We start from the raw sequence: 72089 nt of genomic DNA, 5'->3' as shown, positions 1-72089 counted from the left end.
TAATTTTGTTTAAGGAGGAATTATAATCAAGGAGTATTCTTAAAGTGTTTCTTAATGATTGGAGCTGGGGTGTCACAGTATGACCAAGGTTGGAAGAGACCTCATAGATCATCAAGTCCAACCCTATACCACAGAGCTCAAGACTAGACCATGGCACCAAGTGCCACATCCAATCCTGCCTTGAACAGCTCCAGGGACGGCGACTCATGTCTTTTGACATGAGACACAAGATGCATGACAACTTAGCGTAGGTTAGTTTTTGCTGGAAGAAAACCCAATATTGATCCATGGCAGAACATACAGATGTGAGTCTGTGCCTGCACCTCACTTGAGCACGCTGCCTCAGGCAGCTCTGGTTTGCTGTGCTGGCACAGATGTCTGTTGTTGAACAGATGTCAACTTGTAAGCTCCCCTAAGCAGCTCCATTTTCCAATCAGAATTGTAACTGGAATCATGTATAGAAGATAATTGCAGCATTTATAAAAGGGGAGTCTAAAAAACTGGCCTTGCAGCTCAGCGAATTGAGGTCACTGAACAAGCTGCTGCCCTTCCCCTCCTGCTTTATCCCCAAAAGAGCCAGATGACTTTATTAGAGTCAGCCGCTGAATAGATACCGCTGGCATTACAAGCCAAGCAAGACAACTGCAGTACTCTTTTCACTAACTTACTTTTTGACCAGAGAACCAAGCAATGCTTGCTGTATCATCAAACAGGTAATGGTCTCTCCTGCAATTATAGCAAATTATTATAATAGCTATTATAATAATTTATGGATATTTTTTCCCTTGAGCCAGCTCCTTCATCATGTTTCTCACTGTCTGCTTTGTGGCTGTCTTGTTGAGATCATAAGCATTTGAGCAGGGACTATCTGTCATATGCAGTACTGGTCACCTTACCCATGCTTAAAGGTTCTGCTTTTGGCAATGATACTGTATCACTGAAATAAACTATAATAGGAAAAACAAACTATTAGCAATAGGGGGGAAAATGAAGCATTTGGATCAGTAAATAATGTCAGGAATCATAATATTATTTTAGTTGTAAAAATCCTGATATTATTTTTCCTGCTTTTGATTTCAAGGCCTTTGCAAGCATAAAGTCATCAGGACTGGACTGTCTATGTAGTTGTCTAGTACGACACCAGCAATTAGCTGAGGCCTCAGAATATTAGATGTGATGACTCTGCTAGTCAGCAGGTGTAAAGCAATATAAAATAGCTGTTGAAAGTGTGAGCCATAGGTTAAGGAGGACTGTATCTCAAGCCAAGAAATAAGACTTGGATATAACACTACTTGAATAAAAAAACCCACAACATGTAGCTTGAATATTCAGTTCACATACTAATATAACTTCAGAACAAGAAAGAATCAGCCTTGTTAAATAAACATCTCTGTGGCAGAGAGAACAGAGCTTTCAAACAGAACAAAATAAAACTGTGAGCCAAACAAAAATCTCTTACAAGGCAATCCAGAGCATTTTTCTTCAAACAGCTTTCAAAGTTTCTCTATATTTGCCCCTTTCTTCTATGTTCTAATTACAATAGGGTGATGCTTGTCTAATATCAATAAAAGTGTGTCAGATAGATGAGATACTACACTGTAGACATGCTTGTGGTTTGGCTAAAGTCCACTGTTTTTGTAAGAGCTTTAGCTCTATGACTTTTGGTATATAGACTTGACTGCAGATTTTTTTGTAGATGTAAAAATGTGTACATAAAATTCAGTGTTAAGATCTAAATGGAGCACTGTGGAGCCTTGGATAACAGAGCATGAAATGAAAATGTACAAGCAGAGACTTTGCTTCAGTCTCAGCTGTTCAAAGACACTGCAGTGTCACAAGTTACGTCCACCCAAAGTTCACTGTGATAATCGGACCTGTGCCAAGGCAGAATGACAGCAATGCTCCATGTGCAAGGAATAGACTTGGTTGTTGCACTCTATACAGTGAAGAAGATACATGAGTATATTTTCTGCATCTAATACACACATTTAAAACATATATATATTCATAAGGAACAAATGTATGTGCTTTGAAAACTGATGTCTTCATCATCTTGGTAAGTTATCAATTTCTATTAACTAGAATTTCAGTGTAAAAAAAACAAACATTACATTTTTGACCTCATAAGCAGTCAGACCAATGAGGTTAAGACTTGATTTTTATTGCCCACTTTACACAAGGTGAAAAAAAACCAATGCTGGAAAAAAGGTAAGTGGGATTCCAAAATACTGGAAAGTCAGTGGGATGGTAGATGAATTCTGAAAGCCCAGCACTCCCAGCAGAAGCAAGTGAGCTGGCAGGTGAGTGAGAATCTGTCGGGATGAGTCTCTCCAGGTTTTTGTGTATCTGTGGAACATTTAGGTAGATGCTATAAAGCTCTGTGTATCCCACTGTGAGTGGGATGTAGAGGATGAACATCCCTAAAACTCTTGTGAAATCCTTTAAGATCTACATGTGACCTGAGAGATCTTTCTCTCCAAAGGTCAGAGGGTGCTGGGGCTGGTATTTCATCCATATCTGTTGCTCTTGCTATGGGCATCAAGCAGTTGAAGCAGAGTCAAAAGCGTGAAGTAAAAGCCATCACAAAAGCTGGTGGTAAAAGAAGGCCATGTTTGTGGTGTCCAGCAGTTGTGGAAGCACATCATATTTCAGTTGTGTGGTAATCTAAACAGTTTCAGAACTGTAAGGTTTCCTCTTGATCAACACAGTGATTGTCTTCTAGCTCAACAGAGGAGCCAAAGCAAGAACTGGCCCTTCTGTGGTGCTGTCCCAGAGCTGGCACTGGGGCAGGCTGGCTGCCATCTGCAGGGCTGGTTTCCTTCCCCTGCAGCATCCTGGGAAGTGGATTTGCTTTAGGAAAACAAGGCGGGAGATCAATCCTCCTGCTTGAAACAAGAAGAGGAACCAGACCCAAGTCTGACCATCCATGGTCAAAGAGAAAGCCCTGGCCTCAGCTGGCCAGCCCTGAAATACATCACAGGTTCCTTTTGATGACCCAAAGAGGCCTGAGAGTTCTAGGCCCATAATTGGGCTGCCCTCCACACACAGTCACCCTGGACGTGATAAAAGCAGCCTCCTAGCCAGAACAGCCAAGGCAACTGAGAAGGACAGGGGAGCATCTTAAACATTTGCTTTTTTGGTTTTGACTGCCAGATTGCTCAGGAGAGGTTGGACTCCTCACACAAATGCTTGAAGGGAAGAAATTCCCTAGGAAGGGATTGTTCTGTATTGTTTTGAACTTGAAGGCCTTCTGCTGACTTGGGAAACTGCCCCCAGCCACCTAAGGAAAGCTTGAAGCCTTCCTTCATTAAGTGAAGTCAAGTCCTACTGTGGGTGTACAAAAAGGCTTCAGAGGCATGACTTTGTCTGCAACATAATCTTCTTGTCACTCCGTGTTTTGTGGTTATAGAGAAACCAGGTGGCTTGGTACTTTTAATGACAAAACTCTATTGAGGTTTCTCTTTCCCCTCCCATTCCTCTGTGGCTTTTGCTCCAGGTTAGAATGTGGTTCTCCCTGAAAATCACTCTGTGCGTCTGCTGCCACTTTCGTCTGAGACTCTTTTTAAGAAAGCTTTCATAAATAACCCAAAAGCAAAACAGAAAACCAGTTTCCCTGCTATCCCCACGATGATAGGCTTCCTTACTGGTTTAGGCATCTCACTTTCTCACACATCCTGTTGTTCCTTGAATCTTGCACTTTGGGCAATGCATCCTCAAGGGAAGAGGAAAGACTGCTTTTGTCCTGTTCATTTCCCCTGGTCCAAGCTTCAGTGTCTCCTCCCACAAGTATGCTTTTCCCATCAGGGACAGTAGAGTCCTCTTGGGCTAGAGTGGTGATGCTCACCAGTCCTTCTGCATGCCCTCTGACACTGGGACACTGAGCAAAAGGTGGACTTTTACACATTTGGCTTGGTTCTGAGGTCGTGTGGCACAGCAGCAGGTGCTCAGGGATGTCAGCGTGGCAGCAGCGGTGGCTTTGGTGTTTGCTACCTGCTGTAGACATGCTTGGCACTGCAGGTTTGAAGGTAATTTGATGGAAATTCTGGGCTTCTACTTATCAAAGTTATTCCATGTCTGTTTTGTGGAAATATCCTTGGGTTAGACGCTCAACTTCTGCATAAGTTTTCCTTGGGGGAGCTAAGTGCTATTTTGGAACATTGCTGCTAGTTTGTTCTTGCCTCAGTTTCCTTATGCATGTAATGGGGGTTATGACATTTTCCAGCCTCACAAGTTCATTGTGATGATGCACATATTTAAGGTACTCAGCTTAAAACAAGGAAAAGATAATTTTCTCTGTATTTGTGATAAATAACCATAATCTTTCTTATTTTGGTAGTTTACTGCAAGACACTCCTGATCCAAAATCTACAGCCTGAGCAGCATCTGTAAAAGTGTGCAGATGCCTTTCATAAAGAGTGCAGTAAAGCAGAGTAGTTACAGCACTTAGGCTGCTGAAACTCTGGTTTAAGTACCAACTGCTTTAGAGACAACTTCATTAGAGATAAGACCTGTGACACAGTGAGAGACTGCAATGTGCTCCAATGAAAATCTCCCACTCTCTGTAGAAGGAATACAGTTAATTTGATTGATTAAACCAGAGGTTCAAAATAAACATAAGCTGTGTTGTCTACTAGTTGCAATTCTCACAGCTCCCAAGGCCACAGCAGGAATTGCCCTTAAACTTGACTAGCACTACAAAATGCAAACACAGGAAGAGTCAGAAAAAGACAGTTTGCCCCTCCTTTTTATTTTCTCCTCAGTGTGGTGGCAATGGGAAACTGCTTGTAAGATGCACCACAGTAATTTAGCTTCCTCACAGGGCTAGGAACTTGACCTCTCCAGGTCATAGTGTACAAACTGTCCCTATGTTCTGTTTAATGGAAATTCTATTTACTATTCTGTTAAGTACCAGCTCCGGAAAGCCTCTAGATGGTGTGGATGAAGGAATGATGTCTATTTGCCCCTATTCCTTCCTTCACTGCTGTGAAAAAGGTGGGATTAGGTTTTCTGTTGGGATTTTAATCATTACTCTTCAAAACAAGTTTGCAGCACTTAGGATTTTCACTCTGCCTGTCACATGTTAAGTGACATTAGAACTGAACTGTGAGTGGACTGAGGTAGTGTTAACTGCTTGCAGCCCAGGAGCCAGAAACTAACTTTTTTCTCATTCAGCAATGCCAACCTACTACAAACATGCTGCTGCTGAATCTTTAAGTAATATGTCAATGAAAGGATTTGATTTACTCTACATTAAGCACATCCTTCTTTACAATCATAAATGTCTGGGGTTTTCCCCAGCACAGCATGCTAAGAGAAATTCTCTTTATAATCCTTAACTAAAGAAAAGACCTGTGAGCCACAATGACTCTGGTTATCAGTGTTTGAGTTTTAGGTAACAAATACTGTATTTGCAACCAGCACATGCAAAGAAAGGTATGACTCACATGCAGAATTAGGCTGCTCATGGACAGCTTGTGAATGGAAGACAAAACTAAGTTTGTTTAATGCATTATTGTGCGGCTACTATCTCTATTTACAGGGAGACAATACGAAACTCATAAAGACTGAGTTGCTTGCCAAGAAAAGACAGAAAAGGGCAGTGGTAGATGTGAGGAAAGACTGTGGATCTGCTGTTTCCAAATCATCAGCTTTACCAAACAACAGTACCTCCCTTTAACAGATCTTGTTGGCAACCATACAAGATGTGGTTTGCCTGGTTCTTTTTTCTCTCAGAAAATGTAGTGTTTTCAGCATGATAAATATTTTTAGTCATGTATTTAGCTTTCTGAGGACCTCTTCTGTGTTAGCTCTGTTTTGCTAACCTATCATGTCTCTTTTTAGCCTTGTCTTCACAGGGGAAAGTTCCAGACTCATTTTTCATTCATTTAAAAGAAGAAGACAGAGGGGCTAAAAAAGCCTTTGATTGCTTTCAGGCTATGTAGATCATCACAGGAAAAAAACTTGCTGTAGTATGTCAATAAGCATTTCCTTTCTGTTGGTAAAGGATCTACCTTCTGCCCCTTGGTATTTGACTTTCACATTGAATGCAACAAGCCAACTCCTCTAAGTTCTGGTGTGTGTCCATCTGAGTCTGGCTGTTTTTCTGGGTATGACAAGTGCCCTCAATAGGGATGTTCTTCAGCCTTCCAGTGTGTAAATGCAGAAACACTCCCCCAGCAGAGTTGGAGACCATCCTCACGGGCACTTTAAACTCATTCAGACAAGTTGAGGAATGCTTAACTTGGCTTCAGGCAGGCTGGATGCTGCTAACTTTGCTGAAGCACAGGCTCCACTGAGAGCACTGTGGAGGACGTGATGACCAGATGCTTTGAGGCCTCCATGTGGACCAAGATGCATTGTGCTCACAGTCCCATGTAAAACAGCTCTTTAAGAAGGGCACAGATAGTCACTGTCTTAAAAGTTCTTGCCTTCATGTCTAGTTTATTTATGTCTATCCTACCCACAAACAGGGAATAAACTGCATCTGCCCACAAGACATTATTACTTGTCCGTTTGCTTACACAAGGGGTCTTGCTGCTTTGGTAAGGGTACTTTGAGCATTTGTTTGGTTTGAGCATTTATTTGGTTTAAGTATTATTTGTCTGCCACATCTCCATCCATTCTGAAATTTCTATTCATGAGTCCACTTCCTTGCAGCCTTTCAAAGTCCAAACACCAGACCTCCCTCTGTCAGCACAGAAAATATGCCCTTGGGTTGCTCAGTGGTGTCAACTGCCTGATTCCTGCAAGTATCTCCAGCAGGGCATTGCCAGGTACACAAAAAATGATACTCATCCTCAAACAATGCCAATTGAAAATTGCCAGATTTCCATATGGTCAGCATCCTTCTGTCTCAAAGCTCTTGTTTATGCCCCAGTTTATTTCACTGATCTTGCCAAAGTCTTTCCTTCATTTTCTCTCTTGCTCAACCTGCTCAGCTCAGGCCAGCCACATTCTCCTCCCTGTCACATTCTTTGCTTTCCAGTGTCAGAGCCCCACTATTATAAGGCCCTTCAGGGAATCTCCATCTTGTAGGATACTGACCAGTATCATGTAATGTCAGCATTGTATTCAGTTTGCCACTAAACCTGTGTTCCTTCTTTACCTAGGCTTCTTCACCTGACTCAACTTTTTCATCTAAGTTTCGTCTTTGGCAACTACAGATAATATTTTATGCTATATAATAGCTGGTGGCAAAGGAGGTAAAAGTACTCTTGCTGAAGTAAATCAGGAGTAACTAAATCAGGTGTGTTGCTCTCCAAATGAAGGGGGAAAAAAAACCCAAACCAACAACAAACAAAATAACAAACCAAAAACAAAACCCACCCAACCCAAAACAACAAAACAGCACTGTGCACACAATATTGCAGAGCATGGAAGTTTATTGTGCTGTGCCACTGTGAATACCATGACCTGTGCACCTCATGTGACAGCATTACTAAGCTTTGAAAAGAGAACATTTTTCTAGCGGGCTCTTTAAAAATGTGGGTGGCAAAATAGCAACAGTAATCAGTAATGTTAATTGCAGTCACACATCAGGTTTCACTGGCGTTTACCGACTTCCCATCTAAGAGACATTGTTACATTTGAAAGCTGAGGTCAAGTTAGCTAATCATTCATAGCTTGTTTACTTTCTCCCAGGATTGTCTGCCAGGAATTATTTCAAAGAAAGAGCTTGGACTGCAATTGTTTAATTGATTTAAAATCTCTATAGCTGCCCTGCCAGTCAAAGCGATCCAGCTAGCTGGTGTGCTGTCTGGTGAGCTGGACTCGACTCTGCATGACAGTGATGGATGTGGGGAGTGTCTCTGAGGAGCTGATCTGCTTTTTTTCCAAAGTGCTGGTTTCAGTGAAACGCTGTTGCTACGTATTCGAAACCATCTACTATGAATGCTAAAAATCATGGGACTGTGAGTCAGGCATCCTAGATGACTTATGAGTCTGCCCCTGAGTCACCAAAAATGAATGTCTGTAGTGTGCCCAGCAGGAACAGAATGAAAGCTCAGACGTAAAAAGCAGTCTAACCAAAGGGCTAGAGGGTTTGTCACTGGCTAAGCAGGGCAAACGATAAGGCTGTAGTTTTGTAAGTCTGTTGTATAAGACTACACTTACCATGAGCTCAGAATGGAGTAGTGCCTTTGTAATGCTGTGCCCAAGGTTATCTAACCGTACAATGGATGAACGTACAGGTGTGGTGAAGGGTTTTGAAAGGAGTGTTTTAGTCATTGTGTTAGAGAGAGGGGTTTTTTTTCCTCCAAGTTACAGGATGTGACTTCAATATATAAATGGGGAAAAGTAGGTTTGCACTCACAATAGGTGTGCTCACAGGACAAATAGAGCATAAATAAACCTCCAAACAAACAAATATAACTATTGTTTTTACCTGGTAAAAAGAGTCTGTAGTGAAGGCAACTGGTGGTTCAGCTTTGTCAGTAAAAGTTAACCTTATTAACAACCCAAACTAGCCAAGACCACCTTTTGCAGATAAAGGCATCCTTTGGCTTGGATCTAACAGCCAGTCATTAACAGTCGTTGAAGGCTAAAGAACTCTTGTCCCTGGGACACTCCCAGGAGCTGTCTGCTATCTCTGTGAAGGGGAAAGCTTTAGGTCAGATCATCACTGCAGCCTTGAGGGTCTGCTCGCTGGCTTCTGCCTTCTACCCATCTCCCAAATCATAGGACAGTTCAAACCACTGAAGGATATTTAAGTGTCATCTAGTTCAACCTCTCTGCAGTGAGCAGGGATCTTTAGCTAGATCAAGTTGCTCAAAGCTCTGCCCAACCTGATGCTGAATGTTTCTAGGGATGGAGCATCCACCACCTCTCTGGGTAATCTATTCTAGTGTTTCACTGTAAAAAATGTGTTCCTTGTATCTAGTTTAAATCTATTCTCCTTTAGCTTAAAACCATTATCCTTTGTCCTTTTGCAACAGGTTTTGTGAAGTACTGTCCTTATCTTTCTTACAGGCCCACTTTAAGTACTGAAAGACCACTATAAGGTCTCCCTGCAGTCTTTCTTTCTCCAGGCTGAAGAACCCCTATTCTGACAGCCTTTTCTCATAGACGAGGTATTCCAGGAAGAGCACAATGCCTGGTTCTGCCTCCCAGCACACTACAGTCCAGTGCAAGGAGGGTTCTGCCCAGTGAAGCCACCAAGGGCAAGCAGGGAGTCCACAGGCAGCAGCACTAGTAGCAGCACAGAGGCAGCTCTGTGCATTAGTGGGAAACAAAAAGGTACCAGGGAGCCCCTGCAGCTCCACAGAGGTCTGGGGCACTTGCTGCTGCCTCTCTGCAGCAGGTCAGCATTATTTCCTTTTCTTTAGGTGAACTGAAATGCAGCCCAGCCACATCCTTCAAAATTAAATCCTTAGGCTCTGCCTTTCTTTAGCCTTTATGTAACCTGCCCTTAGGGAACTGGGTCACCAAGGCACTCACTATTATTTATCAACAGTCCTGGCTAACCAGAGAGGTCTCAACTGATTGGAGGATAGCAAATTTACACCCATCTACAAGAAGGGCTGGAAGGATGATTCAGGGAATTACAGGCCTGTCAGTCTGACCTCTGTGCCAGGGAAGGTTATGGAGCAGGTCATCCTGAGTGCAATCACACAGCACTTACAAGACAACCAGGTGAATGGCCCCAGTCAGCACGAGTTTATGAAAGGCAGGTCCTGCCTGACTAACCTGATCTCCTACAACAAGATGACTTGCCTAGTGGATGAGGGAAGGGTTGTGGACATTGTCTAGCTGGACTTTAGCAGAGCCTTTGACACTGCCACAGCATTCTCTTTCAGAAACTCACGGCGCAGGACTTGAATAAGTGCACTCTGTGATGGGTAAAAAACTGGCTGGAGGACCAGGCCCAAAGAGTGATGGTGAATGGAGTTAAATCTGGCTGGTGTCCAGGCAAATTACACTCCGGCAAATAATATGAACTTGCAACTTGCTCAGTTTATATTAGTTGCCTGAGTGTAATGGCTGCTTTGGCCACAGAGATTCACCAATCAGAATGGCATTTGCAAACCTGATCATATTAAATGAAACCAGGGCTTGCTTACTCTTATTCGGGCAAGACACACGTGCATAAACACCTGTGTGTGAAAGCTGTCAGTGCAATATGTGCCATCTTTTGGGATCCAGGGCAGGTTGGATGGAATGGCTTCAGTACAAAGTGCTAGGCCACTAAATGGGCACAGCTGAAACTTCATGTTCTTTCTTGCTCAGTATCATGATAGGAGCTTTCCTTTTATGTTCATGTCTGACCTTCACTGACTGCCACTGCTTCTTTAGTGTTTTCCCAAGCCAGGGTGCCTGTTGCTGTTGACAGTGCTGTAGTGCTGACAGGGGACTGGTTATTTGCAGCCTCCCTGCTCAACTGCTGTTTCACAAGCAACCATCACTGAATGAGTTCTGTGGTCAGGCCGATTCATGAAGCAAAACATTGCTAGTGCATGCAGTTTCCTGAGTAAGATGATTAAGACCAACAGAGAGAGCAAAGCTCTCTGAAAGAGATGCTTGCCCTGGACTTAAGATCTGCAGAGTAGATCTCAAATGAAACTGATCTCTTTGTAAAGTATGTTTGAATAATGAAGACACAGGCAGGAAGGGCTATCTTTAAGGTCTTGCTTGTCCTGAAAACACTGCCACAATGAGTAGAGAGAGTTTTTAGGGGTCTAGATATCTAGGTAAGCAGAGGGAAAATCCAATTTCAGCCTGGGACAAAGTGGTAGAGAAAGATGGGATACTAAGGCAGACACTGTCTTCTACAGTTCCTCAACTCTTCTGTACAATTATTGTTTGCATCAGCATCACTGATATAGCATGAATAATGGAGGCATCTTTTATATAGCACACTCTATATCTGCATGGAACATACGAATGGGCCACTGCTTTGGTACTCCTCTTGAAGCTGGGTCATGGTACCAAGACCAGAAGATGCCTGAGTCTAGAAGCAAAGCAGCCATCTGACTCTCAGAAGAAGGCTCTTCACCTTCAGCAGATAGGGATAACTTAATTTCTCTTCTGCTTCCAGCCTATAAATCCAGGGTATGGCAGCAGCAGCCCCCTGCATCTGATGTTTCCTGTTGGATAGGCAGTCCTTGTAATGCATGTTTAGATCTTGTTTATGCACTGCTTAGGAAATCTTCTCTCTGGATCTCACTGTATGCAAAGCCTAGGGCCTGGCATTCCTGATGTCTGGCCAATGTCTGGCCACAGATCCTCTGAGAGGGGTTTGTTTTGTTGCACGGTCACCTCTCACTGCATGATTAAATGTGCTTTTACTGCTTTGTGTTCAACACTGGAGTTAAACATGGAGCCCCACCATGGAGCATCATGGTTTTGATGGGAAAAACACTCAGATTCAAGTAAAAGTAGAGCATATCTCAGCAGGCGATTACAGTCAGTTACTTTCCACAATATCTCTGCTGTGCATGGAGTAGTCATAGTCCTTATGCAGCTGAAACATTAAACAGGCTAATGAGCCTCTCCTGGCTTTTTCTTACACTTCTCCCAGCAGTTAACCATTGTCAGGGAGGACTGCTTCCAGAGAGCCCAGCAGAAACCAAACAGAAGTGAACTCAACCTCTTATCAGTCTGCCTGAATAAGGGAGCTTGTTTCTTATCCACTTTGCAGCAGCAGGGTGTATGCATATCAAAAGGAGACAAATTAAGGTAGCAGAAAATGTCTTTCAGAATTTCATAACTCTCCTAAGTAATTCTGCTTGCTCCTTCCACTTGCTGCCTGCCTTGAGAATGGACTTGGCTCCCTTGTGCTGCAAATAGCAGTGATAGTCCTGGTGGAAGGAAAGAACTGAGGCCACCAATCTTCCTAATTGCCAGAGGTGCCTCCCAGCTTGTCCTTACACCAACAAATGCTGAGTCCTCCAGGCCACAGTGCCATTGCTCTACTTACCTACTCAGTGGCTACACCACCAGCTCATGTATGCATAGAAAAGGAGATTTTTAAAGCCTCTGTCAGCTGTTTCTGCCCAGGCTAACCAGTTAAACTACCTTGAAGGAAAGCTGAGGAAAAAAACCAAGATGTTATACATGTCTATCTAGCAAATAAGCAAGCCCCAATAAATCTAGTCTGTTCCATCTTCTCCCCTGTGCCTTTGGAAATCTGATCCTGAATGCCATTAATGGTTTTTACAAAGATTTAGAAATCAGAAGGTCAATCCTCTATGGTTTTGTGGTCACCTGGTTTGAGTAACCTGAGGAGCTAACTCTGGGTCTGTAGGCCTTTATGAGGTTAACTCTCAAATCTGTGCTCAGATGCTTTTCATAATTTTTTATTTAAGTTCAATTGGAAAATTTAGGCTGTCTTTTCAGGGTGATGTCCCTCAAAGTTGTGTGCACACAAAACCTCTACTATGTGCCTGTCCTTGCTCAACTTTTAGATGATCTTCCTTGCATCTCTCTGTGGCAACCTCCCATGGCTGACAGCAGAGAGACAAGCTGGTGGATAGAACTTGTCTTTCTGCCCTTAAAATGCTACAGTTTCACTGAGAAGTAGCCAAGACACCAGGTAACCAGCTGGGTCACCCCATGGGTGTGTATTTCTGCCATTAAACAATTATCCACTTTAGGAAGTGATCCTTGGCTCCTATCATAAGGTCTGTCAGGGTGGTGGTTTTGTAACGTGAAGCTGAGGGCACATCCCCTTGGAAAAGACCAAGAGCTTAGGTGTTGAAAGACAGCAGAGATGATGATGATAAAGATAATGCAAGGCATCTTGTTCAGTCTCATTCTTACTGCCAATGGACAAGTCTGCCTTGAGGAGGTGTCACCTGTGCTATACTGGGGGTTTGCCTTAAGCAGAGCTGCTTGGATTTGCCTATATCAGATCCTAGGAGGAAAAAAAAAAACAAACACCCCAGAACAAACAAAACCCCCAACCAAATGAAAAAACAAAGCAAAACACCAAAAAAACCCAAACAACAAACAACAGTTTTTCAGTGTGGACAGTCAGAAAGATATTGCCTTGATTTCTTCCCTGGATTTTTTTTGTTTCACAGGGCAGACATAACCAGAGAACACAGATGGGAGCCTCTTTTACAGTCCTCTCTCTCAGGGGTGGAGAAAAAAGTTCCTGGTTTCTGAACGAGGTTCTACTGCTTGAAGTAATCACTCGTAGTTTTTAGATGCATAAATCAAGCACAAAGCATGGGGTTTTAAAGCTACAAAAAACTCACCCTGCATGTTGAAGATGCTCTTCGCTAAAAGCTTTTCCTTTCCTCTCTTGTGCAGCTGCCTGACAGAAGGCCTTAGAGATTAGCTGCCTTCCTGTGAGCTATTTATACGAAAATATTTTGTGTTGAAAGATGTAAGCCCTTTGTTTCCTCTGTATGTACACAGTGATCCCCGAGGGCAAGCAAATCCTGCTTTGTTTTGGATCAGACACACTGTGAATTACTGTTGTAAAACGTTCCCGAGTGCACTTTTATGAGTCAGTCTCACCTCTATGCTTCCACATGTCACCAGGCACGCTCAATGTGTGTGCAGCTTTCCAATTCCAGACTGTCCTCATTAAAGCAGTTCCCACTTGGGATGATACCTCCAAAACATTTTCTCATAAACAATGCTTCTTGGTAGTCTTTCCCGACACAGAGAGAACGTTTAGCTCCTTGGCTGGGCAAAGAAAGAAAACCATACAGTAAGACAACTGTCCAGTTTGGCTGCTGCTGTGTTAGACTAGCCAGCCTACACATAGAATGTAGCCCTTGCATTCTTAAATACAATGCATGGGGCTATAAGGCATTCTCTGCTCCTGTGAACAGAAAAGGACTGTGCTTCCACACATCCTAGGTAAGAGGACCTGAAAAGGAAGCACAGAGATGAGAATGGTACAAAAACGTGGGCTGGCAAATATATGGCTAGGTTTCACCTCAGCCATCCTTCCCTTTCCTCCTTCCCCACAGCAGAAGAGCTTGTCTGCTAGAGTGTGCAGTCAGGCTTCTTTGTAAGAGCAAGCTCAGAGATGCAAGCTCATAGAGTGTCCAGGTGGGAATTATTCTGTATGTCTCTGCATCGGGGAGAGCACCTGCAAAAGTGGGGATCTAAACAACCAGAAGGCTTCACACCAGATCAGCTTGATGGGACTGGAGACCCTCTTATCGAAACTTCCACAGACTCTCCAGCCTTGTAAACAAGGATTTGACCACAGGGGAAAAAAAAACCAAAAACGACAACAAAAAACAAAGAAGTGTGAACCCAGAACAGTGTGCTTGGATGAGAGTACAACATGGCCTTCCTTGTCTCCAAGCCACTTCTTATCCTCCCTTCAGCTCTGTGATGAACCTGACAGGATGAGAGGTGATGGACACAAGCTGCAAGACAGGACAATTCACCTGAACAACAGCAAACACATATTTACTGTGAGGGTGACTGAGCACTGGCACAGGTTGCCCAGGGAGGTAGTAGAGTCTGCCTCCTTGAAGGTAAAGGGTTGGACTTGATGATCTGTGAGGTCTCTTCCAACCCTGATGATACTGTGATACTGTGAAGACAGCAAAAAAGTACCCAGACATGATCCTGGGAATCTGGCTCTGGCTTTCCCTGCTTGAGTAGAGGATTTGGACCATATGACCTCCAGAAGTCCCTTCACATTATATGTGATTCTGTGAATCCTCTGGGAATGTCCTTCCCCCTGAAGCCTCCCACATGCTGTATGGTAACAGGGCAGCAGCCCTCTGTTGTAGTTTCTAGCAGGGGAACAGTTTATGTGATCCAGTGTGAGTCACTAAAGTTGCAGGTCACCAGCCAAATTCTTCTTTTTTGTTACACCCATTTAGTCTTGTCAGCTTCAGTGAGTGGGAGGCTAATGGAACCAGTCCAGATACAGTGTATTAAGCAAAAATATATTTTGGGCCAAGCTGTTTCAAAACTGCTCAATAAACAAAGCACACTTTAATATGATGCCCTGAAAAGGTCACCCTGATCTTAACCCCTTGGGAAGAGAATTTAAGCCTTGATTATGGAATAATACCTTCCCAGAGGAGACTTTGCTGTATCTTGCACAGTATAGGTGGCCATCAGTTGGTGAATCCTTCCTTGGCTGGACAATTCAGTGATACAAACACCAAGTGCTGTTATGTGCTGGGCAGTCTGTACACTGCTAATTCCCCTGCAATGAGATTTTATGGTCAGTGCTCCCACGCTTCACAGGCACTCTGGCTTTTAATTCTCTTATGAAGACCCTTCTCTTGGCTTTAGCTTATTCAAGGATTTTATTTCCTGTTACTTGCAAGTTATCAGCACCACATTTATTAGTTGTGTTGCAACCTTAAAAAGCTTCTTCAGATCAACTCAAAACACCCTGAATGTTTTTTTTCCCATTTTTTCATGATGTCCTTTGGAGAACATAGGATGATTCTTTTCCAGATTGAAAGTGGAATATATATCAAATACCGATATCCCTCCCAAATAAAGATCCCAACCAACTAAAAGATGTGTCTATAAATGAAGTTTCATTACATGGTCTTGATGAAACTTTCCTAAGGCAAACAGGTGTGAAGGATAGCAGATGAATCTGGCCTGATGTGTTGTTTTATTCTGCTCTATGAAGCAACAGCGTTATAGGAAGAAATGAAACTATTTTTAGTTACATTGCTGCAAATTAACAGAAGTTAATTCTAAGCTCTGGGGACAGAGTGGCTGGAGAGCAGCCAGGAAGAAAGGGACCTGGGGGTACTGATAGATAGTAGGCTGAAGGTGAGCCAGCAATGTGCCCAGGTGGCCAAGAGGGCCAATGGCATCCTGGCCGGTATCAGGGACAGTGTGGCCAGCAGGACAAGGGAGGTTATTCTTCCCCTGTACTCAGCACTGGTCAGGCCACACCTTGAGTACTGTGTCCAGTTCTGGGCCTCTCGATTCAAGAGAGATGTTGAGGTGCTGGAACGTGTCCAGAGAAGGGCAGTGAAGTTGTTGAGTGGCCTGGAACACAAACCCTATAAGGAGAGGCTGAGGGAGCTGGGGGTGTGCAGCCTGGAGAAGAGGAGGCTCAGAGGTGACCTCATTGCTGTCTACAACTACCTGAAGGGAGGCTGTAGCCAGGTGGGGGTTGGTCTCTTCTCCCAGGCAACCAGCAATAGAACAAGGGGACACAGTCTCAAGTTGTGCTGGGGAAAGTATAAGCTGAATGTTAGGAGGAAGTTCTTGCCAGAGAGAGTGATTGGTATTGGAATGGGCTGCCCAGGGAGGCAGTGGAGTCACTGTCCCTGGGGGTGTTGAAGAAAAGCCTGTCTGAGGCACTTAGTGCCATGGTCTAGGTGACTGGATAGGGCTGGGTGATAGGTTGGACTGGCTGAACTTGGAGGTCTCTTCCAACCTGGTTGATTCTATAGTTCTATGATAAACAATCGGTTTGTTCCTTTTACACAGAGCCATTCTAAGTTATTGCTGAATATGTTGAACCAAACACATGCATGGGGAGTAAACCAAAGAGAGTTGTGATTTGCAATTTCTATTTTACCACATGAAATAGTCACATTCATTAGATTTCTGATTTCTACTACCAAAGGAAAATCCTTCACTTTTAAAGAAAAAAGAAATATCTAGAAACTTCCAGCTGGGTTGATACAGAACCTAGACAACAACTCCACATTTTCCCCTGGCTGCTTCCTACCTCGTATGCTGCAGTCTCCTCAGTCTAGCAGCCCTGATTGCTCAGTTTGTGCCTGGCTTTAAAACATTTGACAAAGGCTTTTTGTTGCTAACTGCATGGTTATGACAAATGGCAGATTGTTAAAGTTGTGTTATCAAAAGCCTATCGAGAGTATGCCAAAAACTCTGGCTCCTTGTGCAGAATTCAAATGTGCCATAAGCATTATGTAGAAAGGAGAAAGAGACAATTCATAAGCACTGGGCAAAGAAAAAAACTTAGAAAGAAAGAGGAACACAGAGGTGTGCAGCTGGAGCAAACAAGTGTGTCACTAAGTGTGTTCTTGTTCACTTGCTTTTGCTAGAAAAATCCTTAACAGTGGGAATCTTTAAAAGTTGACTGCAGCAAGGTGAGTCCTGAGGACATATGGAGAGTGAGTGTCTGATCTGCCTTTAAGGAGGTGGAAATGAAGGAGAGGGTCAACTCCAGGGAATTCAGCTGAATGTGGAAGGCTGAAGCAAATTATGAAATGGCCTGTGAATACTTGGAAGATATTAGGGTGCTAAGTCTGCACAGCTGAGTCAAAAGTAAAGCATGCCAAGGGAATCTAGTTTCTTCTCTGACATAGTAACTTATGTACAGGGTTCATGTGGCAAGGTTTTGGTGGTAGAGGGCATTATGGGGTGTGGCTACAGGGGTGGCTTTTGTGAGAAGATTCCAGAAGTTTCTTTCATCTCTGACAGAGACAGTTGATTCTGGCTCCAAGATGGACCCACCACTGGCTAAGTCTGAGCCAGTCAGCAATAGTGGTAACTCCTCTGTGCTAATGTACTTAAGAATGTGAAGAAACTGCTGCACAACAGTAGCTGGGAAAGAGGAGTGAGACTGTGTGAGAGAAACAACTGTGCAGGCACCAGGGCCAGTGAAGAAGGCGGGAGTACTCCAGGTGTTCCAGAAGCAGCAGCAGCAGAGATTCCCCTGCAGCCCATGATGAAGACCATGGTGAGACAGGCTGTCCCCATGTAGCCCACAGAGGTCCATGGTGCAGCAGATATCCACCCACATCCCATGGAGTATCCTGCACTGGAGCAGGTGAATGTGCCTTGAGGGAAGCTGCAGTTTGTGAAGAGCCCACACTGGATCAGGTTCCTGTAGGAGCTGTGGCCCATGGGAGACTCATGCAGAGCAGCTCATGAAGGACTGTGTCTCATGGCTAGAACTACACACTAGAGCATGGGAAAAGCATAAGGAGGGAGGAAGAGCAGAGACAACTTGTGATGAACTGATCACAACCATCATCCTCCTGTGCTGCTTGATGGGGAGGAGGTAAAGAATTCAGGAGTGAAGTTGAGCCTGGGAAGAAGAAAGGACAATGGGAGGAAGATGTTTTTAGCTTTGCTCTTATTTCTCATTGCCCTACTCTGATACTAATTTGTATTAAATTAATTTTCCCCAAGCTGAGTCTGCTTTGCACTTGACAGAAATTTACAAGTGATCTCCCTGTTCTCCTCTCAGCCCACAAGTTTTTTTTATCTCATTTTTTCCTCCTGTCCTAACAAGAAGTGAAACATCAGCTTGATGGGCATCTGGTAGCCATCCAAGGTCATTCCAGCACATTCATCCAGCTGATGGCAGGGAAGCAACTGACATAATTTATTACATTTGCAATAAAACTTTGCGTAAGACTCCACTGTAACATTCTCATAAGGAAAGAGAGGAACACAAACTACTATAAAGTAACCACAAGATTCAGTGGTATGACTCAGAGTAGGGCATAAATAATGGCTGCTCAATAGGGATGGCACATCTAATAGCCCCTTTCAGACCGTGATTTACATCACTGTAAAATAGATTCCAATATCATGAGCTGCTAGCAAAAACCCGGTGCAGGTAGGTTCAACAACAAATGATCTCATTCAACAGAAATGCCGTAAATTATTGAATTTACTAAAGCTACAGAAATTGGAAATCATAGCAAAAGAAGGGAAGCTTGCAAGGCAGCAACAGCACAGAACAGGATCTAGAAAGAGAATATGAAAAGAGACATGACATTTGGGCACTGAAGCAAATGCCACCCTGGGACATATTAGCAAGACTACTGTAAGTCAAACACAGGAGGTAAACTGCCATTTATTTATCCCCCTTTACACAACAAATCTATAGAGAGACCCTGACTTTCAGGTCTTGGTGCCAGCTTTGGATACTGCATGTTAAAAATTGGGTAAGGAAAGCAGAGAGACTTTGGTGAAGAACTATGAACCTGGCAAGCAGTTTAGGAAAGAAGATTTATAGGGAAATGTTTTTAAAATGAGGTTTGTTTTGCTTTTCTAAATACTAAAAGGGCAAGACAAACAGTAGAAATGTCACAGAGCCACACAGAGAAGGAAAGCCCCAGAACTTCCAGCCTTCCTGCACAGGGAAATATTGTCAAGAACATTACATATTAGAAGGAAAATTTGTTCTTCAAGTACTCTCAGTATATGATAAGAAAGAATTAATGGGAAGACAAACTAGAAAATAATTTCTTAAAGCAGTGTGTCTCAGAAGACACAACCCAGAGAGCCCTCAAACTCCATTGCTTTAAACACCTTGATAAGAGATGGCTACATTTACTCAAATTTTTTTTTTTCCAAAGAGGCAGGCAGATTCCCATTTTGACTTCTCTTCAACACTAATTTTCTATAATTTGATACCAAAATACAAGTTCTGTTCTTTCCACCCTAAACTGCTTGGCAGCCTTCTCACTGTAAGGGAAGGAGGGAAAAAAGTAACATTCGGAAAATGCTGTGGATTTCTTTCCAGCTCTGGTTTCCTGACAATAAACCTTGATACCTGCTCAAAGCTAGTAGCTGTTTATTCAAATTTGCAGAGTAAGGCAGTACTTTCACTAGTGTTTTCATCTAGCTTTGGGTTTGCTTTTTTGAATTATTTTTATGCAGCAGTGCAGTACATGGAATTTTTTTTTTTCTTTAAAGTTTTGTGCTGTTTAAATGATGATAATTACAACAATTTGCCCATGCTTCTTAGTCCTCCTTCTATAGGAAGTTGGCTCAAAACTTCTAATCTCTTGCAGGGTCACATCCTGTGTTTTCCAAGATGTCTGTGTCTCTCTTCTCCACCTGCTCCTATAATGTTTATGCTCTTTTTCTTCTACAAATATTTATACTATCAGTAGATTGAGTGCAAAGCAATAAACAGAAATTAGATGTGTTCAGCTTCCAGCATTACTCAGTTTGTGCCTACATTATACAATGATATTAAGCCTATCTTGATCTTGTCACCTGGGCTACCTGCTTCCTCAGAGGAATTTCCTAGACTTAAAACCATCTATAATCAGCTAAACTTTCTCAAAGACAGAAGCTATGCCTTGTGTTTATCCTTTAAGTGAGAGACAGTCTGAAGAACACAAAGTTGACTTTTACATCAGCTCCTAAATCATCTCCTCACCTCTTAAAAGGATTGAACAAAGTACCTGATGCAACGTTCAAATTTTCCTCCTAACTATAAGCACCTCACATCTTTGGCCAATAGTTCAGGAGAGGATAGATATGCCATTCCATTTCCACTTTTATAAGCAGACCTCCTATATTAAGTAACTGATTTACATTTAAAGTATTTAAAGAGAAGCACACATCAATGACAATGAATCATTATTATTATTCAGAGCTGGGAAGAACTTTGGGTGACACAGCATGAGTGAATGTTTATCTGAAAGAGATGTTTTAAAATATTGGCTAATCCCAACCTTAAATATACCTTAAATATTTACCAGATCTGCAGGGGCAATATTGCCCCTCCCCCCCACAAGACCCTCTTCTCAGTGCCCTGGCTCAGTGTTTCTGCTGTACCAAGGAACATACTAACTGAGGCCCCTTAAGAGTACTCCAGGGAGGTTTGGTACTCTGCCAGGAAAACTCTTGAGTACATAGCTGCTGGATGTCGGCATTGGGCATGCAGATGATGTGGCTCTAAAAATGTCTACTTCAGTACTGCAGCAGCTGGAAAAAAAGAACACTTCCCCTTTTGTTGAATAAAGTTCTGCTTAAATGAGCTTCTAAGGAACACTGTCAGCTGCTGGACCCAGGACAGTTTTTATACCAAGTTATCATGAGCCATGTTGTTTGGTTTTTTTCTCCCTTGGACTTTTAATGTGCTGCTGCCTCTGGGTGATCGTTCAGGCAGGGAGCACAAATTACTCTGCAACATTGACAGTGGCTGATCCCCAATAGTCAGACACTCCTTTGGAGCCACTTGCATATAGGTGAGGATCCATTTTATCCAGCACCTCTCCAAGACAGACAATTCTGATATGTTGCTTGTGCAAATTTGCATGAAGAAGAGTCCAAGACAAGGTTGTGGATTGTTTCATCCAGAACAAGCTCTGGAGGATTTAACTTCACCATTAGACTGCCTATTTTACTTTTGCAGGTCAAAAGTCAAGTCAAGAATCCACCAGATTTCTGCATCACCCAACTGGTTAACACACGAGCTGCTCATTACACAAGCTCTTGTCTGAGCTCGTGAAGAGGTGGTACAACAGAATTAGGTTGGCCTTTTGCAGGTAGCCCAGGAGTCCTTAGGACCCTTCCTGGAAAAATCATTCCACCCACAGATGGAGGGACTGAGGTCTGGCTTTCATGATATTCACCTTACCAAGACTGGGATTAAACTGAAAATACTGACTTGATGAAAGATCAGTAGATAATGGGTCTCAGGCAGCTCAAGCTTGCTTTCAGTCTTTCTCTTTTTCTTCCTAATAGTGGCAGACAAATAGGACCTAGAAAAAGTCCTTTCATCACGAAAATAAACTGCTGTAAAATAGCTCCACTGCTACTCAGAGGGGCAAGATCTCTCCCTTCTTCCAGTCTGCATCTAATGTCACTGACAGGACGTGAGATTGAATTTGGCTCCTGTAGGCTTTTGTGATGGAACTAATGACAGTGATAACCTGGTGTGCCAATGGTTCTGTAGACAAAGAATCTAATTAAAGATGTTTTATTTTATCCACGTGACATAATAGTGTTCTTTAAAGCACGTTCCTCAATTTACTATAAACCAGTTTTAAATACTGCTGCAGCCTTGTTTTATACTTTCCACAATGTGTTGATTAGATAAGATCAAAGCTTCCTTTCTGACCTAGGAATTTTTTTCAGGACTAAGTTTCTAACAAAATGGCTTTGAAGTTCTGTTCAGATGTGGCTGTGTCTGAAAATTTACCACACAAACTGCAACAGATTTTCTTTTCCTCTTTTAAATTTTAATAATTTTTAAACAGCTGCCTCTGAGCTGAAAAGAAACTATGATGGGACAAACAAAACAATAAACACATTCCAGCAAGGAATGCATGCTAAGCAGGAAAACTTACATTCAGCAACAAATGTTCTTCAAGTCATGCCTTATCAGTTTGCTCAGGGTCTTTCAGAACTGAAGGGACTCAAAGTGTTGCACAGGCAGTCTCCTCAGATACCAGACCTCACAGCTCAAAATGTTTTGTTTCAGTATGTTCACACTACTCTCCCAGGGTGAAGTTCATATTAATCATCCTTCTCAGATCCCTGATCTCATGGCTAAGATGTATTCATCACCAAAGATGAGGCAATCCAGTGACATAGGGCGCTGTCTTCTGGTGGTTAGAGTCTCCTTCTTCACAAGGCTGCCTGGTACCAGCAGGCCTTGTCTGGGCAGATTACCACATTTTAGGCCCTTCTACAAAGTGTACCTACATGCACTTAAAATCTGCTCACCCCCAATACTAATATTTGTGCTAGCTGCAGTACTTGCAATTACTAATAATCTTGAAGAACCCAAGACCTAAACTCTGGCTTTAGTGTCCTATATAGGTGACAGTAAGAAATATCTTCAGCATTTCAATGAGTGGTTTTGCCACAAGTTGTCTCTCAAGATTAATTTTTAGTAAACTGTGGCAGAGTTCCTGACACTAGCTCTATCCAGCAACATAATAACATCACTGATGACTAACTATTAGCTATGTTTGTAAAATGTTGCTACATGCTATTAAACACCTGTGGCTTTGCAGCTGTAGGCGCTGTAACTCAGTGCTGGGTAATGAAAAGCTAAATGAAATCCTCAGCCGTGCTGGTAGATGCTTACAGAGTTCACTGAGGTAACAGGACCAGATGTAACCCTGCTGTCAAGCCTTTCTGAAAAGCTGCTTTTTCACTTTGATATCATTGTTGGTCAGTCCACTGGACTGAGGATAGGGGAAGGAGCAGCAGCACCTGTATTTCATTACAAACTGTGGGAGCTCATGCCTACAGACCTGAGTTCACTGCTGTGTGTTACTAGCCATGTAGAATGTTATGTTGTAAAGAGAAATTATATGTCTGACTACTGTGTCTTCTACCAAGCATGTCTTTGGATAGAAACTAGAAGAACTTTTGAATCCTTGCTAATAAACACAACTAGGCATGGAAGACGTATTTTTTCCCAGCCACTCTTGACAGTGCTTTTGGTTGCTCCTTCTCACTCTGCTCAATCTCTGCTTCTGGCAAAAGTACCAAGCCTTAGGAATTTTTGCTATGTCTGTTCACTGAATGCCACCCAAGGCAGACCAATGCTTCTTACTCATTCTAGCATCAACTCCAGATTCCCTTTCCTCAAGTTTCAGGTATTTGGTTCCCAGTCTGTGCTGATGTGTGGGGTTATTCCACAGTTATTGGCACAGTTCTTATGTTTCCCACAGTCCTACTGGATTAAACTTTGTCGCATCCATCACTGTTCTTCACTAAGCATCACAAGTTTGCTGCAGAGTGCACACCCTTGGTCTCATCACCCAAATCATTGATGAAAGCATTGAACAATACCAGACCACTGTTGCACTCCACTTGTTACTGGCCTTCAGCTAGATATTGAGCCATTGATTATTACACACTTTAACTTTGGCAGTGCAGCCTTTTAACAAGCCATACTCACGCCACACTTTTCTGTGAGCAATGGCATAAAAAATGTTGTTAGAGACAACTTATATCTTGTTCACCACTGTCTTCATTTACATAGCCACTCTTTACATCAGTGGCTCTTTTCCAATGGTCAGGAACTTCCACTAATTGACATGCCATTTTGGAGATGACAGATATCAGCCTAGTAATTGTTCATCTCTGTTGGTTTCACTAGCTGGATGTTTCCTGCAGCAAAGAGCCTCTCTTCTCTTTGTCTTTGGCTGAGAAAATCTCTCTTGGAGGTATGACTTGGACTGCAGTTTCTCTCCATTTTGTGGTACTTAGAGAACCCCTTCATTTTCCTTTCATGTTTTCTCTCTGATAAAAATACAATAGTTTTTTTTCAGAGAGTATCTGTACAATTGTTACAAAAAACCCTTTGAGTTGCTCTTGAGTTAACTGAAAACTGTTCATAATTCCAACTCCCATGGAAGTTGGAACACCTTCCACTAGACCAGGTTGCTCAAGGCCTCATCCAGCCTGGCCTTGAACACCCTCAGGGAGAGGGCATACACAGCGTCCCTGGGCAACTTACCTCAGTGTCTTAGCCTCACTGTAAAGAATTCCTTCCTAATACTCTCTTCCGTCTTCAATCTAGTCCCTCTTGTTCTATCACAAGATGGCTACTATCTTCTTTTTGTCATCCAGTTTCAGGCTGATAGAAGCTGAAATGCTGCTGTTCTTTTCAGTGTTTTCCACCTACCTGCCAGCAGAGGAAGTGCCTCACCTGCTGCAATTCTTCATTACTGAGAAGTTTCTGGGGAACACTCAGGGTTTGAGACGTTGCAGAGACTGTCTTCTGTTCAGTGTCCAGCTCCAGCTGGATGCATCTGATGATAAAATCTACAGAGGAGCCTGCTCAGTTCCTTTAGATAAGTGTAGGCTAAAACAGAACATGTGGAGTAAGCTCAACAGCCAGATTCTTCACTGCACATGCACTGAATTACTATTTTAATCCCTGGCTCTGGTCTGGTCTCTTCCTAGGTGCTGTCACCTACGGAGCATGGAAAAGGCCATGCTCCAGACTATGCCATCCCCCAGGGCTGTCCCATCAGGCTCTGAATCCTCCTGCATGCTCATATGGCTCCAGGCATACCCTGGAGCATGCAACACATCCCTTCAGATTTGTGTCATAAAAACATCCCTCTTGTCAGTTGCAGCACCGCCCAAACATTATTTCAGAGCCTTTGAATGCAAATACACTTAAAAAATGTTAATGGCCATGTCTTAGGACCACAGGGACACTGCTTGTAGCACAGAGAGCCCGGGCCAAGTGCCATACAATGTGTGTGGGGTCAGACTGCTGCAGAGTGCTAGTCCTAAGACACAATGTCTGAGCCAGGCCATGCCACTTAGTGTCAGGGTCACAGATTGGGCTTTGGCCCTTTATATACTTAGCAGAATGGACACAGCATCTGTTTGAGATGCAGCTTGCACAAAACAACAAAGTAGGATATTTTATGACTCATTTAATTTGCTAATCTGAAACAGATTTGCCATATCTTGTTTAACAGGGAACAGCCTTTAAAAGCTATTAAATGAATGAATTGCTGATTTAGAGCTGGCAGTTTGATTCTGAGGAACCGTTGTGAAACGGCTGACAAAAACAGCAAGTCCAGTTTTGCTGCAAGAGCTTACCTATTGCTGTCATCCTGTCTCTACTACCTTTATTGCTTTGTCTTAAAGCTATGCACCCAGTCTTTGTCAAATGATGCCTGAAGTGGCCCCTTAACCAGGCAACAATTAAAAACTTCTGGCTGCATTTTATCTCCTCTGTGGCACCCTCTACTTTAAAACTTCTATAAGAAGCGAGCCAACCTCTGTCTTCTCTGCCTGAAGACAAGACATGGGAGAAACCTGTGATATTTGTCTCATAGGTGTTTGTATTTTATGTCCAGGAGCTCAAGACCATGACTGTGGTCTCAGGTGTTCCTAGATCTGCTGGTGTGGTCAGTTCTTAGTATACAGTGCCAACCAACAAAATCACTTTGTGCTTCTTTGGCTGTAGTTCTAAGCTGCAAGAGTAACGTTTATAATAACACTCTTTAGAAAACAGCTGTAGCCATCTAACTGTTCAGAGGTGATATGTATCATTTAAGGTCCTGCAGATCCAGACTTTCTTTAATTGCTTGGCTGTGTTAACTGCTATGCAAATATATGCTCGAGGTGAAGGGATATATATTTTTAAGTGCATTTTAAGTGCAGAGGGCACATGACATTACTATGCTAGGAAGATTAGACAACAATCAGGTCTTTTACCAGTGCTTCCTTATCAGACATAAGTGAGGACATAGGTCTAACTTGTACTTGCTTAGCTGCTCCTCAAACCCATAGGCACTCACCAGCCTGTTTTGCTTGAATTCAAGATATCTCAGCTTTGGTGGGTTCAAAAGTTCATCTGAGGTGTGAGTTGGTGTTCCTTCAGAGAGCCTATGAAAAAGGGAGTAGGGAGGATTCTGGTTCACACACCTGTACTTGTGCCCATGTATTTGTATGTATAGCAATTCCCCCATCAGACTGAGTGGGAGGGAGAGATGAGAGGCGTGAAGTACTTTCCAGATTTCTAGCTTTTTTAAAAATATAACTAAAAATAATCTGAGTTGGACTCTTGAGGGTTTTTTCCAACCTTAATGACAGATAATTAGCAGCAGCGCATTACACTTTGACTGTGGTGAAGGTGCAAGTTGAATTCACCTGAATTTCTTTATTCAAAACCACAGGTGCCACTGAGGCCTTTAAAATCCCTTTTAGGCTGCCATCAAATCAGGAAGCACTTTACCACTCAATTCGTATGAAGCCACTGCCATTCTGGGAGAGGGACTTGCTCTAGATCCTAGCTGAAACCCCAGCTGGGATTTCTTCCATTGTGTTTCAGAGACTCCTTGTTGACTTAATCTTTGCACAAAAGACAGCTTTTAAAGTGGAAAGTCTTTCTGTGAACTTTTGATTTGAGAGACAGGTTTTAATCTAGATATTGCAGCTTGAGCCTTTTCTGTTTTGAGGAGGGATGGAAGCGTGCAGCAGGTCCCAATTCCCCTTCTGACTGCAGAGGAGATATGAAATTATCTCCCTGCTTTTGCAATGACATCTGTGAGCTGCAGAACCAAATTCTTCCTTTTTCCTGTCTGACTTGATGAATTTTTGTCACTTTTACAAAATACATTAGCTCAAATAGAAGAAACTGCAAGGAAAATATTGTGCAATGGATATGTAAACACTTGGTAGACTGAGGGTAAGACTCGTTCCTGGTAAGCAGAAGACCTGTGCTCAAAAGCAACTGAATAAGTGAGGTATTTGAAAACAAGTCCCTCAGATGCCTGCACTCTGTGTGGGTCATGAACTGCAAGGCACTGCTGGAGAATGCACTCAATGACCACCGGTATTCATCTCTTGGAGAGAACTCGCCGTCGAAAACCTCATGTGGAAATAAACATAAAACCTATTTTAGACCTTGCCTCTCTTAGCTTTTTCTCTTGGCCAGCTTTAATATTTACCACTCATCATGCTGACTTGTCAGAAACCCAATTCTTAAGCACATAGCTCTTTACAGACTGAGTGACGAATGCAGGGTCAGGCAACCCTGTCACTCATCATCTAAGTCATGATGTGAATTTAACTATGCCATAGAGTCCACCCCAATTAACAGAACTTCCTGCAAAACTGTTTCCTTTGATAAAACACAACAGCAAAAAAAACTCCTAATGAGACATACATAGTCAAAACAACCCCTTGTCCCTGCCCCAAAAACCCAACCAAACAAAAAAAAAACACCCCAAAACAACCAACCAAAACAAACCAACCAAACAAAAAACCCCAAACAAACAAAAAGCCGAACCACCGTCTCCATTCATCAAATGAACAGACAAACCCTGATCTTCTAAAATACACTTTAAAAGTCCACTTCCTTTGCAAATGGCAGGAAGTTCATACTGCAGGACTAACTAAATGACTCACCCCGCATCTATGCTTTTGCTGAACCAGATAAACCTGCCAAAAAAACATTTTCCAAACTGGAAATAAGTACTTATATGGGGATATGAATAATATCAGGCAAATCTCTGACAAGGCCATGTGAATCTCCAATCTGTGGCATTATTTATTTATATTTTTGACTGAGGTCAGCACCCTTGGTTCAAAGCTGCGTTGGACAATTTTTTGAAGGACCAGTCTGTGTGGCCACATGTTATCATCATCAAGGCATACAAAGCCAACAACAAAAAGCTGTAGTAGAATAAAATCCCCGGTGGATGGGGTGTGATGTTTAATGGGTCACACTGGGAATTCTTTTGACATGAACCAGCAAGCATCAAGTATATTTTTCATAAAACATGTAGTCTAATCCAAAATTATCCCTGCTGTATTGTTAGTGAGAATAAGGGAACACCCAGTTACTTTTGCAGTGACTAATAATATTACCACTGATTAAATGTAAACAGTGTGCAAGAACCTTTATGACAAGGTTTTGTTTTTCAAAAAACAATGCTGTGCTTTTACTTTATTACACTCTTTTTTTTTTTCCTTCTTTGCTGCTGCAGCACAACCATTGACATTTCCTGGGTTAATGCTGGCATGGCAAGATGTATAAAGTCAAAGGAAAGAAGAATTAAATCTCATAATTAAAATCTGTTTCCATAGCATTGAAATAGATAGAATTGCTACCCTTCAGTGGACTTTGGATGAGGTCTCTAGGCTGGTGGCTCTTAATTTGCACCACCTCTTTCCCCTGGAGCCTTGCAAGTATTGATTAGTTAATGGCTTTAAAGTGCTATTTAAATGCTGAAATACTGTTACTGTCAGGTATTGGAACACATAGGCAGGTTTCTGCCCAGCACATATGATTTCCAACATGGAAGTATGCCATTTCCCTCCTTTGTGCAAATCCATCTTTGTGTGCATGTAGACCTACACCGATCCATTTTAGTAAAACAAAATAAAACAATAAATCAAGCACTTGTTTACTTTACTCTTAAAAATCTTGGAGGCCTATGCTGAATTCTCAAGTGAAAGCCATGGGCAGCGCTGGAGAGAGGTTGTACTTTCAGGTTAGTTTGAACAGCCTGTTCACTAGCACAGGAATGGACATCTGTGGCTGGGCTGACACTCCCTACAGAGATACGCTTCTGAAAAGAACAAGTGCATGCCATCTGCACAGAAATGGTTTATTAAAGAAAATAATATTTACAGTAGAAGTACTTGTCAGGTTTTCAGTGGGATCATGTGGGTGGCAGCTTGTCTCCCTAGCACAGTAGTTCCTAAAGTATACACATCTCTGCACGTACTACTGGTACATGAGCTACTCAGCTGCTATGGGAATGTAGTGTGAGCAGTTGTACAGGGTGCAGACTCACTGAGGCAGTGGCTGCTGCACTGTCAGCAGTGCCACCTTGAAATTCCTGTTTTCCCTACTTGTTTTCTAAGGAGACTTTTTCAAGCAGAGAGAAATGTTTCCCAAGCTTTTAACTATGATCCTTTCTGGCACATGACAGGATTTGGCTCTCTGAGTACAAGTTTCAGCAATTGCATCTTCACATAGTAAAAATACTTCCCAACTTGGATTTTTTGAATTACTTAATTTTCTTTTGCAATCCACCAGTCACCCTCAAAAGACACTGTACAACACTATGTTATTCTCTGTCATAACTAGCATAACAGAGTGGAGGCTCAATTTGGAAGCACACATTTTCAGGCTCTCCTGCTCACATGGGCTAGCAGCTACTGACTCTTGGGGGCTTCCACATGGTGTCTCCAACATTTTTAACAGTCCAGCACTACATGTGATTTAAATAACAAACAAACAAACTGAAAAGTCAAAGCAAAAGAAAGCACTTGATTGCAGCTCTGGAGAACTGGAGTTTGTTCCAGACTCAGTACTTGCCTGCATTTAGTGCAAAGGGAACAGTTCATTCCACTTGAATCTCTGGAGCTTTAGGCCCCTTCCCCACCAAGCAGCCAAGTACATCAGACTGAAAAACTGCTTGAGGATAGGCCAAACCACACAGTTCAGACACTGACCCAGATCTGTTTTCTGAAGGACTGAATGTTTCTGAGCTAGGATCAAATGAAGAAATGCTTCATCCCTTGGAAAATCAGTCAAGCCCATCTTTTTGTTCTAGTGTTTGCACTTGTCCCATAACTTTAGAAGCCACTGAGCGAGACAGATCTTCCATAACAAACAGAGCAAGCCAATGATTTGATGAGGTAATTTTTGAGATGCTACTCCAAACCAGGCTCAGTTACAAATAAAATTATTTGTGATGGTTTAATTGGTTACCTGGCCTAACAGTTACAAAAAGTAGGAAAAAGATTAGCCCATTTGTGATGAAAATACCTCCCCATGTCCTGCTTCTCTCCCCCCCCCCCGCCCCCGAAAAAGACCCAACAAAAAACACCGCACAGAGCAGCACTGTGTCTTAGAATAACAAATACTTCTCTTTGTTGTTTTAGAAATACTTTTCATTCTTGCAGAAATTAATCGAAGGTAAGAAAATATGATAAGAAATCTCCTTTATTCCACGCTTAGAAATATTTCAGAGCTGTTGCTGCACAATGTGGTCTCTGGACATGTGAAAAAAAGGAACCAGTCTTCTAGGGTTCTTTTTTCTGAAGGCAGCACTTTCTGACTCAGGTGCAGAAGCTGGGTTAGGAGGACAGAAGCTAACAGGCATTTGAACAGCAGCAAGCTTTTACTGACAAGACTTAATAAGCTTATTGTATAGCAGAGAAATCAGAGAGAGTTTAACAGAGTTTCAAAGTTCTGGGAATTCCTGATTTCCTCTTCAGGCTTCTGCATGAAGGAGAATGATAACATGCTGTGGGTTTCAACAGCTTAGGTCACAGTAACCTGCCATGAAAATAAGAGTGTTAAGTGAAATCACACGTGGGGTAAGTGTGCTTAAGAGAAGCCACAGAAGTAGCTCAGGCTGTCACAGCTTAACCCTCCCCTTCGCGGGTGGCTGCACACAGAACTGTGTATATAGAGATGTGCTTTACTCAGCAGGCTAGGGCCTCATTTTGGGATGAACCGTTAGCTGTGCTTCTTGCCGCAAGCCTTTCGCTGGGAAACTCACACGGCGCTTGCAGCACCCACTGCCCCTTGAACTCGATCGGAGATTTGTGAAGGCATTGCTTGCATTCTACTGCAATTACATCTTCTCCCGAGTGCTCGTATTAATGTATGACCATAAGATTTTGCAATTCAGAATCTGGAAAAGAAACTTGTTTTTGTTCAGCAGTACATATGCCTGCATGTTTCGGACCACCTGTTCCAGGACTCCACCGTCCCAGTCCCGTTATCAGGCTTTACCAGGACTCCTACTCTTCCAGCCCTTGGACAAATCCCTTGCGCACTACTCGCCTCCCCTCACTGAACTGTGTGAAATACCTTCCCGGAACGGTAATGTTTCGGAAAGCAGGGCGGCAGGTCTCAGTCGTTCACTACTCCCAAAGCTTCTCTGGAACGGCATCTCAGATCTGAGTCTCGCCCCGGCTGGGCTGCGCGACCCAGAGGAGGGCAGGCTGGAGGGCGTTCGCCGGGTTCCCTCTCGTATTTAGGAAGCCCGGGCAGACCGGGTGTAGCCACCGCGAACGCCTGCGAGCCGTGGGAGGCGGCCCAGCGCGAACGGAGCCCCGCCGCGGGTGGCGGCCCGCCCCCGTGCTCCCGTTGGGGAGGCGGTGGCGCCGGCGGGCAGCGCCGCCCGGCGGGCGGGGCGCGGACTATAAATCCTCCCCTCAGCGGCAGGCGGGTGGCCGACGGAGCGTGGCGGTGGAGGAGCTGGGAGAGCGATACCACAGCAGGTAAGGGAGGGTACCTCTGCCCGCCTACCCACTCGCGCATCTACACACATCCGTCTGCTTATCCAACTCCCTAACCATCCACCTCTCTATTCCTTTAAGTGTCTTTCCATCCGTGCACCCACCTGTTCATCAACTCATCCACCCTCGTGGGCCTCGCAGCCCCTTTGAGGGCGCATCCTTGCATCACTCCGTTCGTATTTATTTTTCTTATCCATAAAACTCATTTTCCTCCTTCCGGGCAGGGCGCTGCCGGCTGAGGAATGAGTGGCTTTTGGCAGGGTGGTGGCTGTGCGTTGGCGGGAGGGAGCAGTGGATGGGATACCCTTAGCTGTCTCCCGGCCCCTTCTCAGTGTGGGGACAGCTGCTGGATGCTGCTGTCGTGATCCAGGCTGCCGGGCAGCAGCAGACTGATGTGGGCTGGAAAACATCTGTGGAGAGAAGGCACGTAACTTTTCCTGTGTAAAATGAGTCCCGACGTGTATTGCTTCTGTATCTCAGCTGTGTCGGTGTTGGAGCGGAGAACAGGCTTGACTGGTGTCCAGACTTTGTTAGTCAGTTGTTTCATTGAGGTTGTTGTTTGCACATACGTGCTGCACATACGTGCAGTTGCCGTCCGGGAAGCACTGCTGAGGTTCAGACAACTTCACAGTAGCGTCAGTAGTAGAGGCACAGTCACATACCGAGTCTGATGAAGTGATTTCACTTACACTAGGGTGGATGGCTTGGGTAACTTGCTGTTTTTCGGTATTCCTATGAAACACTTGCAAACTGGCATTGCTTACTCTTTTGCCCATTGTTTAGAATTCTACAGACCTGGTTTTGCACCCCATACCTAGATTAGAACTCCCTGTAAACCATGGATGGAAGTGTTTACCAGCCATGTTATTTGGACACTTTTCTTCTCAGTTACCTGTTGAAATAGGAACTGTATTTTGAACCTAGAAAATGCAGTTGTATTGGCATGGAAGAGGCTAAATACAATCTGGAGCTTTCTGTCTACGTTCACTGCAAGATATTGCACTGTTTTGACTTCCTCTGGCTTTTTGTCAGCTTCTTGTGTGGGTGTGTCAAAGATACGCGGCTGCTGAAAAACTCACTGTTTGGGGCAAGCAAAGGGAATGTCCTGGAACTGCGAGTACCAAAATGCTGCAGCTAATGCAAGAAGCCTGTCTTGCCATTTTCAATCTTGGCCATGACAGGCATAACTCAATCAAAACTTAAGCTAGTGGCATTAAGCTGGTGAACTTTTAACTTGTCACTGGAAACATGGTTTTTACAATTTTGTGCTCTTTTAACTAGAGTCTAACATAGTTTGACATGGAATGACTGTGCTTTTTATCATGAGTGCTTGAGTAAACAGCAGGCAGCTAATGCTGTGTGATGTCCTGTGCACAGCAAGAATTTAATGACTGTGGATGAAATGGTAAAACTCAAAAGGTTGTAGCCAGGTGGGGATTGGTCTCTCCACCCAGGCACCCAGTGACAGAACAAGACGGTCTCAAACTGTGCCAGGGCAGGTTTAAGGTGGACATAAGGAAGAAATTCTTCTCAGAAAGAGTGATTTCCCGTTGGAATGGGCTGCCTGAGGAGGTGGTGGTCACTGTCCCTGGAGGTGTTTAAAAGGAGACATGGATGAGGGACTTAGTGCCATGGTTCAGTTAATTAGAAGGGTTAGGTGATAGGTTGGGCTCAATGATCCTAGAGGTCTTTTCCAGCCTGGTTGATTCTGTGCCGCAAAACTGAAATATTCCAAAAGTTTGTATAGTTCCCAGAGAAATAATAAGTTCTGACCCCCTGAAGGATAATAATGTACGAATGTGATCAGGAGGAGCTGATGTATGTTTTGGCATGGAAAACAGATGCAGTGAAAACAGGTTTCAGTGCAATAATGAAAGACTACTTAAGGTGTGTATGGCTTCTGTAACCTAACATTTTTCAGTTGAAGCTGGACAGATGCCATGGCACATCAGTTTTGGGAGCTGAAAACCACAGTTTCTGAATCTGAATTCCTTGTACTGTAGTTCAGCATATATGTGAAAAGACTGGATTTGAACTTCAAAAACTCTGAATCAAAATTTCTCCAAATATTAAACTGAGAGATGGTCTCATTGCCTTAAGAATGGGCAACTCTTCTAAATGACTGACCTTGAACCAGGCTGGGGGTGAAGGGGATAGATAGTCTTGACAAGCCAGAGTTGTTTCCATTAAGAAGGATTTGTGTACCGATTCCCTACATTCCTTGTCCATTTTAACCCCAGATAACAGCAGGATAGAGATGTCAAATTGTCAGGTGTTCACAGAACTTGGCAGTAGTCAAAGAAGTGTCACACTGCTGAGGGAGGGCTACCACATATGCCTGCCTGTGTTTGGGAACCAGCATCTGTACCACCAAAAAACAGACTAAGTATTTCTGTTCCTGCCCTGCACAATGACTTTTTTGTTCTTGCCAAAATGAAAATGAATGCTAAAATTGTGACAGATCATCTGAGTAAATTGTAAGAATGCTTAGCAAAAACAGCAGGATTCTCCAATCCTGGTTTATTTCAGTGGGCAATACTCTGCTCTTTGAATATTCCTTTTTGCATTGCAGTAGTTACATGGGGTGACTACAGTACATATTGGGAGACAGCTTGGCATAGTAGCTTGATCCTTAAAAGGCAGTTGGGTTATAAGGCAGTTGAGTAACTTGTTCTTTCATTGCATGTGGGATTAGCAGTGAACTATCATGAGGAAAAAAAAATCTTTGAGGTTTTTAAAGCTGATTAATTTTGTTAACTGAGGTGTAACATACATCTTCTCATGATCAGCCAGTGAGATTTCTACATTCCCATAGAAAATGCTGGTTTAGCTTAACCTTATTAGAGCCTGAGAATCTGTTACACAAAACATGGGGAGTATATGTAATGAGACATTTCATGCTTTTATTGTCCCAAAATAGACAAAGAGTGAAAGAAAAGATACAGAAGGTGTGAAACTCACTTGAAGCTCTTCAGAATGAAGCCAAGTAGGAGCTGTGGAACTATCAAAACTAAAACAAATTCTAATTGTGGTGGATCAGCAATGTTTACATCATGTGTTCATCTGGCAGCAAAAGCTTGTTTGCTGTCAGGGAGAGTACAGCCTGGGAAACCAATGGCCTGAACCAGCTCAGTCCCAGCAGTGTGCAGCAAGAGTGACTTTCTCTACTTATTCTGGCTTTACCACTTTGAAGGAAGACCTAACAAAAATCAAGAGGTCACGGTATCACAGTATGGTGGGGGTTGGAAATCACCTCTGGAGGTTCAGTCCAACCCCCTGCCAAGGCAGGCTCATCTAAAGAGGTGCAACCACTTGATATTAATAGCAATGAAGTGATGGTTCTTAATACAAAGTATGGCTTCCAGATGACAGTTTGTTTACATCTAACTTCTGTATTGTGTCCCAGCACCTAGAAATCTCAGGCAGAAGTACAGGAGATCACACTTTGTCACAGGATCCTAGATTTGATAGGTTCAAAAAGAACCTTTAAGATCATCTGTTCCAATCATTAACACAACATTGCCAAGTCTGCCTCTGAACCATGTCCCTAAACTCTGTATCTACACAATCTTTAAGTACCTTTTGGAATGGTGATTCAACCACTTCCTTAGGCAGCTTGTTTCAGTGCTTGACAACCCTTTCAGTATTTTGCTAAATAGTATTGTATGTAGACTGCACTTCAGCTTCTAGGTATGTGATTCTACATTTTCCTAATGTCTGATGTTTCCCCTGCAGCCTTCTCCCTGTGCAACTTTCCTGAACTGTTGTGTGGTTGAGTGGATCCCCAGGTCAAGAAACCAGTAGTTACCCCTCTGCCACCTGGCATAAGCTCTGTCATGAGAGCTGCAAGTGAATTACTTGCTAGTACTAGGAAGTCCAAAGAAATATTCTGGAGCTGTTTAAAAGGATGAGAGTAAGGCAATCCCATTTTCAGGTTTCGTGGCGTGTGTTGCTGTGGATTACTAAAATCTGGGTTAGGCCCCTTGGAAATCAATTACTATGAATATAATGGCTATTGAACATGGTGTTTCTCTCAAATGGTGCTGGGTTTTTTCTATCTATGTAACCTCCAGAGCCCTGGATGGCTTGGGTGGGGTCAGTCAGCAGGCGGTAATCCCTCTTGTTAATTCCCTTTGGTTGTGGTGTTAGTGCAGCAGTAAGAAACAGAGTTTCTCCTGACTATATGATCATGTATCATTAAATTGTTATAATCACATAATTAAACTCACTACTGAGCATCTATTGGAATCAGTACCATTACTCACCATTTAATTCAGCACAGCAAGTGTGGAATAGAGAGAAAAGTAAAGCCTGCAATTATCCAAGTTTCAGACTGGAATGTGCAAGCTGCTGTGCTGGATGATGAGGGAAATGAGTTTAGTTTTACTTTTAGCTAAGGGCTGCTGCAGGATTCAGTCTGTTTTGTTTCCCATCTGGCATGAGAGTGTTGTCTTTGGATAATGCCCAACAATTGTCAAATGGGGTGTTCGTCATGAAGAGGTGCTCAGCAATGTGTTTGCTGATGCACAGCTGGACTGCCCATGCTGATGAAATTTTCCACAGCTGTATCTGTTTGTACAAAGCAGGATGTATGTCAATTTCACCGCTCTTATTTTGTGTGGCTGATCACACTTCCTATGTTTCTTCTGGGTTTTGCACTACTTCCTTTCAGTTAATTGTCACAATTTTAATATATCTTTTTCATCTGTCAGTCAAGTTGTTTTTTTTTTTTTCTCTTGGTAGCTGGAAGTTGGTGTATGCAGATCTTGCTTTTCAAGCTCTGTTTTTAAAACTGGATATTCACTGTGTTTCTCAAGCCTTTAACCGAGTACTTCCTGACTGGACTAACTATAGTTTCAAAAGTATAGCTCTTTCAACTTGTACCCTGGATATGTAAGACCAGTCTGTTGGTACTGGATGGATGATGTGAAAATGAATGCAAAGAACAAACCTTAGAATGACAAAATGCAGAATGAAAATCTAACTGATTATAAGCAAAGTCTTTCCATGTGCTTCCAGGTATCCCTTGTTTGGTTTGCATATGGTCTTGTCCCTGCCTTTCATTTTCCTTCCACCACTCCTACAGCTCTTCTTCTTGAAGAACAAGAAGCAAAAACTAAATTATGCAATGCCCCCAATGAAGACTATAGGTGGAGGCACTGGCATTCAAAGCAAAAGAGTGGTGATATATTTGATCTATATATGTGTGTTTATTGGTAGGCATAAGATGTAATGGAAAAGTAATCAGCAAAGTAAAATGCAGCTTCTCAAGGAACGTCTATTTGGAACACAGTAAACAGACCTTGAGATGGGAGGCATTCTCTTAGAGGAAGGAAGGGTTACGTTTGCTGTGAGGTTTTGGGTTGCTTCTTTCAGGAAGCTCATGTGTACCTTGTCAGATTAATAAAACCATTTTCATGCTGCTAGAATAGTCCAAAGATATTTTGTATGTAAAGCATTCCTGATAAATGTTAAGATACATTTGTGTCTTTGGACGAAGTGGCAACACACAGGGTTAAGTGTCAAATCTATTAAATATATGCACTGCAGAATTTTCTAATGACTCTTAATGATAGGGCAAATTCAAAACACTGTTCTTTTTCCTGGATAATCCAATTTAAGAACATCACATTTTCCCTCCCCCCCAAAATATACTAATTTTTGTGAAGCAATATATAAAATCATCTCAATTTCATGTAAGAACTTAGGCATCAATGACTCCAGTCCCTCTTGTAAACAATATAAGTTCTCTTCCTGGTGGAACGGATAACTGAAGCATGGATGAGGAAGGGTTCAAAAAAGTGAGCTGAGGATGAAGAATTTGGCTTTGCCTGCTCTGAAGGATTTTGAAAGGCCTTACTTTGAGAAGCAAGGCATGTTCTGGCACTGGGTGGTGCTGATTAAGAGACTTCCTCATGGGTCGTATCTGTTGTGATACAGGCAAGAGTATCCTTGGCCCTTAGGAGGGTCATGTCCTATCTCTTAAGTGCTGAGCCTTGCAGGCAAAGTTAGTCTCGTGTCATTCCGCATGTACAAATGGTTAAATCTGGGTAATTTTTGTAATGGCACTTTCTTGGGAAGAATGAAAGATGTGTCTCTAACACAGTAGCCATTTGAGCAAAGTTTGAGTCCAGATTAAGGTCTAGAGTTCTAAAATTAGTTTTAGAACGAGGGACTGGGAACTCATAGGAACAAAGTAATATTCATAAGCTATACTTTTCTCAAAAGCAGACAAAAAAACCTCAAACACTTATCATGGAAAACTTCAGCTCAGGCATTGTGGCTCTACATTGTAGAGCAAGTCATACATGTATTCAGAAGCTGTAACTTATATGGTATGAGCTAGAGGATAAAAGTAAATTAAAATACATCATCTTCTCTAGCTATGATGTTTTGTAATTCAAGTATGTCTTTGCAACATCAACATTAAAATGCAAAACTTACAAATGAAATCACTATTTACTTGCAAGGATGCAACTCAGAGAGCCAGATAAGGAAAGTTATCTCTGAGTATGTGATGAACCTGTCCCTTTTAGAATAATCTGTGTGTTTTTGCATCTAAGTTGCCCAGAACCACCCACTTTTGGAAGCTATTGCAGCTAGGCAGAAGCTATGAACTATTAAAACATGGCAGCTTGAGAGTAGGAGGCAAGGGTGGGGAGTGTGGCCTGACATTGAGCTGCAAGAACAATAGCTTATTTCTTGTCTGTTTAGACTGCAATCTTTGTGGCAGAAGCTGTCTCACACTTGTTCTGAAATGCCTAATGTGTGTTTGCAATGTTTGCTATTTAATCTGCCCCTGAAGCCCAGCCTAGCGCTTGGGAATAAGGCAGGGGTCAGGTTCTGTACCAATTCCATTGCCTTCAGTTTTTGTTTGAGAGCTTTATGTTGGCAGTCAGTTGGAGGAGGAGTGGGGCAGATGCAGAGAAAAAAGTTGGGAGGTTACTCAGAGCGTGCTGGAGCAGTGGAAGGAGGCAGGCTGGCACGGTGGTGAAGGAAAAGGAAGCCTGGGAAGGCAGCTCATTACTCTTCTTTCTTTCCACCGTACAGTGCTGCTACCCACAGCCTGGGGTAAATTAAAGCTAAAGGACAATATTGGCATCAGTACAGATGGTCATGTGTTTTCAAATAAACTTAGGCTGCCACTCAGATGTAGGATTTCCTATGAAAGCTCTGGGGTTTCCTACCTGCATCCCGCACCATTGTGCTCTGCAAAGACTGCTTGCAGCCACGTCAGCAGTGGGATGCTTCAGGAGCAAGGTAGGGATGACCACGCTTTTCAGAGCCAGGGAGTTCTGACAGTCATTAGCACTTTTAATCTTTTTAAAGAAGTTTTACATTGTGGGAGTTAACCACTTTTCAGAGAGCTATTACCAGAAGCAGTTTCAGGTGCGAGATGCTAAAGAAAACTGAATTTCAGAGACTTAGGGGAGGACAGACTATAAGTCCTAAATTACAATATTGCGGTGTATACAGTGTTAGAGATTGCTGCAACTTGAGGAAGGCCTTAACACATTGCAGGCTCTCAGTTTCGCCACCAGCTAGTAATAGAACAGCTGCTCACTTTATCTGGAGGGGACAAGGGGGAAAACAGGGATGTCCAATGTAAGAGAAATGTGGACAGCAGTCATATACTTGGACTATCACACCAACCCTTCCCACAGCAAGTTTCTATTCCTGTGAAGCTTGGGAAGACCCCAAGCTTTCCGAGGAACGCTCCTCAGTGCATCCAGCAGCAGAGAAGATTGTGCAAACTGTGTTGCAACAATTCTCTTGCTCAGCATCTGTGGAGTGGACAGAAGGGTTGCTTCCAGTTCACTTTCATTTCCATCCTGCTATCAATGTGCAGTTACTAGCGCGTATCATGCATGGGAAGAGTAACTAGTCCCTGATCTGAGGAATTGACAGTCAAACTGCTATGACTGACCCCAAAGTGATTGCAGCTGAAAGGGCACCAGCACCAGTTGCACAAGTGCAAAACAGCCAGAATAGGACTGGAGATGAGCTTGGAGACCTTTGCTTCAGAACTGCATGGGTATGCTGAAGTTGCAGACAAACAGAGCTGTGGGAGACACTGCAGACATGCACATGGGCATTTTTCATGGGAATCTGGTGGGATCAGCTGCTGGCTCTGCCCTCGCAGACAGCTGCATGTGGCTTCACCCAGCTGTTACTTTGCCCAAGGTTCAAGTTCTTGGCCAAAACATTTCAATTTCCTAATCAGATTGGTCAGACCATAGCATAAGTTTAAACTTAAAAATGGCTAAAATTTTAAGCCCTTCTTGTTTGGTGTTTCTTTAATATTTGAAAATCGGTTATGCCACGTAAAACCCCACTTTGATGGATTTTTTCTTTCTGGATGCCAGCTCTTGTTTGAAAGTAGAGCCTTCACTAAAGCATGCTGGTGGAGTAGCTCACAAAGGGAGTCTAAAGGAAATGAAAGCAAATTGCTTAGGAAAAAGAACATCAGATTGAGTATTGGCAGTGTACTGTGCATGAAAAGGGCTGGGTGATGGCAGTTCACTGGACATCTGTGAACTGGAGACCACTGTTGTTGTTTCAGTTCCCTGATATTATTTACTCTAGTCCTTCTATTCCTGACCTTTTCTGATTTGAAACTTTAGATTAAAGGTTATGCTTCAGTGCTTCCTTTGTGCCAAGTTGTTAATATCTAGTTGCCAATTGAGGCAGTTGCATGTAACCAGAGGCAAAGGAGACCCAGAGAAACACAGGTAGTTGAGTGTCTTCAGCTTTTGATGCTTTCTGCTTGTACTGTTTGGATGCTACTTAACTGTCAAAAGTCATTTGCTTCTTTTAAAGGGGAGGAACTGCTAGAAATGTTCTATCATGAATCATTGTGTGGAACCGTGTCAGAGAAAAATCAGTAACTCAGTACACAAAGGAACTCGTGACACCAGTGCCTGTAACAAAGAGTAGTATAAACTGGGCCTGGTGTGGGCAGATGCTTATGCATGCACTGGTTTGGATGCCTGCGAGATGCAGGAGTTCCAAATGAATCACAGATGGGAAGGTTAGAGTTGTTGTCTTTATAATAAACTGTCTGAAATGGAGCCTGCACTTAGTGGAGCATGCAGGGTGGACCACAGCTATACATGGGTGCTATTAACTGATGTCTGCTGGACACATTTGGTTTTGTTGAGGTTGCTTTCAGATTTGCAGTAACTTTATTATTTTAGGGCCACTGAGACTACTTTACAGCATTTACTGTTAATGCCTGGAAGAGTTCTAACTGACCTATGTAAGGCTGAAATGCTGTTTGGGTATCTCGGTAACTTTTCTTCAATGTCAGAGGCCTGAGCTGTTTGATTCTTTTTCTGAGCTGGAATATATGGGAACCTTAGCTTATCAATTTCTGTAGAGCTCTGGAGATATCTTAGCTCACCCTATCCTGCTGCAAATGCACAGATTGCCATCCCTGTCCTTCTTACTTGCTTTGGTACCTGAGCTCTGAAGACACTTGCAGCTTTCAAGGGAGAAAGTACACAGTGATGTGGTAGCTTGGAGATGCCTCCTGAGTGTCTCACATGGTGGCTCTCCAAAGAGACCACCACCAGTGCTCGGGAGCTGCAACCCTCAGTACTCATGGCTTCCTCCCTCTTTGTCATTAGACACTCGTATTTATTCCCACCTCTAATGTGATTGCTGTTCCTTCGACTCACCCTGCAAATATGGAAATGCCATGTGGCTGCTCTGGTGAGGTTGGCCTTCTGTCTATCAGTGCTCTAAAGGAGTGGTTAACCAAGCTGTTTTGAGGGAATTGCCGCCTTTCTGAAACGCTCAGACAGGAGGCTTTTCCTGTTCTTTGTTTGCCTTGAAAGCATTTCAGAAAGAGTTGAGTGTGAAGGCAGGGGTAAACCCTGCAGTGCTAGTAGCAGTTTCTCCAGCCCTGCTTGGACACGCCTGGAGAAGAGGAGGCTCAGGGGAGACCTTATTGCTGTCTACAGCTACCTGAGGGGAGGTTGTAGCCAGGAGGAGGTTGCTCCCTTCTCTCAGGTGGCCAGCACCAGAACAAGAGGACACAGCCTCAAGCTATGCCAGGGGAAATTTAAGCTTGAGGTGAGGAGAAAGTTCTTCACTGAGAGAGTCACTGGATACTGGAATGGGCTGCCCGGGGAGGTGGTGGAGTTGCTGTCCCTGTAGCTGTTCAAGGCAGGATTGGATGTGGCGCTTGGTGCCATGGTCTAGCCTTGAGCTCTGTGATAAAGGGTTGGACTTGATGATCTATGAGGTCTCTTCCAACCTTGGTGATACTGTGACATGAGACCATGGAGCACCTTGTTGCGCAGACTTGACAACCATGCAATATCTTCTGAAGAATAAAGTTTGTAACAAGGGATCTTTGAACTTGTTTCACTTCTGTGCTTGGAATGCATTTGGTCACATATATTAGGATTACCTAATGTTTAGTATTTAGGATTTCAACATTCCTGGTTACTGGGAATGGGTGGCCTAATGTGTGGCTTCTTAGCTCCTTTGTTGGGATCTCTGTTGTGCAAAGTTAGACTGCACATCCGTCCTACAACCTGCTGCCAAAACAAGGCTCCAGTGATGACTGTCCCTCCAGCCATGATGCAGAGGGACAGGGGATACTCTGAACCTCTAAAAGCAAAAGAGTCAGATTCACTTAAGATTCCTGAACTACTGTCCTTGATTATGACTTGCTCTGGTGGTTTTGGTGCAGTGACTTTGGACTGGAATGGGTACAGAAAAGCCCCTTTGAAATTAGTGGGTACAGTATTGCACAGATGACTTTACCCTTCCCTGCACCCTTCTTGCTTCCTACAGGCTGACTTGATGCCTTTCCAGCTAGTTGGCAAAGGTAGGTATGTTAGCAGTTTTAGAGCACTTTTCCAGCTGCAAAGGTACTTTAAACCTGCTTCTTAGTTGGGAATAGGATTGTTTTTAAGATAAATCCTCTGAACAGCAATTGTAACTGGTTCCTGAGTGTGGGATGGTGAGTGTCCTCTTGGGTGGCTTGTCCTAGAGGGCAGGACCCTTGCTAAGGCTGAACTGACCAAGTGGAGTGAAAAAAAGTTGTATTTTTCCGAGTTGGCACCTTTACTGCTTGCAGATATAAATGAACTTTGTCTTTTGAAGACTTCTGAGAGGCAAGTGCTTTGAAATGTGTATAAAGGAATGCTTGTCTGATTATCTGTTTAGCAGAGTTAGGCAGTTGCATTAGCTTTGAGCTACCCTGTCACATCAGGGAGAGAGCACAAAGCACCTATTTAGAGATAATAAAATTTGTGCTGAACATGGGATGGTACAAAATCACTTCCCTAACATCTTTCTCTTTGGAAAATAAGATGTTTTCTACAGTGCTGTCAGATAGTGAGGCTTTGTTTTCCAGCTCTTGTGAACAAATAGCATGTTGTTATGCTGCCCTGTCATAAGGTTGTTTCTTGGTAGGAATGTTCCAGGTATTCCTGATGCAGAGAAGGAAAATCCAGAGCCTGAAAATGCCTGATCTGAAAACATTACGTGGCTTGAACATCTGGTATCTTTCCAAAAATGAGAACTTGGTACATGTTGGACTTTTGTTCAGTAGACTTCATGACGGGCATGTAATCTGCTGGTCAGCACTTCCTAGTGCTGCTTCTGTCGGAAACATAGAGCGACAACTTTGAACTACTATGAAAACAGGATTGTTTTTAAGGCTATAAAAGGCATCCCTCTTGTTCCTTTTGGCACAGTTGTTTTGGTCATTCATAGTCAATGCTCTGAGTCCCTGAAAATCTGAGTCCCTGAAACTATCCCATGTAAACAACTTTCTTCCATAAACACTAGCTGTGGCTTTGTTCCCTGAGCCACTTTTTACTGGAAAACTGCAGGAGATCTACCTTCCTACTTCCCTGTAGGTAAACCATGGAAAAATCTTTTGCAATTCTATTAATTAGGAGCAACATTAAGGTGCATATTTCTGAAATGAAAAAAAGGCAACAAAACCCCATGCAACCCACCAAACAAACCTCCAAGCATTGGAGTTAGGTGCAATTGCAAATTGCATGTAAATATTTTTGACTTCCAAATATTACAGCAGCATTTATTTCCCTTTCTGCCATGCACAATTGCTCACTGTGTAGAATGACCCATTACACAGATGCCTTTAATTATGGAAAAATGTAATTAAAATGTCACTTACAGTTGCTTGAAGTTTTGGAAAACTTGGGTTTGCATGTTCTTATCTTCTATAACAGGCAATATCTATTGGAAAACTGGGAGAGGGGGAAATCAGTCACTGCTAGGGAGCAACTCTGTCTTGATTCTTCTGACTATTTAAGTATCTCTGGTGCACTTTCATAAATTTAGGTTACAGATCACTGGCAAGGGGTCAGTTTTGTTCCTGTCTCCATGCCTCAGGTGGTGGGGTTAAATACTGATAAAACATTTCTCTAAGCTTAAAATCCTCAGTCCTATTCCTTATGAAAACTGCATAGCAGGCAAGAGAGGTTCCTAAAATCTGCTGCTGTTTGCACACAAGGACATGAGTGTTTTCCCAGCATTACCTTTCTTAATCAGTGTTTGCCACTTCATAGCTTCCTGTGGCATCCAGCTGTCATGCAGAACTCTTAGCAGAACATCTTTGCTCATGAAAATGTGTATCACTTTACCCATGGGACAAAGTGAAAAATATGTTGCTACTGCCAGTTCCTGGATCCTTCCATGAGCTTCACAGCCCTTCTCGAGCACCAGGTCATTCATGTAGACAAGATTGATTTGCCTAAAGTAGATTTGAGTCAGGAGCTGGAAAATAATGGCTTAAAGAATCAGTTTAAGTCGTCTTCTGTAATTTCATTCTTATCTTCAAGAAAATGGTGAATAATTAAAATATTTGCAATTTTTCTTAATTCCTAAATGTGTTTAAGCCTTTTGACTTGCTTTATGAGTATGCTTATTTATCTATCTACTTCACCTGAGATGGTTCTAAAATTAATTTTTGATTTGTTACAGATATGTAGTCAAAATATATTTGTGTGAAAATTGTGCAGTTAATAAACTTCCAGTTTTGTCCAAAGACTCCTAAACCCCATGTGGTATGCATTTCTCCAGCAGATCAAAGAACATACAACAAATACAAGCAATAAAAAAGCATCACTGCAGGCCTAGGGAAGAGTGGCTGAGGCAACTGGGGATGTTCAATCTGGAGAAGAGAAAGCTACAGGGAGATCTTACTGCTCTCTACAACTAATGAAAGGAGATTATATTGAGGCCAGTGTTGGCTTCTTCCAACTATCTAGCAATAAGATGAGAGGAGATGGGTTTCAGTTGTGCCAGGAGAGGTTTAGATTGGATATTTGGAAAATATTCCTTACTGAAAGAATGGTGAGGCCTTGGAACAGGCTGCCAAGGGAGTGGAGTCATCATCCTTGGAGGTGTTCAGGGAGCATGTAGATATGGCTCTTCAGGATATAGTTTGGCCGTAGTAATTGGGTTATGGTTGGACTTAATGATCCTAAAGGTCTTTTCCATCCTTAATGATTCTAAGGTCCTATGAAATATAATTTGACTTCTGCATTTGTCATCTTGATGCTAAAACATTCTTCTTTAACTGCCTGTTTGGACTGCTGCAGTCACTAAGTGAGATACTCATTTATCACACACTACCTGCAGCATAACCTGCTGCTCCATATGCCTCAGCAGTCATGCCTTTCTGGGGTTTGATCATATTCTTGTTCCCATTTATGCTTCCCACAGACAAGAACTGGGTGTCACAATGGTGGTCCTTTTCCAGGACACAGCAATCCTGTTCCTTGCATTGACAGTTTTGGAAACAGTACTATTGCCTGCACCTTGTCAGTATCCATATAAAGGGATATACTGTGTGTTTGTTCAAATGAAGAAAGGGGTTTCTGTCCTGAAGAACAGAGCATGTTGTCCTGGGAGTAAAGTTATGCCAATGAGTGTCCAGTTTTCTTTGAGTAAAGATCTGAGGGATGGAGAAGGAGCCTTCATAAAAACAAACAAAACAACCAACCAAAACAATGAAAAAAAGTTTGAAAATCATCATAGACAGGTGTTAAAGCTAATTTTAGAAGATCTATTGATTTGTCTGTGCCTCCTGTCACCTGTGAAGCAACAGAGTCCGTGACTTTATACTGATTCCATCCCTGTTTCCTCAGCATTCCCCATTTACAACCTTCCAAACTTTTGTTTCATCTTGTAGCCTTACTATTTCTTTAGTAAGAAAGTCTCTTGTTTTGCAGGAGTGTGTGTATAAATACACCAGGGAAGCATTTTATGAGAGATTCATAATCTTGCAAACTATAACCTGCGACAGTGGGTCATTGGTAAGGGGATTGGATAGAGCAGGACTTTTATTTGTTCCTATATTGAATTGTTGATGCAAGATGAGAACAAAACTTTTTTCATCTTTGCAGATATCAGCTACTGACCATGTCAACAGAGTTCCAGGATGCTCACCTTGCAGAGGTGAAACCTCTGGTGGAGAAAGAAGAGGTAATTAAAGCCTTTTGGAGCTTACATGTTTTATTTCAGGGTTGCTACTGGAACTGCGCATGCATCTTTATGTTAGTTCTAACATGCCATGTGGATGAGATGTGTAAGAGAAACTGGAGATGGAATGAATAGCTTGGGTTTTTTTCCAAGTAATGCACACTTGAGCTGTAATTATTTGCTTTTTGTTGCTCTTTGGTTTTTCTCTTCTCTAGTAATAATCTGGTGGTGACTTTTCTTCTGGATAGTCACAGCTGCTATCTTCAACTGTTTTGAATTATGCCAATTGGGCAATCCCCAGTACATCCAGCTACATCTATAGACTTCTTAATGAAAGATAGCTGACAGACTAAAGTTCGTATCTTTACAAGGAGGGGCAGCGAGAGCATTTACTTTTCCTCTAGGCAATTGTGTCCAGAGGTGTAACTGTGCCCCATCTAATCGTCTCTGGCTGCACTGAGCTGAGTTACATCCAATTTACAACCAGTTCTGCAGCTGACTGCATGTGCACAAGCCACAGTCTTTCCTTTGGGGCTGCAGTGTAGAAACATTCTAGCTTCTTTTGTTGCTTAACCTTCTGGTACTTATTTCCATTTGTTTTTGTACCATTTTCTTCAGACATCTGCCCACAACACCTGAGTTCAGTGGCTGCCTGACTCTTAAGTGGTAGCAATACTCTGTGCTTCAGTGTGATCGTGGCAAATAATTCACTGTGTCATGTGAAAGAACCTTTCAGCTTTTTTCTTGAATTGAAATGATTTTTATTTTCTTGCTTCTAGTGATGGTAATTCTTGACAATGATCTGCATAAACATGTTGGGTGTTTTTCTGGGTTTCTGTGCTGTAACTACTCAGGGCACTGTCTCTTTTATTCCCTACTTCTTTTGTGTAAACACTTCACAAAATCATTTCCACTTGTGACTGCAGTGAAATAGCTGGAAAAACTTTAAACACAGCTCCCTTGCCAAGGACATTGCTTGAAATCAAAGCTTACTTGAATACCAGTTAATGCAGCACTCAAATATTTCAGTACCTAACATCCATTTTTAAAACATTAATGATACTCAGTAGTAGCAAAACAAAGGAAATATTAAACACAGGCCCTGTGGGTACTGAAATACTTTTACTTAATTCAAAAATATCTTAAAACATGGATTAACTTCCTGGGTTTCTGTAGCACATAGATCAAAAGTTTGAATCTTGACAATGAACCCTATATACTTTTATTTGGGACGTTGCCTTAAGGTTTGTCTTCATGGAGACACTAATGCAGAGTTTGATTTCCTCTGTGCCCATTCTTAGGTGAAGGAAGCTATTTAACTTATTTTGAGAAAATGGAAAAGATTCCCCTGAGGATACTAAAGTTAACAGTGGAGCTGGTGTTAAGTGAGTGATGCACTCAGAGGTTGCATCCTGGCTTCTTGCACTTAGTTTTCATCTACAGCTGTAGTCTCTATTGCTATACAATGATGAGCCTTATTTCATGTGCTTAGGTATACAGATGCCACATATTTACTGTTTTCAACTCCAGTCCACACTTGAACAGCAGAGTATGAAACTAGCTAGGTTTAAAAAGATCATGAGACTAACAGTATAGTAAGATTAAACCCCAGCATATTGTCTAAAGTTAAACTGTGTGAAATGATTCCTGCAAGCTCAGTCAGCTCTTTAGCTACTTGTTTGTCTGTACGAGACACTGACAAACTGTCTAAAGATCACAGTTCTAGAGTCTTTCATAATTATGAGATGGACTGCACTTGGGTGAGATGGTATTGCCCAAAACAACATCTGTTTTGTTTCTGATATCTTCCATCCTCTATTTACCTGGATTTCTGGAACTGAGTGACCTCCTTGTCCAAATTCCAAGCTTTTAATTTCATCTTAATGCTTTTTTTTCAAGCTTTGGTTTCCTGTCCTACTCTGCAGCATAAAAACTTCTGGCTTGTCTGGAATTCCCTCTTGGTCTCAGCTCTCCAATGGAAATACAAGTTTAACTTCTTTCTTGTCTTTTAATAAAAGAAGACAACTGCAAGGCATTTATTCTTTTGAATTTATAGTCTTTTTTTAGAGTATTGGAGCTGGAAACCATGTCACTTCTTTTCTGGTGTAGATCCTTGACAGGTGTAAGAGACTGTCAATAACAGCAATGGCTGGTCACAGGCTGGAACAAACCTTTGTGTCCACCCAGCCTACCAAACATAACAAAACCTATTTTAGCTTTCTCACCTTCTGTACCTTGTAACAAATCCTGGTGATGACTGCTTAGCTGAGTTGCAAGTGCACTGTGCATGCTTGAGCAGTGGCTTTCTGTCCCAGATGGGACTGAGGTGGGCCGTTGAGTGCCCCATGGCTACAGTGAGCAAAGGAGAAAAGTTTAGTGTTTTACTGCTCCAGTTTGTCTGGTGACTTCACAATAATTTTAGATGAGCTATCTTTTGTGGTTTATTTTGCTGGTCTATAGTCTAGTATATTATTGCTTTCCTGTTCTTGCTGAAAATTAGTGGGGAAAATCTTCTGAGTCAATTTCAATGTTTAACAAGAGAACTTTAATTGAGTGGAGAATTGGAATGGAGCTCTCAGTTGCAGATTCAAGGAATTAGGGCATACCTTTCCCAGTGCAGGTTTCTGTGGCTGCAAAAGTTACCTGCATTAATGCTTTCAAATCTCTTCACAGGCTATCACTCGCCTCCTTCCAGATTTCGATGTTCGGGTAAGTAAAGCAATTCTTATTTTTTTCATAAAAGGGAAAATTGAACTAAGATTTGAGAAGATATCAAAATGTGATCAGAAATGACTGACTGCTTGCCAGAAATAGTTACTCTGGGAAAGGGATCTGAACGGGGCTCTGATCTGAAGAGGGCTATAGGAGGTCTTTTTAGAGTAAGGTGAAAAAGTTTCATTCCGAAGGGGTAGCTGAGTTGCAAACAGCTCTATTCTTGCCAAGAGACTGAAATTCTTCATCAGTGGTAGTGAACACAAAATATTCCCCTCCCAGATGGATGCATGCTTTCTCCAGTTAATTTGCTTTCTTTAGCAGTGTGCATGAATTTTCTCAGAGGAAATATCTCTCTTGATGTAAGACGTTATGCCATTGGAAGTCTGCAAAAGATTCCTGACGTCTGTAGACCAGTGGAAGTCACTTGGCAATCAGTTTTGCCTGTAAAAGGGTGACAGTAGTTTACATGTGTTTATTTACAGCCACATCATAAATCACACCACTAGGTCAGATGGTGGCTTTCCACTTTTCCAGTGTCAGACTTCTGGAGGTTATCTAACTCTTAGCTTTCCTTGTATATTTTTCTGTCATCATTTGGACTTCTGAGTTTGTTCTTAAACTGAGACTACCTCCAACAGCCATGTATTTCCTTAGGCTGGGTTGAACTGGAAAAGACACCAGGGAGCTTGTACCTACTTCATCAGAGAGTGAACAGTGAATTCCCATCTCTGAGTACAAGGAGGAGTATGGGCTGAGAAAAGGGGCTCATTTGGTGTCTTATTTTTGCTGATGGTTGTAGGAAGGAAGTTTTATTGTGGAAAGTTGTTAAATTGTTCCAGCCTTTTGGATGTTCAGGTGGAGAACCATGAAGAAAATAACTGTTCCATACTTTGTGGCATGTGGCACTTCATTTGCACTTTGTTTTTATTTAATGTTGTGCAAATATGTTAAAAAATCAGCAGCCTTTTCACTGGAAACTAAGAGACAGTTATCTCAAACATCTTTACCATCTTTCAGTGCCTTCTACTTCTATAGCAAAATCGTAGTTTACAGTAATCTTGCATTCTCTCTCTTCCTTTCTATTAATGAAATGCACTACCTCAAGTCTTGATAAATGTAAGTTTAAGTTTCCCACCATGTGACTTCCTTCAGGACTGTGCACAGCATGAGAGAAGCTTTCTGTTTGGGTCCAGATTGATCGCTTGGTCTAAATAAATCTGAATCCCAGATTAAGTCCTCTAACAGGAATACTGCAGTATTTTGATTAAGAATCCAGAAGTGACCCATATTTCATTTCTATTCTTGGAATAAATTTGCTTGGTTTGGTTTGTAAACCGTGTGTATATATAGATTTTTAGCTTGCAAGATCAAATTTTCTAAGCCTTTCATGTGTGAGCTTTTTTGTTGTTCTTTAGTTGTTTGTTTGTGTTTCTCTTCCCCCCCTGTGTTTTGGATTAACTGTCACTAATCCAGAGCAGTGGTTCTTGTCATTTAGCCCTGTTCTGCCAGCTCTTGCTTTTTTAATGATCTTTCTTTGTCAGAGTTTAATCTTTAGTCGTTCTAGTTCAGGAAGGAAAAACATGAACGAATGCTTTCAATCCTTGAAGAGCTGTTGCTGCAAAGATGGCTTAGATTCAGTCCTTAAAACCACAACTACACTGTCTACATGTCTTAAGTTTTCCTGTGGTTGATTTATGAAAAAGGTGATTTGAAGTTGTTAGGAGAAACTCTGTTGCTTAGTTCATGTGTGGCCCTGGAGGATGCAGGTCACTCAGGACTGACACCAAAGGTCATGGGCTCTTAAGCTACCTGTCCAGTGAGCTGTACTTAGGAGAAGAATGGTCCTGGCCAGAGAACATGATGTTCAGAAGCTGATGTAAGCATCCACCATATCCCTTGCAACTTTGTCCTTTTGGGAACAAGTTACGCAGTGTTTGGTTAATAACTTTATTCCTACTTTGTGTCTGCCCTGTGAGGTTTTTTGATTGCAAGAATAAATTATATCTAGTTACTCAGATTTGGAAAGAAATGGACTCTTATTTCACATGATTTCTTAGACTGAGTTAAATGTACTTTTCCAGTTTTGAAGTAAGCCATAGTATAACACAGTGTCACCTTCTGAAAGCACACGTTGCAAGACATGTATGTGGTTATTCAGTGGAGCGAAGCTTTGGTGAAATCACAGGAATAATCAAAGCAAGGAATGGAAGGACTGACAGCTCTCAGCTTCCTCAAATCATCACTATATGTCTGAAAACTTAAGGTCCCCTGCCTCCCAAGAAAGGGAGAATTCCTGGCTGAACCCATTTTACTACAATTAATGATAAACTGGAGCAGGGCAGTGTGTCCTGAGCTACTTTACACTGGCTTAATGCCAATGACATTTTAATTGTATTTCCAATTTGATGTATTTACCTATTCCCTAGCTGGGTAGCATTTGGGGCACTGGAGACCTGGCTCCTCACCATTGTATATAATTTTCTTAGCTTGATGCTTAGGAGTGAGCAGTCCCTCAGGAAACTCCCTGCTCAATAACTAAGCAAAAATTCCCAGGCTGTGCAGCAGCTGTATGTGGCAGAGATGAGTTTGTGCCTTGCAATTCCTGGCTCATGGCCATCTATAGCCACCACTGGCACACAAGAGCAATTTCTGCTTTCCTTCCTTGTGAGGGGACAAGGAAAGAACTGCCTCCAACGAGAGCTGGTCCTTGCAGTGCAATGAGCTGCAGTGTGTTACATGGATTTCATCATCCTTTTAGGTGTCTGAAGAGAAGAGTCAGGAGTGGTTGTAGTTTTGCGCTTTTGCAGCGCAGTGCAGTCCTGTGCTAATCAGACTAGGAAGAATGTCTGGGCAGAACTATTGCAATAATCTTCTTCAGTTCTCTAGCTACCGGCTTCAACCTTAGCAGAGTCATTTACTTTTGTATCTAAATTCATTTACTGTTATTGGTGTACTCAACTCAGAGCCTGAATTGAGGAACCTATTTGAGATACTGCTAATTGAAAATAGAAACCTTAGGGAAGAAAAGCCCAACCAAACACACTCACCGCCCCCCAGAAACCCAAACGAGCAACAAAACACCCTGCCTCCACCACAGAGAGACAAACAAAACCCCAAACCAACTAAGCACCAAAAAAAAAAGGGCCCAAAACCTGGAAAGGTGGACACTGGAGTCTTGGCAAAACATACTATGAACTGAAATAACTATTTCAGAGTAGAAAAAACTGAGGGGAAAAGTGCTCAATAAATCCAGGGCAAAGGGGATTTGAAACTCAACATTGCAATACCACATTAAGAGCTGAAATATTTTTGATCTTCAAGATACAGAAAAAAGAGAAGTGAAAAATAATGTATGCAGTTACTAGTATATTAAATTTCTTAAGCAATATAAACTTAAAATGTACTGTCTCCTGGTAATTCAAAAAGCTATTTTAATCCTCTTTAAAAGCTTTGAAGCTTTTCCCTCAGTCCTGAGGCAAGAGAATGGAGGTATATTTAACAGGCATAATATTATAAATTAAAATAAAAGCATGAGATAATAATTGAGGATTAAGTATATTTGAAAGCTTTAAAATACTCTTGATGGAATGTAGTATTTTACTTTAAATGTGGCATTTTCATTAAAATCTGCCATATATGTGTGTGTTTTTTCCTTCTTAGTTATCTAAAGTGTTTTGTTTGCATACTTTAGAAAAGAACTTGTTCATAAATGTGGTACTTGATCCATGTCAGCCAGGGCAGAGAGGAGAAGGAATAAATGAGCTCTCCTCTATTACTGACATAAAAATTGCACTGCCCTCCCCAACTCTAACCTCTACAAAATGTCAGGAAATGTCACTTGACCCAAAAGTAAAATCTCCTTTAGAATGGATCAGGTCCTTCAGTCTAAGGCAGCCTCTCCTGAATTTCATGTATTCCAAGTATTTGTGTGTGTGTTTTAAGGGCGCGAAGATAAGACTGCACCTCTGTTAAAGTGAGATGTGAACAGATGGTGTGTTTGTCTTTATCCTTCTATCGGATTAGTGTACCTTGGATTTTTTTCCAAGATAGTATTTTAATACAAATCAGTTGGTGAAGAGCCTCTTACTATAACGTTGATGTTGATTGGGATGTGCTGCCATCTGTTTTCAGTGCTCTGCATTTTGAAAACATCCATCCCTGCATCACGTAGACAAATCTCTTGATCTTTAATAGGATCAATAGGGATGTGAAGTTGTTGGTTTGATGTCACTGAAGAAACTGGTTTGAATTGATGATTTATTTTTTTTCAGGAGAAACTTTTAGTTACACATCATTAAGAATTCTCACTAAAGGAAAACAGCACAACTTGCTTGAATTGGGGGAATCTTACTGTGAAGATAATGGGGAATTAAACCAATTGCTAAACTGACTGTGATTTATGGCAGTAATTAGGGATGCGTTTGCCTGTTGTCTCTGAACTATTTTTAGCTGACACTGAGTTTGAACTAGGCTCAGGCTTCCAGTTGCAGAAGAATTAGCTGCCGAGGTCAGTGGGATATGCAGGTTCAAGGGTCAAGCTTCATCTACCGTGAGTAGATTTTTCTTTCGCGCACAAATGCGGAAGGTCCCAAATTTTGGAAGGTGGTTCCTCCTAAGAAAACACATGCTAGATTTTTCAGTGCTGCTACTGGAAGGATCTAGCAATAACAGTCTGATGATATGAAATGCCTAATAGTCCTGAGCTGCGGAGGAAATAATTCCTGTATGTTCCACACTCAGCAGGAGGTGTGCTACACAATATCACTTACTCTCCTACTGGTGCCAAGATTGCCAAACTGTTGACTTTCATGCTTTGTATTGAAAATTATCTAAGCACAGAAGGAAGGTACAATGTGGAAAATAGTAATTTCTGTTGTTACTAATTAAAACACTTAGTCTCTGGTTTTGTCTTGTGGACCCATTCTAATTTATGCTGTTTTTCCAAGGTCTGTTTTGGTCTTACTGGAAACTTTAACACTGGCTTTTACGAAAGACATTGCTTCTGATTTAATTTAGAGTGAGTTTGGAGTGGTCTAGCATTTGAGGCAGCAAAACCTGAAATTAATCTCTAAACTTATCAAAACCTGATGCAAACGGCAACAGGGAAGACTACTAATTCCCAGGTTTGAAATTTGGCACTTTGGTTATTTGCCAGAGACTTAGTTAATCTTTGATGTCTGAGCTCTACTGAGTAAGTACTTCTCCTGGTCAAACCTGACTCAAATCCTATTTAAGAATGACATCCCCATGAATTAGTCTGTTTTGGTTTTTCTAGCTAGGCATTATGGGAGTCATAAGCCTATGCAGGATAGCAGCTTGTCTATATAACCCAGTTTCCTACTTGGGCAAAGTAGAAACTAGCTACTGTCCTCAGTGTGGCTTGCTGGATTTATCACCCTGTTTTGCCTAAGGATGGTGTTGGATATGGAAGATACAGCTTACCTGCTAAATAATGCAGTAAGTATGCAGAGGAATGGATCTCTAAGAAAACACAAAAACTGGGAATTAGTGCTTCAATGGCATATAGCAGCAAATGCTAAACTTTCCCAGTGTGCAATTGCTGTAATTGTAACTTAAAACTGGTATAAATGTGTAATTGCAAGGAAATTAGGTGAAATGTGGAATGGTGTTGCTTACCATCCTTATTTTCAACAAAATATGTGGTATATTTCTTGTATGAAATTAAGGAGCTGAGATTCAGATCAAAGCTTACCACATCTGATCTCTGAAGAGCTCATAGGTTTTGCTCTCTAAAGCTTTTCTTAGAGTCTGTACCTTCCTGCTTTCTACAGCATAATTTTTAGTAGGTTTGAGTTTCATTTGAGCTTTGCCTCTGGGCATTACTGCACAGAGCAAGTCAAGCCCTGCAGCAGCATGATACAGAATGGCATAGACGTGTTCTGCACAGGAAAGAAAGTATCCTCATTAAATCCAAAGGCTGGCTGCTAACTGCACACTACATTGTCTGTTGTGTGGGCACAGTGGTACTGTACATAAGCGGCATGATTACCTGTGTTGTGATTCTCTTTATACGTGTTGGTGAAGTAACAAATTGCCTATACCCATTTGAAGTTCAACTATAAAAGAAACTAAAGACTGTTCCATATATTGTGGATGTTAGTATAAGCCAAGTCACATTTAACTCAGACATCCAAAAAATAAAAGATGATATTTGAGAAGACTTTGATTAGATAATAAAGCTTTGAGATTGATAAATAGTATTAACTCCTCTTATGTCAAATAATGGCAGTATGCTTCTTACTGTTGTTTCTCTGATGATTACCACAATGATGTTGTGGATATGTTGCTCTATATCATACTTCAGACAGTTATCTTTATGCTCAGGACTATACATAGCAAGCCATAAAGCTAACATGCATAGCTTTGAACAGAAGCATTTTATGCTGGCAACTTGTGCTTTTTCGAATACTGACAGTCATTACTGTTACTTTAGATGTCATTGCACTGAACTACTTTCATCTATTTTTTTTCTTTCACTGCCAACTATTCCTTCAGCATCTGGTTAGTGGTAGTAGCTGAAGTGCTGCTGTAGTAGCCTCTAAACTGGAGTAGGTGACAGCCAAATGTAAAATGTTAGCAGAGAGCTCACACTGTGAGCAAGAATACATTTGTTAGCATGGGAACTGTGGAGATCCCTGGGGTTACAGGCAGACCTGTGCTGGGATGGGACAGGACCTGTGCTCGTGGTCTCACAAAGATCTGCTGCAGCTAGTGTTTGGTGGAGCACTTGGAGAAGCCACTAACAGGCTCCTTCTGTGCTTTACCAGGAGCAAGATGTGGAGACTGTGCATGGCTCAGTCCATGTCACCATGTGTGGGACTCCCAGAGGGAACCGGCCAGCTATCCTCACCTACCATGACATCGGGCTGAATCGTAAGTAGACATTTCATTTAATAGCACAGCTGTGGCCTACTTCCCAATGCTACTGCTGTAGAATCACAGAAACCCTTTGACTGGAAAAGACCTTTATAATCGGAGTCCAACTGTTATCTAACTACCAAGTCTGGTGCTAAACCATGTAATAAAAGGTGGGAAAATGCTGATGGTTAGGAAATCTTTCCCAGGTCCTTGATCACTTATGTGCATTGAAATCTGTTTGGTACCTAATTACTCTCCTACAGCAAGTTTAATTTTCTCTTTTCTTTTTTGTCTTCTGAAGTAAACAATCGGAACATTTCACTTAAAGGAGCTCATAGTGACCATCTATAAATGTTGTAAAAACATGAATGAAGGTATATTGCCAGCAGGGTCAAGAACACTGCTGGTGATTTGTCTTGGGCTCCTGTCTGACAGCCAGTCTTATACAGCTATGGGTTTATATGAATTACCTGTCAAATCAGGATGGCAAAACGAGTGCTGCTATTCCATCCTTAGGCAGTATGAAGAATATAACTTTGATAAGTGCCTTTTGTCTTATTTGCCATATCCAAGAACATAATGACCTAATAGGCAGATGTGTTCTAGTTTGTTTTTATTCAGCAGTACTGTTTGCTTCACACAATTACTGTTAGTCAGTTGTCAATATTTACATTTTAAAACACTTGCAGGTCTTCAAAGTGTGATTATTGATGTGTGGGTGGATATTACTCATAACAAAGCAATCTATTTTCTTGGCTGTTGTTTGTGGATCTGCCTTGCTGTTGCATTTTGTGTGGATCAGGGCAGGACTTAATCTGGATTTCATTTTTTAGTAAGACGTTTCTTTCTAGAGAAGAATGTGCATTGTAATGTGGAGACATTCAGAAACACAGAGAATACTCAGTTGTTTTCTGGGCATCTCAGCAATGATGCTGTGGAATTCATGCTTTCCAATCCAGGAGGAAAACATGCTAAACTTTTCTACACATTAATTAAACATCAGAAATCTAATCACCTCAGAACTGGGAGCTGACAGTACTGAGTGTCCCAGAAGGACACTTTTATCTTGAGCTGCTTGCAGAAGCTGATCATGTAAAGCAGATACTGTAAAGTTTACACAAAAGTGGAAGTCACAATCTCAGCCTAGGATATTTTTTTCTCTTTATTGACAGAAAAAAAAGGATGAGAAACTGGATAATTTTATCGAAGCAAAAACATGGGATGAATACTCTCAGCTTTGTTGTATTAGTATTTTAGTGCTTGATAACAAAACATTTTTTTGAGATTTTGGTATACCAAGCAAATACTTTTGGCAGGTGCAAAAACAACATGGATAAATCTTAGCTGGCTATGAGAAAGGAGCTGTTTGGGGATTCTCCTTTGAGGAATTAAAGCAAATTGGCACAGGTTGCTTTGTAGAAAGGCTTTGGAATAAAAGATTGCTGCTTTTCCCAGACTATAACACAGCTCACTTGATTGAGCCAACTTTTCTTTAACCTGTGGGACAAGTTAATAAATTATTTTTTTGTGGCTTCATACTTACTGTTTTCCCTCAAGATAATTATTCCATATTTTCTTTTCCTTATGAAGATAAAACTTGCTTCAATCCTCTCTTCAACTTTGAGGATATGCAGGAGATTACCCAGCACTTTGCAGTCTGCCATGTGGATGCACCTGGCCAGCAGGATGGAGCACCATCTTTCCAAGCTGGGTGAGTTGCTGGGGAAGCAGCCCAGGCCATCAGACTTATCCTCTTTCTGGAAAAATAGTCTTGATTTGCTGTTTCATTAAAGCACTTGCTGCAAACACAGTATCTGGCTTTTGAACTTGAATCCTGATGCTCTGTTTCTAAGATACTGGATATGTAGAAGCTCTGTTGTGTTGTGCCAGTTCACTGTAAACTTTGAGGCTGTAATTAAGTGTTTTAACTCTGGTAACTCAACTGGTTGTGAAGCAGATGTCTACACTTGTAAATTTATACATCTAGCTACTTTTTTTGTAATGACATTGTGGATGCAGATTAAATTGTTACCATAAACAAGATTGACATTAGGAATTATGCAATGTACTTCTGAAACCCATGGTTTTCATGAAATGGCAACATGGTAGATGTTGAAAAGCAGACGTTATAAACTACCTGGGAAATCCAAGTTGTTAGGGAGTAACAAAGTGATGTACACCTACAGAATAACACAGCTGCATACTCCTGACTGATTTATGTTATGATGCAGCAGCTCTTGGAAACCTGGTGTGACTCTTGTCTTGGCCAAAATGCTTGTCCCATTTAGTTCAAATGAATCAAGTTTATCTTAACATGCCACTTAGGAATTAGCTTGATGGAGGAAGGGAACAGCCAGCATGTCAAGGGGATGGGCCAAGGCAAGGAACAGTTGTTCTGTAAGAACTGGATATTAAGGAGCTTACATGTACCCGGTCTATTTCCCTTCTTAATTTTTAAGCTGGTCTGATGCTGTGGAGGTCATGATGGGCCAGGTTCTCAGATAGTGTTAACTGGCCTGGTTGTCAACCAGCTATTTCAGTCACCTCCCTTTGCATTTGTTTAAATCACAAGCTTTTAAGTGTCTTAACCCTCATGTCCTGAACAAGCATTAACACTTTGGAGTTGTCAGTTACATAGGGCAACCTCATGGTCTATGCTGGTAAAGACCACTGTTTAATAGCATCATGATGACAACACAAAAAGCTGTATTATTGCTTCCAGCCCTTCAGCTGGGAGACTGACATGCTTAAGTTAAAAGCCTCTGTGACATGTTGACACTGGCTTTTATCATGACAAGGTTTAGTTTCCTAAAAAGAAAATGTGAGAAAATAACTTAAAGTAGTTCTACACTGTTTAAGGTTTTAGATTGTTTTGGAGTGATTTCTTTGGTTTTATTTTGGAGAGTAAATTAGAGAATCCTTAGGTGTAGTCCTGATGAGAGAGATTTGAATACTTCCTAGGCAGATGTTCTCCAGCAACTTCAGGTGGATTTTTAATGCACTGACTGGTTGAGATTTTGTACAGACTTTTCTTCCCTCAATTTTATTTCTGCTCTGCAGAGAACCATAGCATTAACTGACAGCTATTTTTATTGAACTTCCTCAGCCCTTCCTGTGACTAATTCTCTCCAATGTTTTATAGCTGTGGAAACCTGTGCCTCTCAACATGCATGCCTATTATTTGCAAGTGGTCTGGATCTCATTGCTGGTCTGTGATGCTGCAGTGAGGGAGCACTTTTTTGTGGTGGACTAAAAAGTGCAAGTGTGGTGAATGTGGTTGACAGCTCACCTCTCAAGTTCAGATTTTCTTCCTAAGTTTTAACTGTTAACTTTTCTTGGGAGAGACTCATTATGGCATATTTTGCTTTTAGCCAAACCAGACATATATCATTTGATAACTTGCACATAATGAGCATATTTGCTATTAAATCCACAGTGACCACTGTGTCCTTAAACCCTGTCTACTCTACTGAACATGGTGTAGTAACTCCACAAACACATATATGTTGTAGGTATGTGTATCCCTCCATGGATCAGTTGGCTGAAATGCTTCCTGGAATCCTGAAACAGTTTGGGTGAGTGCTGAATTATTTACTTGCTTTCCTCATTCTTGTCTCTACATAACACACCAATAGAGCAGGTATTCTGTTGTGCTACCCTTGGCACTTTGCTAGAATTACAAGTGTGGTTGGCTTTTAATTCCTCTGTTCTGGATTCATCACTTTTGCCTTTGTTTCTGAACGAGCTTGGATTTTTTTGTCTTTTCTGAATAGTCTGTTTATTTTTAAACAGGAAGCAACTCAGAGTGAAATCCCATGTACCTAATTGAGGGACTTCCTCCAGTATTTTCTCTGCATCACTCTCAGAGGGGCAGGGCACAATCTGTTCTTAGCACTGCAATAACCTGTGCTTTCCTCTGTGGTTAGCAGAGAACAATCCATCCCATCTGAAGACACGTACTGTTTCATTTTTGTGGCTCAGCTGCCTTAGGGGGCCAGTCCAACCTCCTTCAGCCTCTGCTACCCAATGAAAATGTCAGGTTGCTGATGTTGAAGGGTCTAGTACATCTGTTGTCCACCTACAAATTCAGACGTGTGTATTCCTCTTAAAGCTTAGCTTCAATGGGTGCTGTAGATTAGAAGGGTGCTTGTGGTACACAATGAAGAGTACGAGTAGGCACCTCCAAGGGGATTTAGACCAAACAGAGAAAACCTTGCCTTCAGGGTTAGGCAGCCTTGGAAGACAAACAGGCTGGACTGCTGGCTAGGGTTTTGTTCTCAGACTTAGTACCCCAATTTAGACATAGCTAATACCAGTACCTTGAACCAGTTTACCTCATTACCATTCTGAGGGCTATGTTTTTTGAAATGCCTGATGTAAAGCAGTTCCCAGTTTTGCTCTTGGACTGAAAAAAAAAAAGCTGACATTGTGTCAGTACCTTGAAAATCAATTAAACTGGAGTGCACTTACAAAGCCATGATTTAATATTGTTAGTCAGAACAAAAACTACCCTCAGATATTTTTCTAAAAGCATTGTATAACCTGTTTTTCAGACCGGTTTTTGTCTAGTCTTCCCTTCCAGTGTTTTCTGAGGCCTTGAAGGCAATACTTTAAAACCAATTTCAGTTAATGCAAATATTTGGTTTGTCTCTGCCCTGTTTGGTTATGAAGTTTAAACTTTGTCACCCTAGTGGCTGGATAGCATTAGAGGATTTTTCTGCCAGCCCCCTGTTAGAGAGAAATTAGCATCCCAGTTGGTACTGGAAAGTATTTGCTTAAAGATAAGCAAAAATCACTGCTGCTCTCCAAGGCACGGGGACTAGCATCCTGCCAGTCTACCAAAAACAAACCAGCTGCTGTGCTGAGCTCCTTACTGAGGCCAGTGGCATTGCTGAGGGTCCATGATTTGCCCAAGGTGCAACTCATTTCTCTAGCTACAGGCTGGCATGTGAAAGAGGAAGGCTGCTGACATGGTTGGGTTTATTTTTGGTGCTTGATCATTTGCCTCTTCCCTTTTATTGCTGTGCAGGCTGAAAACCATAATAGGAATGGGAACTGGAGCTGGTGCCTACATCCTAACCAGATTTGCTGTAAGTTTTGTGGAACTTCTCTAAAGTCTGAACCTGATTTCCCTGATGTGCTGTCACCCTTGTAGTGTGTGCAGAGAATTCCTGCCCTGCCGTGCCCATTTAAGTAAGCAGTTAGGCTTTTAAGTGAAATACCACAATCTGCAGGGTAGCTAATCCAGAAGACCTAGCTTTTCCATTTTAAGTCCTGGGCTCTTCCCAGTTAATTTGCAGAAGGTTTTTTTAATGGGAGTTCTCTATTTAAACTGAGGGTGGAGAAGAAGTTAAATCTTAATATCCTCCAGCTGCGCAGCTGAATTGCTGTAACGATTTTTTTTTTCCATACATAATGCTTGTTTTGGGCAAGATAAAACTAGACACTCTGCTCTCCTCTTCAGGAGACAACTTGCTCATTGCAATTTTATGATGACCATGAAGTTGGAAAGCCTGTGTGATGAATTTCAGACCTTTTCTTTTGCAGTTAAACCATGCAGAGATGGTGGAGGGATTAGTTCTCATCAATGTAAACCCATGTGCTGAAGGTTGGATGGACTGGGCAGCAACTAAGGTAAACATGTTTAAGTTAGAAAAATAAGTCATGCTGCAAGCCTGTCTCAAGGCATGGTTGCAGACACAAAATATCCCAGGATAATTCTTCTGGGGATCATTCTTCCAAGCATAGCTCCTGCAAGGCTAGTGATTAAAAACAAAGACTCTGAGGAAATAGATACACATGGTACTGGGGAACTACTGGCTATGGACAAATTAAGAGCTAGTTACTGCTGGGGAAAACCTAATTTAACTCTTACAAAGGATAGTTCTGGATACAAACTTTTTTAAAGTAAACTTCAAGCGTAGCATAACACTCACTTCGTGTCCATGGCTTTGTTTACTAGCACAGTCCAAAATGTGAACTAGAAAAATGTTCAGAACATCTTCCAGGTTTCAATCATCTAAATGAGTCTTACATGCCAAAAAGACTAGAAAAGGCATTAACCACAGGAACTGTGGGCAGATTGTCTATGCAACCAGGCTTTTAAAGTTAAAACGTTCAGATACAAAGAAGCTCCTGTTAACTGTGTTCTTTTGTAGTCATAAACAATGCTGCAATGTGGGAAAAGGGATGCTGAGAACTGGTTTCCAAAATTTTCCTGGAACAAGTATATGTAAATAAGTATACTTGTTACATTACATGTCACTCAGATTTAACCTGTTAAACTCAGGACAAACTTGTGGAAGGCACTTTGTGTCATTCAGGGTCATGTTGAAATGAATGGGAGTTGTTATAAATGCCATGACAAGTGCAAAAATTAATGTGTCATCCATTAACCACATGCAGAGCCAACTCATAATAAATATCTAGACTGCTATTAAATGCAATAACAACCTTGTAAGAGTAGGAGAAACTTTCCAGAGCCGGGTTGTAATGTTCTGTAAAGGCTCAGTCAATTTTTTTAAAGTGATTTTGCATACCAGTTTGTTTTGGTAAATTTGATGTGGAAGTGTGTTTAGTGAACTGCTCTAGACTGAAATGGTGGCAGCTGGTCTGTATTGATTATCTCACCCAGTGTCTTCACTAAATAAATTCTTTGGCTGTTCCTCTGCTGTCCACCTCTCTTAATCATTGCTAAACTAAGGACAACAGCAGGTGCCCTGTGTTCTTCTGTCCTTGCACAGCAAGAGCACATGCTCTGGGACATGAGCTTTTAGGTACCAGCTCCAACATGTTGTTAGAGAGGAGATGGTTGCAGTAATGTTACATGCTTTGCTTGTTGCAGGGAACAATTCCAAGTATACCAATGCTACTAGCAGTATTCTCCCTATATAGCTTCATTAGTAAAGACATCTTAAGTCACCTAAACGTAACAACCCCTAACAGTATTTTAGTCAAATCAAGGGGTGGGGGGAAAATTCGAAGGTGTTACATACATAAAGACAGCAGAGGAGCATCCACTGGTGGTCTTATATGTACTTGAATGTTTTCAGTTGTTCACAGGTTGTTTTCATATCAAATACTTAGATAATCTTGCTGTTCAGATTTCAGGTTGGACAAATGCTCTACCAGATATGGTCATTTCACATCTTTTTGGGAAGGTAAGGGTGTTCAAAAGATTCCTCTGATTTTTTTTTTTTTTCCCCCAATCATCTGTATTTACTCCCTGGCTTTGGAAGGAGAGGAGAAACCTTCACTCAAGAGTACAAAGTTGAACCGTGAGATTGGGTTGACACTCACCTTCCCAGTTTTTTTGGAGATGATAGGCTGCTGTAGGGCTTGCTGTGTCTTAATGACTGAAGTACATCTCAGTTGTGATACTCCCTGTTTACACAGCCAACATAAGCATAATACATGCTTATGTTCTGAGCAGAATTGCCCACAGATTTTTTTAATACACTAATAAACTCCTAACTGTGGGGGAGCTGGTTGTTAGTGCTAGTGGTGCTCTTCAGTTCAGACCTACTTTAATGGGTACTTTAATGGGAAGTGCTATACTGTTTTCTGAGGCTACTTTTCAGTATTTGAAACTGTTAGCAAATGCAATGGAAAACTCCATTTCAGCAGAACAAGAAACCAATTTATAAAGACTATAGAACCAAACTGTTTAAAAATGTTAGTGATTGAAGCCCTTGAAACTTAGTTACTTGCAATTGTGAAATGGAGTTCCATATTACATATGTTTGTAAGCTTTCAGCATCTGCTTTACCCTGGAAACATTTATTGAGTTTCATATCCCGAGTGCTTTTTTTGGTTGTTGTTGCTTTAAAACCTCACACTTGTCTGACTAACCATCTGCACTACAACTACATGTTCTGCAGTCTTCAGAGCTTGACTTTACAACATATGAGGTTTTAAAGCAAGAAAGTGATACTGCAACTGAAGGCTAATACTAATTCTGGGTGACACCACTGAGTTCTAGAAGTTGTCCCTTCCCTAAAGGTGCACTCCTTTTGTTTAGATAAGTCTGATACATGACTGCTGTGCCATGTTTTCAGATCCTTTCAGAAAGTAGCCCCTATTCTGAATGATTCTGTCTCCACTGTAGGAAGAGATTCACAGCAACCATGACCTGATCCATACTTACCGTCAGCATATTATTAATGATATGAATCAAACCAACCTTCATCTCTTTGTCAACTCTTACAACAGGTAAATACATTTACCTGACTTCTAACTGGAAACTGTTTTAAGAGGCTGTCCAGTATTACTTGTGTGGTAGAGTTACTTGTGTTCCCCTAGAACAAAATTCTGCTTGACAGTTCCTTTAGGGATCTCAGGTGGTTTGCTTATGGGAGAAGGACCTTGTGCATTTGTGGGAAGAGAGGTAGTACACTGGGACTGGCATTGATAATTCAGTGGTTCTCCATCAATTGTGGAGGCTAGAACATGTATCATAATAAATTAACACATGTGAGCATCTGTGCATTCTTGAACATAGAAGAACATGAAAGCACCAGGAAAAAAAATCAGACCTTCAATCTCGATTGTTTTTTCCAGTCGACGAGACTTAGAGATTGAGCGTCCTGTTCCTGGAATAAATGTTGTCACCCTTCAGTAAGTATTTTATTTCCTACCAATTCACTTGTACATGATGTGAGCTCAGAGGTGTGACCAATGGGTGCATTGCAGGGCTGAGATGAAATGTGCTTATGAGCTAGAAAAGGATCTTGTCAATTCATGTAGATGAGAGGTTACTTCAAGTCAAGGACCACCATTTAAAAACACTTCTCTTCAAATTCAGAACCATACTAGCTGAAATGGAAAGCTAAAACTTGGTCTGACAGAGTAGTTACTTGAAAAGTAGGTAGCTTCACCTGGAAACGTGTCCTAATTAATGGGAGCTATATCTCCAAATGCACTTAAGCTGTGTCTGTGCAACCACAAGAATGTAAAGGCAGTTAAAAAACCCAAACACAGCAGCAAACCAAAACCCAAACCCTCAGTAAGATGAAGCATGTATGAGAGAGTATCTGCCAGATCTGCTTTTCATTTATGCTGTAACTTATCTTACATAAGTTTTCAAGTCTTCCTCTGCTCAGCTGCTAATGTTTACACACAGACTTTGAGTCTCTTTCTGCTACCAGTTTGTTTAAAATTGGGTGGGAGGTCCAAATGTTGGAGCTCACATGTGCTGGGGAGTGGGGATGAGTTCTTGCTGATGACCACATTCAGTTTCTATAAAGCAAGGAGTAAGAGCTGATTTGCTACAAGGTGGGTAAAAGGAGAAGTTCTCAGGCAAGTTACCAAGGCATCTAATTAGACCTGCAATTAATACAATGGATTTGATGTGTGTTTAAAGTGTTTGGAATACAAACCAAATAGTTTTCACATGTGTAATGGTCTCATTTTCCAGTAACACAACATGTATCTTGGGGCAGGTGCAAGCCACATCACTGAACCAATACCTGTCTGTGTGCTTCCTTGCAGGTGTCCTGTTCTCCTGGTGGTCGGCGACAGTTCCCCAGCAGTGGATGCTGTGGTGTGTATAGATCTCAAGCCGTCTTTGCCACCATGCTGATGGGCAGGCAAGCCAAGGAGCTATGTGAGGCCAGCAAGCTCATGCCTTGCTGACTATTGATCCAGCCCAGCTGACTCTCCTCTTTCAGACTGCAGGAGAGCTGCCACTAGTTCCTCGCTGTTTGTCCCCCTGTCCGAGTGCCATTATTTAATAGCTACTGCGTTAGGAACAATCGCCACAGCAGTTCCAGTGAACCGCAAATGTTTTCCTTTAGAGAGGAATCTGCGGCTGGTATTTTAACTTCTCTGGTGCTGGAGCTGTGCCCAGGGTCACTATGGAAGCAAAGAGCTTCTTTCTGACCATTATAACTTGCCCCAGATGACTGGGTGACTTCAAATGCTGTGCCTTTATGGGCATGCCCAGTCTGCTGGCTGGTGGCCATATGGCTGCTCACCACTTGGGAAGCTACCAGATGACCCAAAGTCACCAGATAAACAACACTTGTTGCCACTGGAGTCTTAGAAACAGATTAAAAAAATCTCCAGTTCTCAACTAATGGTTTTGTTTTTACATGGAAAAGAATACAGGCAGAAATGTGAACTGACCTATTTGGGTTTAAAGGCGTATGTATGGATGCATAAAGTTCTTCACACACAAGCCCAGAATACTCACTTTAGTCTACATTAGGCCAGCAAACAAGTCATTTAATCAGTTTTCCTCCAGCAGTTCATAACTAAAGTCTTGCATATAATGACTTACACTGCTGTTCTTTAATATAGGTTGAATGCAATGCAAAGCTGGACCCAACAAGGACGACACTTCTGAAGGTAATCACACAAGCTGTTTTGTTAAATAAACACTCCCCTCATTTAAAATCAGCTGGATTAACTAAGAAAGCAGAACCAGAGCGATATACTACAGTCCAGAAAGTATGATGAAAATCCATTTCTCATGTGGAAAGGCACTTCCTTCAGGTTAAGAGCATTTTAGTGAAATAAATGAGACTAGGGGCTTCTTGTCAAGGTTAACAACAGGGAATTTCTCAGCTCTTCATTTTAGAACACTTTGGGGTGCAACTTCAGACACTCAGTATTTCACATACCCATAATGAATTTGACTAGAGCTTGCAAAGTTGATCTCAAGGTATTTTGAAAGGTTTGAAAATGACATCATCAGAGTGTAGGTGCAAATCAACTCATTCTGTTTCTGTCCTTGCCTGTCCCTCAGCAGGAGTGTTGGGTGAGTAGACAGTTGATCTGTCAGCCACAGTTTTGTCATCCTGCCTTTTATGAGGAGACAGTCCAGAGCACCTTACTGCTTTTCCAAAAAGTTGATAAGTTGCACTTCCAGACACCAAAACACCATGCAAAGGCTTAGGCTACTACTTGGCATTCAGAGTACAGATGCAGTCTTCAGCTTGTTGCTGATGATGTAAAATTGAATGAGAGCAATAGCATGCGAACAATGAAAAAAAATTGGTCCTGTCTCTGCTGGGAACTTTGAACTGTATTGCTCTTTATTGAATTGGTTAGTGAACATTTAATGAACAATATTTTTTTTTAAGATCCTTTTTCCCTCCTAACATTGAGGAGTTACACTGCTGACCTACCATGTGGGCATGACAGACTCTCTCACTGTCAGTGGCCAGCCTTTGCTCAGTCCAGGGGTACAGCTGATGCCAGATTCTGCTACAGACCCGTTTTGCTGCTAACTAATCCTAGATAGGATTTGGGGTTTCCTGTAGTTTACAACTCAATTGCTTTCAGCTTGTGGTGTTCCTTGGAATGGGACTGTTTTTGTTGGGTTCACTTTGAGGGGTGGAGTGGCAGGAAAAATTAAATGCTCCAAAAATACTGCACGCACTCAAGATAGCTTTTCTAATTTGACGTTCCTTGCTTCTCTTGGCAAGTCAGGCTGATGCTTGCTATCTACAATCTCAGCAAATCATTTTTCCCTCTCACCTCGGGGTTTAGCTGTTTGTTCTGTCTCCTCTGTTTGTCATTCAGGTCAATACTGAGCCATGGTACTGTAATTCAGAGCTGATCTTCTATCCAGGATTAACAAGCTAGTTTCTAAGAAACTGGTGATCACTGCCTAGCAAAAAGAAAGTGCTTATTTGTAACTCCATCTGATGCCTTGCTTGAAGATCAAGACACTTTGAGGTGTTCTCTGGTGTAATTGTAGTTTTGGTAAACATTTAACTGGTTACTTTGATGTGTTCATCTGCGTGTGTTACACAACAAAAGGAAATAGTTTTTCTGCCAGACAGCTAAAAAAGGTCATTTTAATATATCCTGAGCATAAATGATTTCCTCTGGTATTGCACTTACTGGCTGTTCTCATCCACGTTTCAGATGGCTGACTGCGGTGGGCTCCCTCAAGTTTCCCAGGTAGGATTTGAATGGCGGAAATCCTTCCAATCCTGTTCTGCAGCGTGCCAGACTGCAACAAATGGGTGTTTTCCTGTAGGGTACTTGCTGTTCCCAAATGTCAGCCAAAAGGATGGTTATAATTTCACCAATAATGATGTCAGTCGGTCATCTGAGCTTTCTTTTTTCTTCAAAGAGCAGTGAGGCAGAAAATTAAGATTGGGAGGGGACATTATTTCCACTAATTAAGTCTTAACTAAGGAAAGGTCTGAGGCAAGAATGCAGAGATACTCTTTTATGCCTATCTACTATGATAATATGGATTTACCTTGTAGTGTAGAGTTATTGGTTGGACTTGGTAACCCTGAAGGTCTTTTCCAATAGGAACGTTTCTGTGATTCTGTGGATGTTTTTAAAGCATGTTCTCTTTTGGACTATTTATAGTATAGATCAGGAAAGTGGGAGGCAGGAAATAACAACACAGTGTTCCTGCATACACTGAGAATGAACTGGGATTTCTGAAATATTTAAGCATAAATTCCAAGGATGGGAAAGTTAAAACTTACCTATGCTCTAATGTTGTGTCACTTAAGAGGCAAGCAGTAAATCAGCTTTAGAGTGTGATCTAACATCTAAATAGATTTCTGAGCAATGTAATAGGGTGATCATGAATTTAAGGAAAACAATGAGTTTGTAATTGCAGGCAGTTGAGAAGTCCCTGTACAAGCAGTGTGTGCTCTAATAGTGGGAAGAGGCTTTTTTAAAGCTGTGGGTTTTGTGCACTGCTTTTGTTTTGCAAAGTCTATTCCTTGTGATGATTCAGGTAAAATAATGTATCAAAAAAGGCAATATTGGCAGTATTTACAATATGTGCAGTAATTGAGATTGCTGTTGACCTAGCAGCCAAATACGCTTCACAGAGGAAAGCAGTGACTGCCTTATTGCAAGAATGTCAGTCCTAGGCAGTTGTGCTTGCATCTCACCAATATGTGCTTTTGCCCTATAAACATAGTTACCACCTCTGACTAGCTGAATTTGCTCTCTAATTAGGAATTGCTCAGTTGATGACCCTGTATGAACTAGCTATTATGTTTTGTGAGGCTAATCATTTTATTTTGGCTTACTTGCCTCAGTAACTGCACAAGGAAGTTAACACCAGGCTTAAACCACTTGGAGTCACTTCTCTAGAAATCTCATCCTCAAGTGCATGAATCTGTTTGGTAAAATAATAGGTCAGGGGACCAGACCAGGGAGGGGAATGGTGTAATTCTGTCATGTAAATGACGTTTTCAGACGTCCAGTAGACTCTAAAGAGTATTTACGAGGTGCCTGTTAAAGATGAAGCATCTGTAGCATAGTAATGTAAGTAACTTGCTAAGCACTGTAAACATTACTACTCTTTCTCATTTGCAGCCTGCCAAACTTGCAGAAGCTTTCAAATACTTTGTTCAGGGAATGGGATACAGTAAGTATTGCTTTTATGGAATGGTTTACCTGGCAACCAAGTTTTTTTGGCGTGTAAGCGCCCAGAGGCTACTGAACCCAGATGTCAGATCTTTTCCTTGTGCTGTTGTGTAGATGCATTGCTCTCCTGGGCTATCAGCAAAGGTTAAATATCTGAAAGTACTGAGAGATCTGATGAGATTCTGAACTTTTCCTGTGGATTGCTGCAGTCACAGCAACATGCCTTAAAACTCTCTTGAACCCCTCAGTCCTGGTCACCACTTTTGTCTCTGTAATTTGGGCTCCTTAACTGTATGCCTGGAGCCATAGTGGTGCTTCTGCATGTGAAGCTGCCATGAAAAGTGTATATTCAACCTTGAAGTCTTCTCCAAGGGTGGTTAAGGATGGAGAGAAAGGCAAGGGCTTCCTTACAAGCCCATAGAACAAGTCATTAACAAAAAACTCTTCCTCCAGTCCCTTCTGCTAGCATGACCAGGCTGATGAGATCCCGCACTGCTTCTGGCTCCAGTGTAACCTCTTTGGAAGGACAGAGGAGCCGGTCTCACACTGGGGAAGGCACAAGGAGCCGGTCTCACACTGGAGAGGGAACGAGGAGCCGATCCCACACCGGGGATGGTGCCAGGAACCGCTCCCACACAGACACACGCATCGAGCTGACACCGAACTCAGCAAGCAATGCTGAACAATCAAGCCCCAAGTCCATGGAGGTGTCCTGTTAAATGGCTGTGGGAGGTTTAAACTGGTCACAGTGTGCAAATGTAATGGATGCCCCTTGTATCACAAAAGCATAACTGGTATTAATCTCAAGCTATTCAGTAGGATGAACTCTGTTCACCAGGGTCTGACAGGGACCAAAGAAAAGAAGCATCTCATTTGCTCTATCGTTATTCATGTAACTCAGACAGTTGCTGCTATTGTGTCCTCCTTCAAGGGATGCCAAATTCTAAAGGATACTTGCCAAAAGCTGATGTGGTTGTAAATGCTTCACAGTCAAACCAGACTTGCTTAATATCATCCTCTAAAATCAAAGCTGTTACATGCCCCTTTATCTCTCATTCTCTTGAAGTAAACTGGCACAATTTGAGATGAGTTTCAAAGAGGGGGAGAAAAATTCACTATTATGGATGGCTTTTTAAAAAGGAAATGAAACAAATATGGCCTCATGTTGAAGCTGAAGTCAAATTTATTGTATATAGCTTGACATCAAATGATAGAGAAGTTGATGTATTGTGCATTTATAGACCTCCTAATTCACTAGTACTCAAGGCTGTTTTCCTATGTACGATAATATACTACCAAAATAGGCAATTTTAATGTGACTTTGAGATGAACTAAATCTTTAAGCTTTTTTTATTTCACTTTCTGAAATTTAGTTCCAGTCTTCCTTTCCTTCCCTCCTCCTAGACCCTAAAACCTGCTTAGCCAAGTGAGGATGGGATTGAAATTTAATAAGCAAGGTAGTGTTTCCTGTTTGGGATCATGGGCCAAAGAGTTTACCATACTGCAAAAGTTGGTGTAGCTGTCAGAAGTAGTACATATGAGCAAAGCAGAAACAGCTTGATTTTTCACTTCAGGCAGCTTCTTACCTTTGCAGCTCCAAGGTTTTGTGTCCAGCACAATTGTGATAAATTTGGGATTTTGTAAGTGAAGCCAGATCCAGCTGCTCTTTGTCAGGAGAGATGAGTAACTCTGAGATGGCATGTAATTAGATACTGTACATTCAACTGCCACTAATGACTAGATTTGAAACTGATGAGATCTCACTGGTGCTGAGAAGTGTACTCCACAAAGTCGTGGAGTGACAACGCTGTATGCATGAAGTACAGTGTTTAATGATGGCGTAAGTGTAATGATCTACTGGTTCTGTTTCTTTACGTAGCCTACTGATATCTTGGGTTACTTTCTTTGATGCTAGTAGCTTGATACTTTTGCACCAGTCAGATTTTCACTATTGAGTGTTCTTAAGTTTGCCCTTGGCTAGTGGGGCAGGATTTCCTAAGCTCCAGTGCATACATGCTGCATTGCAGTCCTCATACAAATAAGAACACTCAAATGCTGAGCAGTTAAATAGCAAATGTTAATACTTTGGGATTGCTTGTTCAGAAGAACACAGTCTAGGTTACTTTATATTGACTAACTGCAGCTCTTGTGTAGAATATCCATAACAGTTTGTGGGAAGAAAAGACAATTTCCAGAAAGAATAAAGCTATTGTGTAAAGTCTATCAAGAAAAGTTTCTTAATGAAGTATTTGTATTTATTTCAAAACAAATAAATTTGTAACTTTGCAATGTCTGGTGTCTTGATGCTTTTACCAGGAATGCAATAATCTTTCTCAGTCAGAGAATATATTTTTCACTCCTTTGTATCAAGGAGATCTTGTTTTCTTTTGCTCAGATTTCTGCCATTCCCAGTGCTCAGAGCTCTTTTATTTTTTTTCCACTCTAGCTTGCTGTTTGTACTAAGAAAACACACCACACTTCAATATTAAACATTACTATTCAAAGGACTGAAGGATAGTTTTGCTCTAACAAATGTATTTCAAAAATTGATCCTTTTTATGGAGTATAATTTAATTGTTGTGTGCAGTTTTCTTTGCCTCTGTAGATAAGATCTGTGGTCTGTATGCTGACTTCCTTACTGGAGTTGGTGCCATGCTCATGGCATCCTTTCTGTTCACAATCTGATCTGTAAAATCCATTCATGTGTGACATGCTCCTTACCAGTCTCTAGAGGTATTTGGTCATCTTGACTGCAATCACAGATGCTGCTTTGAATTTCTAAATGCTGTTCATTTTGGACCTCTGAAAAGTAGAGAAAGCACTAACGTTTCACAAAGAATTCCCCAAATGAAAGAGGGAGAGGAATATAAAGGTGCAGAAAAGACTGAAAACATTGATATATTTCCATCCTTAAAGCAGAAAGTTTCCTTATTTCAGTTTCTATTTCTCAGTTTCCTGTTAAAGGATTAGGGCTTTTTGTAACTTGAGCAGTATCTGCTCTTCATGGGAAGCATCCCATTGCTGGTTTGGAGTCTCCTTCCTGAGTGGTACAAGGGTCTGGAAGCACTGCAGCAGCTCACTGAGGGTGTTGGTTAAGAGATTGGAGAGCCCTGGGCTTTTCAAGGACAAAAGGGTTGGTGAATTTGCTGGAAGTCCTTTGGGCTGCTCCTTTCTTTTGTATCTCAAAAAAAATCCTGTGGTAGGAAGAAGCACAAGCAAATATTTGGCGTATCTGAGACAAGGCTCTGCTAGATTTGATGAATCAGCAGTCATGATTGGACTGATCCCAGCAA

General features: G+C 41.8%; 1 protein-coding gene and 1 long non-coding RNA gene across 2 annotated transcripts; one reads left to right on the top strand and one right to left on the bottom strand.

The window, feature by feature from the left end:
* Window positions 1-30226: 30226 nt before the first annotated feature.
* LOC135181284 (uncharacterized) lies at window positions 30227-31229 on the bottom strand. Its single transcript, XR_010304800.1, has 2 exons — window positions 30944-31229; window positions 30227-30403 (listed from the first exon to the last, which is right to left on the bottom strand). It is a non-coding gene; the product is annotated as an uncharacterized LOC135181284 (long non-coding RNA).
* A 21-nt stretch (window positions 31230-31250) lies between these two features.
* Window positions 31251-71085, top strand: NDRG1 (N-myc downstream regulated 1). The gene is made up of 16 exons (XM_064154322.1): window positions 31251-31356; window positions 45774-45852; window positions 48523-48558; window positions 55353-55458; window positions 57034-57154; window positions 58956-59018; window positions 60473-60533; window positions 60991-61077; window positions 62547-62603; window positions 63551-63654; window positions 64003-64059; window positions 64933-64984; window positions 65743-65790; window positions 67318-67353; window positions 68746-68797; window positions 69250-71085. The coding sequence occupies exons 2-16, from the start codon at window positions 45790-45792 to the stop codon at window positions 69513-69515; spliced, it is 1209 nt and encodes a 402-aa protein (XP_064010392.1). The 5' UTR covers window positions 31251-31356; window positions 45774-45789; the 3' UTR covers window positions 69516-71085.
* The last annotated feature ends 1004 nt before the right edge of the window (window positions 71086-72089 follow it).

Source organism: Pogoniulus pusillus, chromosome 14, assembly GCF_015220805.1.
Source record: "Pogoniulus pusillus isolate bPogPus1 chromosome 14, bPogPus1.pri, whole genome shotgun sequence".
In the NCBI taxonomy this organism is placed as follows: domain Eukaryota; kingdom Metazoa; phylum Chordata; class Aves; order Piciformes; family Lybiidae; genus Pogoniulus; species Pogoniulus pusillus.
This window is presented reverse-complemented; position numbering and strand designations above follow the sequence as displayed.

Excerpts from the sequence above, each read along its gene's own strand:
- NDRG1 (XM_064154322.1), top strand. The coding sequence starts at position 45,790 with ATGTCAACAGAGTTCCAGGATGCTCACCTTGCAGAGGTGAAACCTCTG. Across the intron at positions 55,459-57,033 it reads CCATGACATCGGGCTGAATC|ATAAAACTTGCTTCAATCCT; the intron begins GTAAGTAGACAT and ends TTCCTTATGAAG. Across the intron at positions 64,060-64,932 it reads ATAAATGTTGTCACCCTTCA|GTGTCCTGTTCTCCTGGTGG; the intron begins GTAAGTATTTTA and ends GCTTCCTTGCAG.